Genomic DNA, 70,859 nt, shown 5'->3' with positions numbered 1-70,859 from the left:
ACGTCCCCCACTGCAACTTGAGACCGTTACTCCTCGTTCTGTCATCCGCTACCACTGAGAACAGTCTAGAGCCATCCTCGTTGGAACCCCCTTTCAGGTAGTTGAAAGCAGCTATCAAATCTCCCCTCATTCTTCTCTTTCGCAGACTAAACAATCCCAGTTCCCCCAGCCTCTCCTCATAAGTCATGTGTTCCAGTCCCCTAATCATTTTTGTTGCCCTCCGCTGGACACTTTCCAATTTTTCCACATCCTTCTTGTAGTGTGGGGCCCAAAACTGGACACAGTACTCTAGATGAGGCCTCACCAATGTCGAATAGAGGGGAACAATCACGTCCCTCGATCTGCTCGCTATGCCCCTACTTATACATCCCAAAATGCCATTGGCCTTCTTGGCAACAAGGGCACACTGTTGACTCATATACAGCTTCTTGTCCACTGTAACCCCTCGGTCCTTTTCTGCAGAACTGCTGCCGAGCCATTCGGTCCCTAGTCTGTAGCGGTGCATGGGATTCTTCCGTCCTAAGTGCAGGACTCAGCACTTGTCCTTGTTGAATATCATGAGATTTCTTTTGGCCCAATCCTCGAATTTGTCTAGGGCCCTCTGTATCCTATCCCTACCCTACAGCGTATCTACCTCTCCTCCCAGTTTAGTGTCACCTGCAAACTTGCTGAGGGTGCAGTCCACGGCATCTTCCAGATCATTAATGAAGATATTGAACAAAACTGGCGCCAGGACCGACCCTTGGGTACTCTGCTTGATACCGGCTGCCAACTAGACATGGAGCCATTGATCACTACCCGTTGAGCCCGACAGTCTAGCCAGCTTTCTATCCACCTTATAGTCCATACTTCTTTAACTTGCTGGCAAGAATACTGTGGGAGACTGAATTAAAAGCTTTGTTAAAGTCAAGGAATAACATGTCCACTGCTTGCCCCTCATCCACAGAGCCAGTTATCTTGTCATAGAAGGCAATTAAATTAGTCAGGCATGACTCGCCCTTGGTGAATCCATGCTGACTGTTCCCAATCACTTTCCTCTCCTCTAAGTGCTTCAGAATTGATTCCTTGAGGACCTGCTCCATGATTTTTCAGGGACTGAGGTGAGGCTGACTGGCCTGTAGTTCCCCAGATCCTCTTTCTCCCTTTTTTAAAGATAGATTAGTCTTTTTCCAGTCGTCCGGGACCTCCCCCGATCGCCATGAGTTTTCAAAGATAATGGCCAATGGCTCTGCAATCACATCCGCCAACTCCTTTAGCACCTTTGGATGCAGCACATCCAGCCCCATGGACTGAATGGTGTCCCTAGCCTCTGTTTGTCAGAGGGTGGAGATGGATGGCAGGAGAGAGATCACCTGATCGTTACCTGTTAGGTTCACTCCCTCTGGGGCACCTGCCATGGGCCACCGTCGGCAGACAGGACACTGGGCTGGATGGACCTTTGGTCTGACCCCGTCTGGCCGCGCTTATTCACTCTTTAGAGCACAGAGAGGCATCTAGTGGCTGAATAACATAACTGCAACCACACAGCATTACAGCACAGACGCTCCCACATGCTGCCTGCAGGGAGATGAGACTGGCAGGTCTCTCCCACCTCCAGTGTCCATGTGACCAACAGGCCAGCCCCTGTAAATGCACCCAACTCTCAGCTGTGGTTCACGCACACACCATTCAATTCCCTCCCCCTCTCCCCGCCCAGTTCCGAGGGCTACAGGGTTTGGAAAAGTAGGAATAGTGATGCCTTAGCAAAGGCCGCTGGCCACCAGCTGTGCACCGTGGTGGAAAGTACCTGGGCGGAAAGCAAAATCTGCATGTAGCCATCCAGCAACTAACTCATCCGCAGGGGGATTAGACCTGGGGCATGGCTCTTCCCTAGAGGTGAGACCCAGGAGCCCACTCTGAGCAGAAAGTGAAGGTGTTCCAACAGGTGGGGCAGGTCCTGCTCCAGCCGCTGCTTGGAAAACCCATTGCGGTCAGGCCTGGTCCCAAGCCTCGGGCCAGGAACGGGCTGTGTGGGGCAGGGAAGGCACACCCAGCGCTGAGGTTGGGCCACTATGTGGCAGGAGGTGGGGAGAGGCCTTGTTCAGCTGGAGGGGAAGGCTGGGCCTGAGCGTTGGGAAGGACACCCTTGCGAGTTAATGGAAGAGAGACTGCAGCTGGACACTGCAAAGTGCCTGCAGCCTCTGTCCCTCCTGAGCTTCCCAGCCCATCTCACTGGCACATTATTTTTAGCCCATGACTTAAGCAGGAATGTTGTTCACCCTCCTAGGCTGTGGGCAGCGGGGGCAGAGGAAGTGGCAGGTGAGCAGGCAGTTTGCTCCAGGCCCTGTCTCATGCCTTGGGCTGGACACGGAGTAGCCAATGAAAAGTGACACCCAGTAGCTGCTGGCCCCTTCTTCCTGTAGCTTAGCTTTCCCCTCTCCCCATCTGTAACCCCTCCATCGTCAGCCCCAGCATGATGGTTAATGGGGAGAACACACGCTCACCCTGCTCAGGGCTGCTCTGACCTCAGGGTGGGAGGTCAGTCGCATCCCCCTTGCCTCTTCATGGAGGGTCTGGCTACCCTGCAGTGGGAGGCGTGATTGCAGCACCTGCAGCCATACCCGAGTTAGCCTTAGCTAGCTAGCTCACGTACCAACAGCAGTGAAGCTGCAGCAGCCTGGAGCACAGAGAACTTAAGGTGGCTTGGCACTCTCTAGTTCCTGCGTCCTTTCCCAAGCGGGCTCAGTTATGCCAGCCCCACACCCTGTGCCTTGGCATCAGGCAGGATATCACAGAGCACCTGGAAGAAAGATGGACAAACACTTCTGGGGGCCAGTCTGAGACCCTGTCAGAGGCCTGATTTGCAGCAAGCAGGTGCTCAGCACATTCTAACAATCAGGCCTCTGGGAGGCATCTGAAGTTGGACCTCACAAAACTGACCCACCCAAAATCACTAGCTCCCTCTTGCCATTTTAAGCCAAGCCGATCAGCTCAGGGCATCGCTATGGAAAGCAGCTAGCCAGCCCTTTTTTTGTGCAAGTGACAAGTGTTTTACTAACTAGCACCCGGGGATGTGTGAACTGAGCATGTGGGTGCAGTTTCCCACATGCGGGGTGGGAAACAGCCTCTGCCCCAAGGAGCTGGCCATCTCAATAGCCAAGGCAGCCAAAGCATGGGGGAAGGGGACACTCAGAGTGCGGGGTTTACTGTCATCACAGCTTCACCTGTGGTTTTGTTACTGCAGTAACTGCAAAGCTCAGAGGTTACAATGGCCTGTTAGTATTGGTGTGACCAGCCTCTCAGCCCCAGAGACCAAGCTAAATTCAACAGGGAGCTCCAAGGGAGGGCGCTAACAAGGCACAAATGGGGAGGTGCACGGCAGTCAGTAGTGAGCACACACGTTTCCTTGGTTACTGGACACATGGTGCCTCTCACTTGCTCTTGAGTCTTGCTTCCAGGAGGGTGCGCCGGGGATGCTGATCCCAGCTTTGCAGACCTGGGCTGAATTCCCTTCCCTGCTGGCTGCGTGCCCTTGGGCAAGTCACTTAGGCCCAGATTGTTCAAGGTATTTGGGTGGGGCTGCACCCAGCAGTGTAACGCCTCACTCATCTATGTGCTTAAATCCAATGAACTCTCCATGGGAGTTTGGCTCTCAGTGCCTCAGTCAGTGAGGTGTTGCACGGCTGAGCTCAGCAACCCCTAAACATCTTGAAAACTCTGGGTCTTAGTCTCTCTGTGCTTCAGTGCCCATCTGTACAGGGGCTAAAGGCCCTGCCCTCCCCGCAGGGGGCCTGGAGGAGAGCACAGTTAAAGACTGAGAGGGGCTCAGATGTGGCTGGGGAGGGGGTGTTCGCTGTGACACTGCACCCATATTCTTCATAGAGATATGATGATGATTATGGCATAATTCTGATGTATTTTATGCATGATGGGTCACATGAGGGGTCATTGGAAAGGTTATGATTTACTGAATACGATTATCCTATTCATATGCGGGTATCATTTTTGTATCTGAAGTTAGGAATACTGACTGTGTATCTGTATTACAAATGTTTTTACATTTGGGGAATGCCCACTAGGCAAAAGGCTCTCAGTCCAGATGGCTGGCTGGGAAGGGCCTATTCAGGTTAATGAGCCATTAGGGGAGAATAGGCCTTAGCAGAAGCTTATCTCCCACCTGGGGGCCTTCCTGAGGACGCTGCAGACACTCATGGCTGTTGTGACACTACAGGGACATGTGACCAGGTCACCTGGTGCTGGACTCCATCTTGGAATATCAGTGTTTTTACATTGACTGGCGTGGGAACCAAGCTGTGAAACAAAGGGTTACAGCAATATGCAAAGGCTATTTAAGGCAGGGTAGTGACATCATTGTGGTTCACTGACTCCCCACCCAAAGAGACTCCTGGAAACACGCTAAGGAACAAAGACTGAACTGGGGGAAGTGCTGGACCATGGCTAAACGGACTTTTAGCCTGTGAATGAACACCTGGGGATTCCAAGCTGTAAGCAAGTGCAGTTTACCCCTTAAGAACATGCAGCTTGCCTGTATCATCACTTAGGGTGAGGATTTGCTATTCCGATCTGATCTATGAAGCATATTAAGATCAGTTTGTGTGTTTTGTTCATATGCCAGGTAATCTGCTTTGATCTGTTTGCTAGCCCTTATAATCACTTAAAATCTATCTTTTGTAGTTAATAAATTTGTTTTTGCTTTGTCTAAAACCAGTGTGTGGGAGTCATAACTCGGGGCAGAAAGCTGTTGTATATTTCTCTCCCCATTGAGGGAGGGAGCGAATTTTATGAGCTTACGCTGTGTGGTTCCCTGTGCAGCACAAGACGGTATAATTTGGGGTTTACACTCCGGGGGGGGGGGGGCGGTGTGTGCCTGAGTAGGTGGGAAGCGCCGTAGCTGGAGCCTTCCCATGCAGCGCTGATCACAGGGTCTGCATGTAACTGGAGCTGGGTGTGTCCCTACCAGTATGTGTGCTGGTGAAAGTGCGGGCTGGTCACAGGTGTAAAGGGAGCCCAGGCTGGTGGGTCAGGGGGCTCAGTAGTACCCCAGTTCCAGGTGGCACCCCGGGGGAACCCGTCACATTCCTATCAAAGGCTCTGCGACTAGTTTCAGTTTTAACTTCATTTCAGGCTGGGCCAGCCTTGAAAGACAGCAATCAGCGTGGAAGAGGCCAGCAGAGGATGGGATACCTGCCGACTGAGCAAAAGAGAGGTTTCAGAGTAACAGCCGTGTTACTCTGAAAGTTTCCAGCATCTGGTGACAGAAACAGCAGCTCTACGAATTAGGGGACAGATTAGCTATGTCGACAGCCATAATAAGTACACCATGCCCAAAGTCTAACTGCCCATCCAGAGCTGGCAAACCATGGGAAGTTTTCCTGCACCTCCAGCCCAGAGGGGGTGAAAATTCATAGGCAAATCGATATCATGCTGCGCTACAATGGAGATACCTTATCGTTTCCTGACAACCCATCTTCCACACTGGACAACACTAGACAGCATGCCATGAGCAGACGAAACCCAGGAAACAAAATCCACCCACCACGGCAACTGGGGCGGATAATCCAGGCAGCTCAGGCACTGCCGCAATGCCAGGCGGGCATGCCGACGAACCAAGCCCAACAGGCTGAAATACGCAAAAAGAAAAGGAGGACTTGTGGCACCTTAGAGACTCACCAATGCATCCATGCTTGCGAAGGCTAATTCCCTGCTCCCTCTTTCCCATAGGTAGTGTATATCTAGTTACACTAGTAAAATGTAATCACTGGCTGCTTGCTTAATTTTTCCCCTGTCTTGGAACCCATTTTGGATCCCACGTGGGGTGGGGATTGGGGGGAAGGGGGCAATGGTGCAGCTTCTGCCCTCAACAGAAGCAAAATTCAACCCCCTGCATGTGATTTTCTGCCTAATACCAATTGCAAGGGCACAGCCTGGAAATCCCTCCCTTTTAATGCCAAACAAGGCAGTGGTCGCACTCTCTGAGGCTCCCTGTTTCCTCTGCAGGCTACTCATTGGGGCCATCCCCAAATAGTTCCTCCAAATACAGGCCCACACTGGCCCGTCTGATCCATCCCCTTAGCCTGGGCCAGTGGGTCTGCTCCTATGACTTGGGGCCTCTCTCCAGCGGTGTCCCTGTTCCCTCTGCCTCAGTGGTTATCAGCACAGCGTCCCAGCTCAGGAGACAGGCACGCCGGATGGCATGCTCAGAGCTGGGCAGGGTTCCCCACACCCAGTCAAATTCTCCCTAGTAGGGGCAGGGAGTTCCTGGACCTCCCAGTCCCACCCTTTGCTTTGCAGGAGATGGGCTGGAGGTGCTAAAGAAGCACGGCAGCACCAGGAGCAGGGATTGGTGCTTAAGGTCCTGAGCTCCAAGCCTACAATGTCTGTATATAGGTGCCCACTGTGCATGCCCGTGAGAGACCCCGACACAGCACCTTAGCACAGGGACTGCTACACACTGCAAGACTCATCAGCATTAATGCTATTTGTGACCATATGGAGTCAGGATCCTCGCTCAGCAGGGATGGGGTGGGGAGTTCAGCCTCAGACTTTCTTTTAAACCAATTTTAGGGTTTTTTACTTAAACCCAGCCCCCACTGATTGCACTGGGCAAGATCTGGACCAGCAGCCTTCATTCACATCAGTTGTAGGAGCTACAGCCGCTTGACCCCACTCCAGCACCCATCTGCTGTATCCTACTCTAGTTTGTCCTTTTTAGGCAATGGCCGAGACGCTTGGTGGTTAAAGGGGCGGTGAGGGGGAGGGAGAGTTGGAGACTTTCTCCGGGGAGAGAATTCAGTGATACAGAGGGGTGCAGCATGGTTTTCCCCAAGGCTATTTTATTCATAATGGATTAAATCCCCCCCTGCAAGGCCAATGGGTGCTGTTGGGGGATGGCAGCAGCAAGGCCCACTCCTCGCGCTGGCTCTCTGGGTACAGGCTGAATTTCACCCGGTGCACCAATCCTCCCACTTGGAGCAGCACAGCTGAGTTTGACACAGGGGAACTGACCACAATAGCTAGGGGAGAATAAGCTATTTTGCAGCAGCTATTGTGGAGTTGCTGCCATATGGACAGAGTTCCAGAATGAACGTGATTTCATTGCAACATAATTACTCCACTTTGGAAGCCCACCAATTATTTTGGAATAAAGTGACTCTTTAAAGAGTATACAGACAGCGTAGTCTACAATTAGTAAATGTGTTTATTACAGGAGGGGCTGAGGGCCAGCCAAGATCAGGGCACCAATGTGCTAGGCCCTGCATATTTGCAGAGCAGCCTTGAAGAATGTACAAGCTAAAGAGACCAGCTAGATGCAGGGTGGGAAAAGGGTCTAACATGACGCGCTGCACAGCTGCTCTGGTCAATCTCCCTGAGCAGACACCTTTCCCCAGTCAGCCGGAAACTGCACCTTCCTCCCCCGCACCCCTCGCTCCACATCTTTCATCCTCTGGAGACTGGTTCAGTTCTCGCAGGAGCCAGGCTGTCTGGAATTCTCCTTCCTCCCCAGAGTGAATGTGCCCCCGCCTTCCCTGGGCTCTTGGGCTGGGTGGGGCTCAAGCAGGCAGCAGAAGCCAATTGCTTGTGTCAGATTGTTACCATGGTCAAAGGGCCTGCTGAGCTCCATGCGATGAGCCAGCAGATGGTGGGTAGGAAGCATGGGGGGGTTAGTCCATCATAGGCTGGGGCCAAGTCAGAGGAAGGCTAGCAGAGTAGCGGGAGCTCAGCTTGGAGGCAGCAGGGCATTGAAAGGAGGCCTGTTTAGTAGAGATTGTGGCAGCCCTGTATTTCTATGATTTAACAGAGACTTGGGTTCAAGTCCTAGCTCAGCCATAGCCTGCCTTGCACAAGTCAAGTCACTAGCCTGTGCCTCAGTTTCCCCATCTGTAAAATGAGAATAGCACTTCCCTGCCTAACAGAGGGTAGTGAGGATAAAATCCAGGAGCAGTTGTAAGGCACTCATGAACTACAGTGAGCAGGGCCCTATAAAGTAAGTGTCTAGACTGATAAAGATGGCAATTCCTCTGCTCTCCTAACCTGATCAAGGGGAAATTCTCTCCCTTGTTGTGCACAGTGCAGGTCCCAAGGACTAACAGGAGCCGAAAGGGCATAAGGGGCAGCTGCCTGCGAAGCAGGACAGGAGATTCTGAGCAGGAAAGCCCCTCGGCTGAGTAACAGGCCTCAGGGCCACGCTCTCCCAGCTCGTGGAGGGCAAAGGCTGCACCGAGCCTGCTGTTAACGTGCAGGGAGGGTGGCTCCTGGTGGAGCAACTGTAGAACAGAGGAATGGAAACTGAGGCACAGCCTTGATTTCAGTGCCCTTAGCAGCAGCAGCCCAATTAGCTCCTCTCAGGCCCCCTCACTCCTGTGACGTGCAGGGATAACGCACTCTCCCTTCAGTCATTTCCAAATCACAGAGAATCACATTAAAGAATCCAGGGTCATTCCCTCCCTCTGCCCGCCAGAGGATTCTCTGGCTCTGCGCATGTGTGGGCAGCTTCCCACGCCGCTCAGCTCAGCCTGGGCTGGGCTGCCAGGGCCTCCAGGAATTTCCCTGCAGAGCAGAGCGTGAGCACGCACTGCCAGACCCGGAGCAGGAGCAGGGGGCGGCCGGAAGAACGCAGTGCGGCGTGCTTGCTCCAGGCCCAGGAGATTCTCCCCCGGTGCTGTCACATCCTGGCCCTTTTTCATGCTCCGACTGCAGCGACCCGTTCAGATCGTCCTGGGGGGTGAGTGGAGCGTGGGCCAGGAGAGGACGTCACAGATGCAGATAACAGCGAGCTAGGCGAGGGCATGGCCTGATGAGGTACAGCCCGTGGGTGTTATTAATGAGCCCAGCAGACGCTCTGAGGGCCTTGGGAATGCACTCTCAACGAGCCCCACCCTCTCCCCTCTGTTCGCAGCCACCCTGAGGTAATGCCTCTGGATCGCCCGGGGCTCACTCGCTGCCCTGGAATGAGGAAGAGGGAGAGTTGGAGAACAAGTGGGCCATGACGCTCGGCAGGCCTATCCTGAGACCAGGCCTCTCGCTGCTCCAGGCCTGCTCCCTCACGGCGCAGGCTCCTGCTGACTCAGGGAGACGATGTTGCAGCCGGAAGGAGAGCGTGGGCCTGTGGTTGGAGCAGCAAGGGCAGACACACAGGACTGAGATTGCGCCATAGATTTGGACTAAGAGGAAGAACGTTCTTCGCAAGAGACAGGGATGGTACGGCCCAGCGAGCAGGACCACCCAGTCTCACCCCAGCTCTGCCCTAGCCTCATTGTGCAACCTTGGGCCACTCACTCCCCCCTTCTGCGCCTCAGTTTCCCTACCTCTCTAACAGCCTTCACTGCCCTTTAACAGCGGCACAAAGGGCTCAGCAGGGATAATAGGGCCCAGCCCAGTTCTTCTCCTTCAGGACCTCCTTAGTTTCCAAGCTGGCTCCACCGTGAAAGCTGCTCGTCCAAGGAGAGGTTTTGAACATTCTGCCGAAGAGACGGGATGGGACGGCACCAGCGGTGACGCTGAGCTCCGCAGGTGCCTGCAACAGGAGAAGGCGGAGGCCTGGTGAGGGTTTCAGATGCGGGGTTGCTCAGTTGGTTCTGTTGTGCAGGAATACGGACCCTGCCCAAGTGCTGGGCAGCGGCAGAGCCGGGCAAAGGAATGAACGGTTCAAAGGCAGGAGGTAACAAAGGCCAGTTTTTTTAATGGTTCCTTGGAACTGCGACTGACATTTGAATTTGTTTGAGGGGTTTTTAAGTTTGGGTCTTTGTTTTTTTTTTTAAGTGAAAAGTGAAGTAAAATTTGAAACAGTGTCTGACTGGTATGTCTGGAAAACGTTAACACACATTGTGCTTGGGGGGTGTGGGTCACGAAGGCAATTGGGCAAATGTGACACATCTGCACAGTTCAGTTGCCCCAAATCTGCGTTTGCTGGCAAAAAAGCTGAACATTTTTGCCCATTATTACTCTAGTCAACAGCTTCAGTTCATTAACCTGCCCCATTCCACTGGGCCATAAATAGGCCCTCCCAGCGAGGCAGATGGGGTATTATGGCCAGGAAATGGGGCAGGTGGGCGGGCTAGATAGGGAACTAGATCCACATTGAGGTGTTTTATTTTGCAAAATTCCACCTCCCTGGGAACTCTCCCATTGGGCAGGAAGCACAGCTCCGTGGCTAGGGCAGTCTCCTAGGACCTGGAAGGCCTGGGTTCAAGCCCCTGTTCTGTCATATACTTTCTTTGTGACTGTGGGCAAGTCACTTTGGCCTAGCTGCTCAGAGAGGTATTTAGACTCCCATTGAAATCGGTGCCTCAGTTCCCCATCTTTGCCATGAGAATAATGACACATCCCTACCTCACAATAAAGGCATTGAAGATTGTGAGGTGCTCAGACACTCTAGGAATGGGAGCCAGAAAAGGACCTCAGATTGATTTGTAATGAGCAAAAGTTTCACTTCCTTGCTGTCTTAATGAGCCTAGCACCTTTCAGATCCAGGTAACTCTAAACCTCACTCGCTTTTATACCCTCTGCTGGCATCACCTCATCGGCCTCCGTGGGTTATTGCTTGGGGGCTCAAAAAGAGAAGCCAGATCTGCATCTCTGTGGACAAGGAATCTGGGCTTACACAAGCACAAACTGTCCCCACAATAAATAGGTGTGAATAGGGAGAGCATTCTGGGTAGTATGCAAATTAGTATATCATCTGCAGCATTCCAGAGTCAGCAAAATTCTGCTCCAGATTCAAAAGCCAAGGGCAGTCACCCACACGGCTGGGCTGGGCAGCAGAGCTGCTAGGGTACAAGCCGGAGGAATGGAAGCTGAAGCAATCGTCATGGCAAGGCCCAAGGGGACAGAGCCCCTTTGCCAATGGAGTGCTTCCCCCCTGTACTCCTCACACTTCTTTGCACAGGTGGGAAGGGTCCCCATCTTACAGAGGGGAACTCACACAGACCACAGCCAAGAATGGCTACTACATCTTATGGCTGCCAGCTCTCCCCCCGCCCCGTGTTCTCAGCTTGCTGCTAGTTTGTTCAACTCATCACCTTCCCAGGAACAGGCTGCCAAGTCTGTGGTTAACAGGTCCTCCCTCTGATGCAGTGTCAGCACTTGCTGCTGTGGGGAAGGAGGGGGGAAGCAGCAGGCCGTAACTGAGGTGAGAGACACCCGACCACGGGGCTAGACAGAGCTCATGGTAAAGCATGGGGCACCTCCCATCACCACGGCTTCCCGATCTCACTCGGCTCAGCCTGGGGGACCCATCAGATCACGCCACATGCTGAGTAGTTAGGAGCTGGGGTGTGGAGTTCATTAGTACACAGGGACCTGAGCCTTCAGCTGTTGTTTATGATCATGGGAAACATTCCCAGCAAAGCAGAAAAACCTCAACAGCAAGAGGATTTTGCCTCATTGCTTCCATTCTGCAAGCTGGCTCCATTCTCCAGAACCAGCAGCAGTTGGCTTTGACCTGCTTACAGACCAGGTGACATGGGCGTAAAACATGCTTACCCCCACACACCAGGAACCAAGAGCTCTGCTTGGCAGAGTCCAACATTCCCTTTGGGCAAAGAACAATCCGGGCCTCAACACAGAAGGACTGGGTGGGGGGGAAGGGGGAGATTTCAATTTATAAAACCACAAGGATTTGTGGAGGATTGGGCCAAAGGAAATCTGATAAGGTTCAACAAGGACAAGTGCAGAGTCCTGCATTTAGGACGGAAGAATCCAATGCACCGCTACAGACTAGGGCCCGAATGGCTAGGCAGCAGTTCTGCAGAAAAGGACCTAGGGGATACAGTGGACGAGAAGCTCGATATGAGTCAACAGTGTGCCCTTGTTGCCAAGAAGGCCAATGGCATTTTGGGATGTATAAGTAGGGGCATTGCCAGCAGATCGAGGGACGTGATCGTTCCCCTCTATTCGACACTGGTGAGGCCTCATCTGGAGTACTGTGTCCAGTTTTGGGCCCCACACTATAAGAAGGATGTGGAAAAATTGGAAAGAGTCCAGCGGAGGGCAACAAAAATGATTAGGGGACTGGAACACATGATTTATGAGGAGAGGCTGAGGGAACTGGGATTCTTTAGTCTGTGGAAGAGAAGAATGAGGGGGGATTTGATAGCTGCTTTCAACTACCTGAAAGGGGGTTCCAAAGAGGATGGCTCTAGACTGTTCTCAATGGTAGCAGATGACAGAACGAGGAGTAATGGTCTCAAGTTGCAGTGGGGGAGGTTTAGGTTGGATATTAGGAAAAACTTTTTCACTAGGAGGGTGGTGAAGCACTGGAATGGGTTACCTAGGGAGGTGGTGGAATCTCCTTCCTTAGAAATTTTTAAGGTCAGGCTTGACAAAGCCCTGGCTGGGATGATTTAGTCGGGGATCGGTCCTGCTTTGAGCAGGGGGTTGGACTAGATGACCTCTTGAGGTCCCTTCCAACCCTGATATTCTATGATTCTATGAAGGGATTTCCCCTAAAGATCATGGGTTATTCATACGTGCCAGCTCCCCCAATCCCCCAGCCTCCTCTCTGCCCCCAGCCTCATAGGGAAGCCAGCAATAAAGTCCCTCCCCAAGCATCTCCACAGATCCCTGCTCTGAAACCAGCAGCTGCCCCACTCCCTGAACTACAGCTGCTGCCCATCAACCCAGCCAGCAAGGGGGGCTGGGGGTGGGACACGGCTGAGACAGAGGCAATAGTGCGGGATGGAGGGGGGACAGATGCTTCCAGGTGGAAGTTGGCGAGAAGGCTGCGGTGAGGTAGCACTTGGTCACATCTAGCCCCTGGTACATGGAACAAGTATCTACCTTTCATCACCCTCGTCTCAACAAGGCCCACGGGGGGGGGGGGGTGTGGGGGGGTGGGCAGCTGCTTCTCCTCCCGCCCAGGAGCTGTGCTGGGGTAGCAGGCAGGGCCGGTGCAACCACTAGGCAAACTAGGTGGTCACCTAGGGCACCAAATGGTTGGGGGCAGCAGTGGAGCGGAGGGGAGCTGGGGCGGGTGGCGGGCTGCCTGCAGCAAGTAAGGGGAGGGGTGCACAGGGGCACTGCTCCCCCCCCCAGCTCACCCCTGCTCTGCCTCCTCCCCTGAGCCCTGCCCTGCCCTGCCTCTCTCCCTCCCAGGCTTGCCGGCAAACAGCTGATTGGCGCCACCAGCCTGGGAGGTGGAGAAGTGGCGCGTGCTCGGGGAGGAGGCGGAGCAGAGGTGAGCTGGGGCGGGGAGGTGCCCGGGCCAAGGGGCGGGGGCTTTGGGGGGGGCCTCAGGGCGGAGAGCTGCCGTGGGGGAGGGGCACGCAAGGTGGAAGTTTTGCCTAGGGCGTGAGACCTCCTTGCACCAGCCCTGGTAGCAGGAGACAAGTCCCATGGCCCCCAGCTGTCTGGCCTGCAGGCTGAGATGGCACTGTGCTGGAGAGGGCTCCAGAGGGGGCACGAGAGCCAAGGGGGCTGACGCCAGGCGAGGTGGCAGCTGTCCTGGCACTCCCGGCTTTGGGCTGGGAGTCTAGATGCCGAGCGCTCCTACACACTTTGCCACGTGACCTTCACCTCTGTGCCTCACTCGTTCCAGCACACTGGGGAAGGGGTTTCCTTGCCTAATTCACACATTGGTCAGCCACCAAAACCCAGAGTGGGGCAGCTAGCAGCAGCGTTCATTGTTAGGACTGTCACAAGGCCTCGGCTATTGGCACAAGCCTCCAACAGCCCCTGGGAACCCCACTGAAGGCCGTAGGGTGTTCGTGCCTGCAGCCCCCCAGGCAAGATCCAGGCCTGCAGGTAACTGGCACTTCAGTTTGTAAGTAAGCTGGGTTCCTTGCTTGGAGATGGGGTCAGTGCACCAGGTCCAGCTGAACTGCATTGCCCAGCAGTCTGTGGCTCCTCTACTGCTCGACAGAACAGGGGGGCTGCCTGCTATATAAACTCCACTGGCCCAGGCTTCAGTGGGCCCTCCAGACCTTGGACACCATGGGCTTGTCTACACAGCAGTCCGTATGAATCCACCGTGCACCAGCTTGGTGTGCAACAACACCCCCTCTGGATGCTGTTAAGCAAGAGTGTGGCTTGGCTTATCGCCCTCTGAATCAGTACGTCAAACCACCTGCTGGGACTTTCCCTGTACTGTAGCACCGTCCACACAGGAGGGCACTGTGCGCTGTCGGTTCGCACCCTAGCTTGCCACGGAGGAAGCCCTAGGAGACATCTGATCCTTGCTCCCATCCCACAAGCAGAGTGCTAGAGGCAAGGCTGGATTAAGGCAGGGGCTTTAGGGGCTGCAGCCCAGGGTCCCAGCTCAAGGGGATATCCACAAAAATAAATCACAGGCAGCGATCTCCAACTCCAGGCCACTAAGAGTCTCGCAGCACAGCACTCAAGCAGGCTGCCTGAATGCCGTGGCCCCACGCTGTTCCCGGAAGCGGCCAGCTGCTAGCACAGTGTACAGAGACACGCTATTCCCCTCCCCACAGGGGCCATAGAGACATGCCAGCAGCCAGCTGCTTCCACGAGTGGCGTAGGGCCATGGCATGCAGGCAGCCTGCCTAAGCCCTGCTGCACCATCACCTGGGAGGCGCCTGTGGTGAACACCTCCTGTCCAGAGCCTACTCCTCACACTCCCTCCTCCATCCCAACACCCAGGCCCCTCCCAGAGCCTGCACCCCACCCCACCAGCCCTGAGCCCCCTCCCACACCCAAACTCCCTCCCAAACCCTGCACCCCTCCTGGACCTCAACCCCTTGCCCTAGATCAGAATCCCCCTCCTGCACTCAAACTCCTTCCCAGACCCTGCACCTCATTCTGCACCCTAATCCCCTACCCCTGCCCCAGCCCCCTCCTGCACCAAACTGCCTCCCAGGAAAAAGACTCTTATACAGGGGCCCCACAAAATCTAATAGCCCTGGGCCCACAGGAGAGTTAATCTGGCCCTGGCTAGGGGAAAGTGCTCTAGGTCAGTCAGTGCCATGGGCTGCAAAAGTAGCAGGGCTCTTTATAAGGATGGGGACTAGCTCCCCATGCTGGTTTGCAGGAAGACTTCATGGAACTCTACTTGACCTACCCTCCGAATTCATCGCTTGTGGTACTGATCATTCAGATATCTGCCAACAGCTCCACATGGCAGGATCAGGGCACCTCATCTGTCCTCCCCAGCATCTTCCTCTTGCTAGGTCTCCCCTGCAAGCTGAGGGTGCGCCATCATCTATCCTGATCCCAAGCCCAGAGCCACTGAGCTCTGAGAGCTTTCCCCTGTTCCCCCAAAGTCAGCCCTACGGCTATAGGTGGCTTCGCACCTGGTCATGGTCTGTCAGCACCACTACACCAAATGCATCCAGCAGAGCTGGTGGGAGACGCTTCGGCTGAGCCTTTGTCTATCAGAATAGGCAGTTCAGGCACAAGGCAAAATGGAGCATGAAATCAAGTCAGTTTTGCCAAAATTTCACTTAAGAAAACCAAAAAGTCCCATGGGGACACCTTTCAGGGCAAAGACACTTCCATGTTGAAGTTCAGTTAAAAACAAAATTTTTTTTTTAAACAAAGTTTGTCATGGTGTAAACACAATCAGGAGTCAAAATTGAAAGAAAATGGTACAATTGACCCAAAATGATTTTTAAATTTTCCTTTGGAGAATTAAGATTTTCAGGTTTGCTCCAATTTAGACACCAAGTTCCAAAATCCTTTGCAGAATGGAACTGCTGTTCTCTGCCTGAAGACTGTTCAAAAATAATCCTCCAATTTCTTCATCCACAGCCTGATTCTTCCATTGCATCCCACCCCATAGCTTGAATGCTCACCCAGGGTCAAGGCACCTCCTTCCTGGACTGTTGCAACTTCCTCCTCCCCATGCCCCCATCCAACTCGTCAGAAATCCCCCCCACATACTACCCCTCCAGACTGCTGCAGCAAAATCAAGCTTAGTGACCCAGAGTTCAGGTTGCTAGGCCCTGTGCTTGTCACGCTCGCTACCAGAGCACTCCTCCATTCCAGGGACCCATAGCTATCACATTCCTTTGGGGCTGCAGTGGCCTCTGCTCCACTGTGAATTCCTGGCAGGACCCAGCAGCTATTTTTGAGTTAAAAGGAAAAGTGACTTCCCCTCCTGGTAAAGACACCAGATACAGTATGTCCTGGTTCTGTTTTAGCGTCCTACTGCTTATTCTGTACCACGCGCACCACGAGCTGCGTTGCCCAGACACTGCCGTCTGTTAGTGCTGGGGCTTTTCCAATTTCCCAGCTATCTGGGCCACCGTAACACAAGGGCTTTTGCATTAGCCTGGCCCTAGACTGCAGCACCCAGTAGCACTTTAGGAGCGACTTAGGGCAGCTGTAGTAGAAGTGAAACCTGTTAACAAGGGAATTGGGTAATACGATCTTCTTAAGAACTACAGGCCTCTAGTTTGTTGCTTGCTGTAGCAGATTTTCTGAGAGACAGCTGCTCTTCTCCATTCCTAGCAAAGGAAGAGCTGGCTTAACAGTATTTGGCTCCCACCCCCAACCGCTTGTCTAGTTCCTGAGCAACCTTTGCTGCAGTATGCCTCTCCCCCAAGGCCAGCTTGTCTCCTTGATGTGTTGAGAATCCATAAAGGTGCTGGCCCAAAAACCATTTCCCTAAACTCTCGCTACCCACCTTCCCACTCCAGTACAGCTGGAAACACAACACAGCTAGGTCCCATTCTCTTTGGCAATGGAGTGGAGGGATTAGAACTGGTCTAGAGACAGATTCTTGGTTTGTGTAGTGGAGACCAGTGAAGTGCCCTTCCATCCTTGTTCAGTGCCTCACTCCTCAGGGAAGCTCGTGTCCCCTGACACTTATGGTCTGGCACTGCAAAGCTAGACGCTCTGAGCATGAGAGGGGCCGTTCCCCTCCAACACCGGGCATATACACAGCAGCAACCACATGTTCTTCAAAACGGGAGATTTATTGATATTAAAAACCCTATGCAAAACTAGAAGATTAAGGAAATCTGGTTTTGCTGCACAAACTAGTGGGCGCCTTGCTGCATTGGCAAGAAACTCAACAGGGATAAAGTCACCTGAGGATGAACTGGTCAGCCACTGGGCTAGCAGCCAGAGGCCTTTCCTATGCACACTAAACGTATGAAGAAGAGTCGTCAGTGGAGGACAGCTGCCCTTTCCCAGAAGATGACCCTGCTGTTCTGAGAACCTGCACGTGGCCTCCCTGAACACACCTAGTTCAGCCCTGAACTCTTCATTGTGGCACACAGGCTGCCCTGACTAGTGAGTGCTTCCAGCAGCCCAGGCCGAGCCTGGGATGGGGCAGTGGACCATAGAAGTTTCTCACGGGTTTTCCTATGCTAAGGCGTGGTGGGAGTGTTCAGCCTGGTGAGACATAGTACTGCTGCCAACCCAGCTTGCTCCGTCCAGAACAGAAAAGGGAGTTGAGGGGTAGATTGAAATCCAAGAACAGGCTCTGGGAGAATCTTTCAGTCACTGCTGGCAGCTGTTCCCTCATGCAAGAGGCAGAGCTGTGCTTCAAAAGGGGAATGAGTTTTGAGAGGAAGAGTGCCCTTGCGATGGCCTGGAGATTAAGAGCCATTCCCTTGCAGAAACAAGAAAGATCTCTATATGGTAACAAGCTACGCATTCACCTAGAGGCAGCTTTCCTGGCCACACAGGAGGGACCGCCTCACCACTTCGGGAGGACCATCCCCCTCTCTGGGAAGCAGCAGGCCGTGGCAGAGGCTTGTGGGGGGTCCCTTGAAAGCCACTGCCATGACAATGCCCCAGAAAACAGGGGTGCAGGAGACACAGAGGGAATTCCACCTCCATGGATACCAATGGCTACAAGAGGAAATATTGTGGCTTTCCTACTCCAGTCTGAGAGGAATGTGAAAAAACACACCAGGCTCCTGGCTCTCTCAGTGTCCATCACAAAGGTACCGCCAGCTAACCCAATGCACACTTCAGCTGCAGTGGGGCACTTCAACCACCCAGCTCAGACACGCTTTTCTTCCACAACTGTCTTGCTCCAATCCAGGGAAATTCTCAGCTTCACAACCAGAAGATTTGTATATTTCCACCATCCTCCCTTCCCTGCCTGGAGTTGCATATATCCCAGAAATCCTACAAGAACTCAACTGTCTAGCGCACCCCATCCTGGCACAGACGCCATCCCGCCCATCAGATGGGATTCTGAGCCAATCAATCCCTGCTCGCCTGCCCTAAGGAGAGGGGGCTTATAAAAGCAATAAAAATATCGTATCCAAGTACAGCTAGGCAGCCACAGAGGGGTTCGGATCACATGATATTTCCCAGCACGTATGGAAAGGACAGTCTACTCTAGAAAGCTCTCTGCCCCTCCTTCCTTGGGCGGGCCATGCTATAAATAGGGGCCATTCTTACGTGCTTTAGGTTACCTGCAATTCTTAATACTGTACTAAGCCAGGACTGTCCAAGAGGCCGAGCGCCTGTCCTGAGCACCCGGCAGAGGTGTTAACACTGGTACAAGACCACACAAAGCAAGAAAGTCATTTCTCCCACATCTTTGACCATGTGGCAGGAATGATTGTATCATAGGAACCCTCTTCCTTGGCAACTCAGGAGCTGCTAGACAACCCAATGCCCAGCACCTCTTCTCATGCCGCCAGCCACTGCCCCCCCGACACGTGAAGGGAAGAAACTCCCTACCCCCTACCCCATACACAGAGATGCCCCCTAGCCACGTTTTAGGGAGAGAGCCCCACTGCTGCCTAAGCCTGGCATTGCGAACGAAACACTAAGTACTGGAGGCTCTACGCAACTAGGCAATTGGCTACAAAAATAGTCAAAGGAAAAAACAACGTGACAGGCTTGACTCCAAGCCGGAAGAGTTACAATCCGGGGATGGGCAAAGTCTGCCCAACACCACCTCACGGTCCATGACAGACTCTGCTCCCTGAGGGGCGGGTCTGGGGATACAAGGAGCCTTAGGGCAGGTAACACAAACTGCTGCAGGAAACTCAGGTTCCCAGTGGGACGCCCTGGGAGCCCGTCAGAGCCCACGCTCCTGCGGAGAATGCAAGGACTCTCCTGCTGGAGCCCAGGGCTAGCTCTCCACAGCTAGAGCAGTGCCCCACACCGCAGGCAAGCCACACCCCGGAAACCTGAAGACAAACAAGAGGCCCCTGCTGATGTGGAGCCAGCCATCAGAAACAGGAGACTGGAGTGTTCTCTGCCCTGCTCCCCGTGTTGAGCTCCCCCTCGCCTTTCCGGACAGGTATCAGAGCGCACGGGAGCTGCCATGCCAGCTATCTGCTGCTCTCCTGGCGCTTCCGGAGCAGCTCGATGATGCTGTCAATGCCTTCCTCTGGGACCTAGCAGCAGAGAGAGGAAGTCAGGGCTATGTTACCAGAGACAAAGCTTCAGTCACTCCTTTGCCAACTGTACTTGGAAGGGGGGTGCTGGAGGGAGGACTGGAGTCTGTTCCCATGCAGCTCCACAGGGATCACTAACTTCCACTGCAAGGTGGGATCAGATCCAACTCCCCAGCTCTATTCATCCCCCCTCGGCAAGGAAAGCAAGATTTGGACCAAGCTAGTTATCGCTCACCTTCTCCACTCAACATGGAGATGGTGCTTCATAGCCTCAGGGCAAGGTGGCAGCTAGGCAGGGCTCCCACAATCCCCTCAGCACCCCTTTTCCCCCGCCTTTGTGGGGCTGGCACTGACAGCCAACAGGTCAGCAACAGACCTCCTCCTGGACCCACCTGGGGCCCCTCCTACTGCCCCACACATTCCTGGTACCAGCATTTCTCACGCCGCAGCCCTGGCTTGGCAGTAATGCCAGTGGGCGGGAGCCAGTGAGGTTCATTCTTCGGAGGAGACGCATTCCTGTGCCACCCACCCCGGGTGGGCCCCACACAATGGTGCATTGAACCTTGCACTGGTGTCAGAGCAGCCAGGCTGAAATGCCCCCTTCCAGGGAGCCACGCAGGGCTAGGAGACTGATGAGCAAGGCTGGCATGGAGCCAGGGACAATGGGGAGAGGCCCATTCAGAGAGCAAGGCAGTCAGGTGGCCTCACCCCCTCGGAATGTCTGTCCCCAGCAGTGGCCTCTGCTCCCCCCCGGGCTGGGAGAGAACTCCTCAGTTAAGGGGCTGGGAAGTTGGTCAATTAGCAGCATCTGTTTGCCTGGTTCATTTCCAGCATGCTGGGATCTGGGCAGGGGAGTCTACTTACCAGGGCATGGTCGAAGTTAAAGGTGCTGATGTAATATGCCGATATGTCTGCATCGGCCAGAGGCTCGGCGATCTGAGCCACTATCCCACACTCATCTGAGGAAGGGGAACAGAGGAGTCAGCGTGGGTACCAGCCCAGTGCCTCTGGGGGGCATCCTCCTCCTCCTATCACCCATGTGCCCCTGCCCCCTAGGCAAGGAGCTCTCTCGTCATTGGCTAAGACTGGCAGACCCATTGGCAGACCCATGCCTGAAAAGGGCTTTGAGCAGGGGGTTGGTCTAGATGACCTCCTGAGGTCTCTTCCAACCCTAATCTTCTACAAACTCAGATAGGACACCATGAAATGAGTGCCTCTTGGCTCCCTGCCATTGAGTGGCCACAGGGTCTGTGCAATGGGGCAGGGGCCTCATGGCCAGGCACTGGTGTTCAGTACCAGCATGATTTGTTGCTCTCTGGGGCCTGATAGCGATGGGATAGCGAGATCCTGGTTACAGTGCTGGCCTGGAACAGGGGAGTCCTGGCTTCAAGTCTACTTTGCCACTGGCTTCTGTGACTTTGGGCAGGTCACTCTGCAGCGCCCCTGTCTCATGGGAACAGCAGCCCGCTCTGCCCCCTGGAGTGCATTGAACATCTCAGCTGGGGAGGGCTCAATGCTGCACTGAAGACAGCTGATCCACTGTGCAGGAGAGCTTACGCCCGATTCCACTTACCGAAGCCCAGCGGCTGCCCACCAATTCTCACCATCCGCCAGAGCTCCCCAGAGGAGCTGGTCAGCAGCAGGTCACTGGGGAACCTAGAAGCATTTAATGGAGTACGTCACTCCTACCCTAAGACCGTTCCTCATTCCCCCGCTAGCTGGCATGAGCCAGGGCACAGACTCCCATGAAGCTGCTCCCAGAACCCTGGGTCCACCCTGATTCCAGCAGTGGTTCCCCAGCCCTTGAAGCCCTACCCCTCTGCACAGCCCACCTGCTGACTTGGGACTAGGAGGAGAAACACCCACGAGTCCCCAAAACATCACAATGGGGGGAGAAAATAGGAGCAGGCAGGAGCCAAAGGGAACGCGTGACCTCCAGAATACCAGCCTCCCAATCCCAAGGTCAAATCTTCAGAGCATGTGGGCAGCTTTAGGTGGGGTGAAGGATGGATCTGGTGGATGGAGAATACCTACTTCTTCTGGGTCTCTGCATCCATGACGATGGAGATGTAGCCCTCGATCAATGAGAAGGCGAAGAACCTGCTGGAGTCGATATCCTGACTGCCTGAGGCAGCTTCCTTTGGAGGGCTGCAAACACACAGGGGACCGAGGGGTCAGCCCCCGAGGCAGGCTGAGCCCTAGAAGTGCATAGCAGAACATAGCAGCCATTCCATGGCTGGCTCCTGGAGCGTTACAGGGGTGCAGCCACCCAAGAGGTGCCCTCCCCAGGAATCAGTGAAGCTCCCTGTTGGCATCTCTAATACCAGCTGGCTAGTGACGCCATGTCTAGCCCAGTGCTGGGAGTAACAGATCTTCTGGGCCAGCCCCTGAAACAAGCCAGGTCAGACCCAGATGCTCTATTTCCCCTCACCTTGAGCACCTGTTGTCTGATCCACCTCCCGCTGGTCAGGAAGGTCCCCCCCTTTCCCTCCCCCACCAACAGCCCAGCTGAGCTAAGGCTGAACTTCAGCCCATTCTCTGCTGGGGGATGCGGTCCTGTGGGAAGAGCCTTACCCCATCTCTGCCTTTGACAAGGTTCTTTAAACACTGGTGCTGCACGCAGTGTCCCAAGTGCCATCCAAGCCAGGTGCTGGAAGGCTTGACATCACCACTGGAGCCCCTAATGCCCCCATAGGGCACTGTGGGCACCCGCAGGTGGGCTGCAAAGGCCTTGGTCGCCCGCCCGTCAGAGCCCTTGGGTGCCTGAAGAATTTATGAACCACTAAAGAACCTTCAGCGATCTGGAAGTTTTTGGCTGCACTCCAGCCCTCCACCCTTCTCTTCAGGGCCTGTGCTGAGGCGAGAGGCCAGTGCCTCCCTGCCCCCTTCTAGCTGCACTCACCCCTGAGTACTGAGAATGCCTGTGCTAAGGGGTGGGGCGAGCACAGTCCCCTCTCGCTGCCCGTGCGGCTGCCTACCTGTGCGAATAGAACAGGACGTCGAGGAGCATGGTCGCAATGGCCGGCAGGGTGTCAGGAGCCACGGTCAGGATGCAGAACCGGTTCTGGGGACTCTGCACAGGGTGCACAGTAGGGCTGACGGCTGGGAGGAGAGACAATCACTCGTACAGCCCGGACCGCCAGAGCGCGCGGCCCCTTCCTCCTGCCTGGCGGCCATAGCCAGGCCATGCCGCTGACGGCGCAGCAGCACGGCGGGAGTCTGGGCCGGCAGCGCGAAGCTGCTCTCACGAACTCAAACCAGCCGTGGGACGAGCACGTCAGCCTCCAGCAGGGCGGCACTGTGTGGCCAGTACCCGGCCTGGCAGACCAGCTTCCCCCGGGGAGACGGGACACCACAGGCGTGAGCAACGGCAGCGCCCCTCGAGGCGGCACTGCACAGAGACCGACAGCCGGGTGTGGGCGAGGAGAAACATTCCTTCCAGGGCCCAGTTCCCACAGCTGCACTGATAGGGAGCAAGTGGAGACACGTCAGCAGAGCAGCCTGTGCCGTGGAGGGGGCAGGGGCCTGGGCCGGGCCAGGGACGCTCAGGCCACCTGCGCAGACAGCCGCTTCTGGGCGCGGAGCAGGTGCTCGATGGAGGAACTCAAAGTTGAGGTACTGGTGCCCTCCAGAGGCAGAGCCATGCTACTGCTCCTCTGAGCCATCCACAAAAACCCACCTTTGGTCACCTGGCCCATTAACGCTCCACTTATAGGCGGATTAGAACATGGGTTAACAGATCAGATGCTACAGATAACAGTACTGTGTGCTATACACTGTTACGGGCAAACCAGCAGAAGGCATGACAGACTGGACTGATCACCATTATTAAAAACATCATGTATTCTCTATAAACCATTTATAAATGGAACCTTAATACATGAGCACGCACATTTTGGATTGTCCCCTAGCCGGGCTCCAGTCTCTCCCTGGATCCCCAAGCATTTCCGGTGTCTACCAGAGTGGCACCCACAGCCATATGCATGTCATGCCTGCTGCATACCACTGGCAGAAGCAGGACTGCTTAAGAGGGCTGGGGAGGAGGAGGAAGGCAGGCAGCTTGTGCGAGGCCCTCTGTTTGAGAGGACCCCATGCCAAGTGGCATGGTGACCTGGCACACTGGGTCACAATGCCACTCACTGAGTTTTGGCCTGTCCATCACAACAGAGGGGCTGGGCCACTGAACCAAAGCTGAGGGGTGCCAGTTAAGTTCAAGTGCGAGTGGTTCATGCCACAGGAGGTACATCTGGGGACCCCTCTGGTTTCCCGCTGTCTGGCCTGTTCAGTAACTCCTCTGAGCTGGCGTGGCCGGAGCACAGAGCTGTTCACGCTGGTGGGGTCAGCGCACAATAGGCAGTTTCTGTTGCAGGGGACAGCGGAGTTCTTCGTTCAAACCCTCCTCCACTCTGAAGAGGGCAGACAGGGTGAGAGCCCGGAAGCTGGGTCCTGGACTCACCATGCTTGGGTTTCAGGAAGCCGTTGCTCGCATCATCACAGTTAACAGGGATGGATTCTCCATTCACCTCCTTGTAGATATCAAACTCGCCAGCCAGCGTGTGGATCACCACAGGCAGGTCCTTCTCTCGCACCTGGGGAGGGCAACAGGCCTCAAACCTCACCTTTCAGCTCCCCATGAAAGCCTGCCGTCGCCTTGTCATTCTTCTCTACCCCGCAAGGAAGGAAGAGCTGAGCTTCGAAACCCATATCTCACCTATTCAACTGAACAGCATGCAGGGAAAATCTCAGGCACCACCCTTCCCGGGTGTGTCCTATTGCTATGGCGAGGACAGCCTGACCCCTGCTGTCCTCCGAATGGCACCCAGTACCCTCTGAATGGCACATCCCAGTATTGAAGAGATGGATACATTCATCTGACTGTTGCCGTAGGAGAGCCTGCACCATTCACCTAATGAGGGTTACTGTGTCACACTCCCTACGTAGCTGCTCCCCTGCTTCTCCCCTTAGGGCCAATTAAGAGTCCTCCACCCACACTCCTGCCCGAAGGGCCTGCTACAGGGGATGGCCATGAGGAGAAAGTGGGGGGCTCACCAGGATGAAGTCCGTTTGGTAGGTAGACAGCATCAGCACCGAGACGTTGTGCTCGGCCAGTGGCGCGATGACCGACTTGGCAATCTTCGTCACTCCTATGGCCTGGGAGCTGGTGGAGGACCTGCCGTTGGACAAGACGTTGAGCACCAGCCAGGTGGAATCCACCACCTGCATGAACTCTGACGGGGGCAACTCTGAAATGCCAAGAGGCTGAGGTGAGACTCCAAGCAGGGATTCAGACGCAGCATTAGAAACGGACATGTCAGACCACCTAATGACTAGGTCACCTAGCACCTATCCCTTCCCAGCCACAGCTCAGAGTGCTTTACCAGGAAGTTAGAGGTTATCAGCCAGTATACAAATTGGGAAACTGAGACACAAGCTCTCACTGAGCTGCTCAACATCACGCAGCCAGAGGGAAATAAGCCAGTTGCATAGAACTGTTTCAGCACATTCAGTGCATTCCCATTAGCCACGCTGACCATTTAAGAAACTGTATTAATTATTTGTGTTGCAATAGCACATAGGAGCCTAGTCACGAACCAGGACCCCGTCGTGCGAGGCGCTTACAGAGAGGACAGAAAGAGCTTGCACTTTGACTCCACACCCACTAAGTCAGTGGCTCTCAACCTTCCCAAACGACTGTACTTCTTTTAGGAGTCTGATTCGTCTTGCCTACCCCCAAGTTCTACCTGACTTAAAAACGACTCGCTTACAAAGTCAGATCTAAAAATATTTAAAAAAAAAAAAAAGTGTCACAACACACTATTATTGAAAATTTGCTTCCTTTCTCATTTTTACCATTTATAAAATAAATCAAATGGAATATAAATATTGTAGAATCATAGAATCTCAAGGGACCTCAGGAGGTCATCTAGTCCAACCCCCTGCTCAAAGCAGGACCAATCCCCATTGTACTTGCATTTCAGTGTATATTAGATAGAGCAGTATGAACAAGCCTTGTAGGAAATGTAATTTGTAGGGACTTCGCTAGTGCTTTTTACGTAGCCTGTTGAGTTGACATACCCCCTGGAAGACCTCTGCGTAGCCCACGGGGTACATGTATCCCTGGTTGAGAACCACTGGACTACGTGTCCTACACCATTCCAGTTACAGTGCTCTCTGGCTAACCATCCCACAGCGCTCCCAGAAGTGGTGGTTCTGGAAGGTTTTGAAAGGCCACCTGGGACCCAGTGAACTATTGCAGCTTCCTAGACCACAGGGCCGGAAGAGAGCATTGCGATCCAGTCGGACGGCCTTTCTGACAGGCCAGAGACCTTTCCCTGAACTTGTTCCTGTTTGAACCACAACATCTCTCAAAACATCCAACTGAAAAAACGGCTAGTGCTAAAAATCCACCACAACCCTTGGGAAGTTGTGCCACTGGTTAATTGCCCTCAAAAATTTGCACCTTATGTCTAGCCAACATATCCAGCTTCAGTCTGCAGCCATGACTCATTATACCTTTGTTAGGCTGACGAGACCTCTGTTGTCAAGTGTTCCCCATATAGGTACTTAGACTGATCAACTTACCTCTTAATGGTCTTTGTTAAAACAGATTGAGCTCCTTGAGTCTATCACTATAAGGACAGGTTTCAGAGGAGCAGCCGCGTTAGTCTGTATTCGCAAAAAGAAAAGGAGGACTTGTGGCACCTTAGAGACTAACCAATTTATTTGAGCATAAGCTTTCGTGAGCTACAGCTCACTTCATCGGATGCATCGAAAGCTTATGCTCAAATAAACTGGTTAGTCTCTAAGGTACCACAAGTCCTCCTTTTCTTATCACTATAAGGCATGTTTTCCAATTCTTTAATCATTCTCCTGGCTCATCTCTTAACCCCCTGCAATTTATCACTATTAGTCTTGAACTGCGGACACTGGAATCCTCGGCAGCAATTGTATTCGTGCTAAATACAGAAGTAAAATAACCACCCTGCTCGTACTCTCTGTTCCTTGTTTATGCATCCAAGGATTGTATTAGCCCTTTTTGCCATAGCAGGACACAGGGAGCTCACGTTCAGCTGACTGGCCCCCATGACTCCCAAGTCTTTCAGAGTCACTGCTTCTCAGGATAGAGTCCCCCCCATCCTGTAAGTATGGCCTGCATTCTTTGTTCCTAAGTGCATGACTTTACACTTGGTTGTATTTAAACACTGCTTGTGCCCAGCTTCTTGAGTGATCCCACTCTGTATCAGTGACCTGTCCTCTTCATTATTTACCACTCCCTAGCCTTTGGGTCACCAGCACACTTTCAGCAGTGATTGTTTTCTACCATGTCAAAAAGTGTTAAATACCCTAGAGCCAAGAACTGATTCCTGTGTCCCCTCCCCACTGGAAACACACTGTTATGGTGGATCATATTAAAGAAGTTCTGTATTAAAATCACAAATGAGTTTAATACCCTGGAATTTAAACTATGGGGAATTACTAATTAAGAGGTCTCTTGGTTTTTGGTCTCTTATTTTTACTGTTTCTCTCCCTCTGTGTGAAACTTGCAAGCTGCTAATTGTGTTAGTACATCTTAAGACAGAGTCTGTTCTCAAAGCAATACTTTGAAACAACAACAACGGCTCACACAGAGAGAGACTCAAAGCAATACTTTGTAACAGAAACAGCACACAGACTCCCCGCCCTTTAGTTGTATTTATCTTGCTTTGTTAACAATTGCGATTAAAATAGAGATAAAGGATGGATGCGGATGGATGCTTGGCGTGGATAATAAATTATCAGGAAGGTGCCAGCCTAAGAATCCAGCGTCCATCGGCCAAAGAAGGCGTCAAGTGGAAACACCCAGAGGACCCCGGAGGGCAGACTGGAATCCACCCAACAGCCTCAAGGGTGGGAGAACCGAAGAAGAGAACATCTGGCAGCACGGAGCCGTCAGGAATGTGCCATCTGCCGATTGATTCAGCAACAGCATGGTGAAGCAATTCCCGTAGACTGGCATAGGAATAAATTCCTATAAAAACGGACTCTAGAAACAGAACTTTGGGTCTGATTCTGCAAACCAACTTCCAAGAGCATCTGACAAGGCCCTGCTCCCTCCTCGTGTCCAGGCCACCTGGCCTGTGGCTTGGCATGAGCAACTCTAAGGCTGATAATTATGATAACAACCTTGCAGAACCTGTGTGTGTTTGAATGAATGTGTGAATAAATATGAAATTGAATGGAATGTTATAGCTATAACTAACTGCTTACGAGGATTCTTTCTGTACCCACAATAAATGTCGCATTTTGCCTTATTCCCTTTAAGAAGCTCCCGCTGGTTTTTATTTCATTGGTATAACACCCACCTGAAGAAAATTCCACATTTAACCTATCAGCTAGTTTTTAATCCATTCAGCGTGGGCCATGTTAATTCTGTACTGTTCTAATTTTGTAATCAAAAAGCTTGTCTGCATCCACACTGGCACCAGAGGGATGCAGGCTGAAGACACCACAGAATGAACTAGTTCTTAGCATGCACGTCCTCCAGTTGGAGCACACGGTCCCTTACAAGCATGCTAAGGAGACAACAGTTCCTACAGCATTAGATTTCTCTAGTAAAGAGAAGGCCAATGTGTCAGCAGCAGAGTTGGGAAGAGCTATCTAATCTTTCAACTCCAAGACCTGCGCCTTAGGCCAACGGGCTGATCTGCCCACGCCACCACCTAACCCCAGCCTGTGCAGAACTGCACAGCCTGGTTTATCCAGCCTAGATCTAAGGGAATTCAAGCCAGGCCAAGACTGGCTCAACATGCAGTCCTGGGGAAGAAGGAGAGCTCTGCTCATAGCCAAGAGGCTCAGTCACTGGTTCATCATCGCTCCCATAACCGCATTGGTCGTTGGGGCATCATCATTGATGAGCAATCAATCGTCTCCACCCGATGATTGTGTGGCAGTGAGTCTCCGCGAAGTCCATTCCTGTCCACTCTTACGTTGTCAATTCATCTCTTCTTCTGTCTACCTCTTCTTCTCTTCCCCTGCATTTCCCTTGGATGATGATCTTGGATAGCCCAGATCTTGTTACATGGCCGCACCACTTCAGCTTGTGCTTCTTGACAGTCGTCAGGAGGTCTTCGTATAACCCAGCGCATTGGGCGATGATGTAGTGGACCTCTTCATTAGTGACATGGTCGAAGTAGGAGATGCCCAGGATTTTAAGGAAATCTCTCATCTCTACTATCTCTATTTTCCATTGAAGTTCTGCCATAAGGGTCCGTGTCTCGCACGCAAACAGAAAAATGGAAATGACCTGCAGTTTCAGTTTGGATTCCAGGGAGATGTTCTTATTCCTCCAAATTGGCTTTAGGGGTGTGGGGGGAGGGGGTGCAGGGGTCAGGGCAGAGGGCTGGGGTTGTGGGGGTGCTCCCAGCCCCCATGCCCTGAGCGGCTCACGGCGGGGGCTGGAGGGGATATGCCCTAATTCCACCCCCTTCCCCAAGGTCCCAGGAGCAGAGAGCGCGCTGCAGCTCCGCTTTTACCTCTCCCGCTGGTAGCGAAGCTGATCGGCCACAGGGAGGGGGAGAAGGAGGGGCAGGAACCCAGCACGCTGGGGGAAGAGGCGGGGGGAGGGGGAAGCTTGCCTGCCCTGCAAGGAGAGAGGGGTGGGCAGAAAAGAGTGGGCCGGGCAGGATTTTTAGTGGCACGCTGCTGTCTGCCTGGGTCCAGCAGACAGCAGCGTGCCATTAAAAATTGGCTCGCGTGCCGTAGGTTGCCGACCCCTGGCTTAGAGGGAATTTAGCAGGCAGGAGGTGAGTTCAGGGAGTCTTCAATGAAGCAGAGAGACGACAGATTTAGGGGTAATACCTTCTTCCTTGTACTAACCGTTCTATCTGAAAGTAAATGGTGGTGGTTCTGTACCTTTGCTGCCAGACAGGCTGCATAAAATAAATGAACAAGGTGCAGTTTGAAGCTGTATCCATGGAGTCTCTCATTTGGTTTAATCATAGACTCCTAGAAGATTAGGGTTGGAAGGGACCTCAGGAGGTCATCTAGTCCAACCCCTGCTCAAAGCAGGACCAATCCCCAACTAAATTCTCCCAGCCAGAGTTTTGTCAAGCCTGATCTTAAAAACCTCTAAGGAAGGAGATTCCACCACCTCCCTAGGTAACACATTCACCACCCTCCTAGTGGAAAAAAGTTTTTCCTAATATCCAACCTAAACCCCCCCACTGCAACTAGAGACCATTACTCCTTGTTCTGTCATCAGCTACCACTGAGGACAGTCTAGATCCACCCTCTTTGGAACCCCCTTTCAGGTAGTTGAAAGCAGCTATCAAATCCCCCCTCATTCTTCTCTTTCGCAGACTAAAGAATCCCAATTCCCTCAGCCTCTCCTCATAAGTCATGTGTTCCAGTCCCCTAATCATTTTTGTTGCCCTCCGCTGGACGTTTTCCAATTTTTCCACATCCTTTTTGTAGTGTGGGGCCCAAAACTGGACACAGCACTCCAGATGAGGCCTCACCAATGTCCAATAGAGGGAAACGAATTTAAAATTAAAATGCAGGTCTTATCAGTTTAGCGTTATCCTTGCCCTTGCTTTTCCTTGCCGAGTTTTCCAATGTCTGGCACGTATTTGGATACTTTAAGCTGCACACAGGCTTTTGAGTAATCAGCTGTTAACTGGCTCCGAGAGGGACAGAGGACAGATTTCATGTGTGAAAATACCTGTTCACACAGGTATGTGGATCCAAATGCTGAAAGCATTGCAAACGCAATTTTCTTCAAACAGTTAAATTTCACTGGCAGGGACGTCCAGCAGGTCAGAATAGAGGCCCCATGATCTCTCTCAGTCGCTTCAAGTTCACACCACAGATCTTCAAATTTTGATGCCCAAAACTCTGAGCTTTTTAACTGAACGAGCTGCATTTCGAAATCTTCAACACCCACCCACTGAAACACAGACAAATCCAAATTGCTTTCGTTGAACTTTTTAGGTTTAATTAGAAAAGAAAGCATTGGGCCAAATCGCTGGAAATCTTGAAACCTGTCAGAAAATTCTGATTCCAGTTCTTGCATGTACATTCCAATCTCATCAGCACTGACCGTGCAACATGTCGATGGCTCTTCTATGTGGTGGAAGTAGCGGAAAGTCGAAGTTCGACTACCCCAAGAAAAAACTAGTTTTACAACAAATGCCTTCCAGGCTTCATAAAGATCCAGAACCATTTGCCCTGCACCCTGGAGACAGAGGTTGAGTTTAGGTGAGCAGTGATGTCCGTTAGAAACATGAGCTTACACAGCCATTAGTCATCATCCAGTTTGGGGTAGTTTTGTGCTTTTTCAGAAAAAAGGCCTTGATTGCATCAAAACAGTTTACAAAGCACACCAAAACCTGGCCACGACTCAGTCACCGAATGTTGCTGTGAAGTGGAATGGCGTTATAAGCACTAAAGAAAAGGAGGACTTGTGGCACCTTAGAGACTAACCAATTTATTTGAGCATGAGCTTTCGTGAGCTACAGCTCACTTCATCGGATGCATGCCGTGGAAACTGCAGCAGACTTTATATACACACAGAGAATATGCTATCACCAGCAGGAGAGTGAATTTGTGTGGGGGGCGGAGGGTGAGAAAACCTGGATTTGTGCTGGAAATGGCCCAACTTGATGATCACTTTAGATAAGCTATTACCAGCAGGACAGTGGGGTGGGAGGGGGTATTGTTTCATGGTCTCTGTGTATATATAAAGTCTGCTGCAGTTTCCACGGTATGCATCCGATGAAGTGAGCTGTAGCTCACGAAAGCTCATGCTCAAATAAATTGGTTAGTCTCTAAGGTGCCACAAGTCCTCCTTTTCTTTTTGCGAATACAGACTAACACGGCTGCTCCTCTGAAACCTGTTATAAGCACTGTCCATCTCGTCTAGCAGTGCTTGAAACTGTCTGGGTCAAAGCAGTCAAAGCAGGTTGAGCAATAAGGACATTCACAATTCGTGCCACTGTATTTATCACATTATTAAGCTCGAAATTAGAAATTTTAGTATACAGGTTTTCTTGATGGAGGATACAGTGAAATTTGACTGTCGGGCAGCCAATTTGATCAAGTAACTTTACAAATCCCTTCTGTTTTCCAACCATGGCAGGAGCACCATCTGTTGACATCAGAAAAATATTGTGTGAAAACTCCTCATTCTTCAACATGGTTTACAAAACTTTCCACTGAATCTTCCCCCTTGGTTGTGCCATGCAGGGGTTTTAGGAAACAAAGTTCCTCTTGGATTTCATCGGAAGCACAATATCATGCAACAACTGCCAAAATGTGGAACATCGTTTATATCCACGCTCTCATCAACTGCAACACTAAACACTGCTGTCTCTTTTAATGCAGTCGTCTGCTTTTCGTTAATGTATCTCTCAACTGTTCTGGCAGAGACAGGCAGTTCTTTTATTCTAGATACAATCACATCTTTATTTGGCAAATCATGGAACAAAACCTCTGAACTGCTGAGAAAAACTTCTTATATATTCCTCATCTGTAAACGGCTTTCCGTTTTTTACAGTGCACTGTGCAATCTTGTAACTTCCTTCTGTAGCTTAATTTTTACTTACACTTAAGCGTTTAAAAACACTGCTTTGCTTCTCATATCCTGCTACTGCCTTTTGGATCGATTCAGTCTTGTCTGCTTCGTCAGAAAAGGTTTTCTCTTGCTTCGTTTCAAAATGTCATCGAACACTTGATGTGCGACAAACAACACTTTCACAACAGAAAGCACAAACAGCACGTTCCTTCTTTTGAATAAATCCAAATGTGTCTGTCCAAGAAGGCTAAAATGAATGGACATCTGACTTTGCTTTCTTAGGAGCTGACATTTTGTCAAATGTACTCCTCAACTCAAAGCAGGGGAAAAAGAAAAAATCGCGACAGACGGCACGCACAATGTCAAACGCAGTGCGCTGTTCCACATGATGTGGTATAAGCAGCAAATCAGGACTTAAAAATATCCCAGTGGTGCTGGAACAAAACCCCCCCTGCCCCTGTCTGCACCCCTCACTGCCCCAGGCTGGGGCCAGTGGGCCACAGCTGGGGGCGGCTGCAGCACGCCAGGCCGAGGCAGGAGCAGAGCCCTGGGCCGGTGGCCGGGACCCAAGGCCAGCAGCGGGCTGAGCGGGGCCTGGACGGAACCCCAGCTGGCAGGGGGCCAGCGGCCGGTACGCCAAGCGGGCAGCAGAGTGCCGCTGAAAATCAGCTCATGTGCCGCCTTCGACAAACGCCATAGGCTGCGGACGCCTGCTCTAGAGACACCTCCCCCTCAGCCGCTCCAGCAGGAGGGACCCTGCCACCGGAGAGCCAGCATTAGCACTAGGTGCCAAGACTGCTCCCCACACCCTGCAACCTTTCCTGCCTCAGGATGCTCTGTGGGGCTGGCGTCCCTGCCAGTGCGCTTCCTGCCTAGCCACAGCATTTCCACCAGGAAGCCAGGCCCTACAGTCTGGCAGGGCAGAGCCTGGGTCCAAGGTGGCTCAGCTGAAGTGGGGAAGATGAAAGCAAGACAGCCTAGGAGCCAGTCAAGAGTAGGGGGCATGGCAGAAGCCATGAGGCTACTGCAACAAGTACAGAGACCCAGCTGCTCCTGCTGCCTGAGCAACGCACGACCCTTCCCCACGGCAGCCAGTAACATCCCATTTGCGCAGCCATTCGTTGTGCCAAGCCTCGCCAGCTGCAAGAGCTGTGCAAGCAGGCCAGGACACCACTCAAGGAATGAATGGGGGCAACAGCTCCCTTGGATGGGGACTTACTGTTCCCATGCTGCAGTGAGACACACGCTGACTGGCGACAGCTTGCTAGTTCCAGAACAGGGCTCTGTCCCTTTGCTCGTGCATGCCTCTCCCTACCCAGGAGAGGTAACGCAGGAACAGTCTCCATGGAGCCAAAAGAATTTCCTGCTTAGCTTGGAATCAGTGCTGTATGTTTATGCAGTATCTGAAGAGCGAGTGCCATACAGGCAGGCAGGCAGGCAAGCTTACACTCAAATAAATTGGTTAGTCTCTAAGGTGCCACAAGTCCTCCTTTTCTTTTTGCGAATACAGACTAACACGGCTGCTACTCTGAAACCTGTATATGCATAGTGAGGCGGTGCGGTTCCCCGCTGCTCGCTCGGAGAGAGACGGGTCCTCCGGACATCAGAGTGGGTGGAGCCAGGGAGATCTGAGCCCGCCCCCAGAGGGTCAGGTGTGGCAATGGAAGTATAAAGGCCTGACCCCAGAGCTCATTGAGAGAGCAGACGCCTCCGGCCTAGCTCGCGATTGGGAAACCCCAAGGACTGGCCCGACCTGCCCCGCGCCAGCTACCCAGAGAAGTTGCCGAGTCTGCCCTGTGCCAGCTATCCTGAGGAACCCATGAAAATGCTGGACCCCGCTGAGGACACCACCCTGACCCAGGTACCTCAAGAGGGGGAGTCTGGAAGTAGCCCGGGGGCAGCTGACCCGAGTCTGGCTGCAGCACTGCCAGATCCCACATCAGTGTTGCGGCCAGGATCCCCATGGACGCGGGTCTTCTGCCGCTGCTAGGGCCCCGGGCTGGGACACAGTGGAGCAGGAGGGCCTGCGTCCCCCCTGCCACCCAACTCACGGGTGGCCGTCTCCCCCTCTCCCAGGCCCTTTGGGGCCTAGGGCCTGGGCTTGCTAGTATATACGGTTACTGCTCAGCCCCTGCCTGAGCGCCTGACTCACTACTGCCCCGCCCCGCCCCAGGGCCTGGGATTACGGTGTTTAGCTCTACCTTCATAAAGGCCGCAGAGGAAGACTCCCGCAGCCGGACTAATTCCCCGCAAGACCTATTCCCAAATTTAGTGAGGCGGTGTGGTTCCCCACCACCCCAGAGAGAGGCGAGCCCCGGCTAACCTCTCTACAATATGCAATAGCTATTAAGGCACCAAAGCACCAATTACCACCCCACACTCACACTATGCGACATTTAAAGTACTGGACTCCTAAAAGAGGTACAAATTACACCTAAAGCAACTATGGGAAACAAGTGATTTTTAAGTGGTTCAACTACCTGAGAAAAGACACTCCAGGAGTTGATAAAATACTGGGAGTTTCCTAGTAGGCAAAGGCCTGCTGCCCCAGCTAGCAGGAGTCTTGCTTTGTCTGGCATTGAGCCCTTCAGCTCTCTGTATCTAGAACAAACAAACTTTTGACATGGCTGTGTCTCCACGCTAGGCTTTATGCCAAAGATTTCTCACCGGTTGAGTCCCAGCAGTAACAGAAGTAGGTCTAACACTTGAGCCATCTACATCTGCTCACCACACAAAGTCCTGATGCCACCAATCCAAATCAGCACTCCCACTGGTGAGATCTTCGTGAGACTGGAATGGCGGTAGCAACAGTGGGAATTTCAAATTAAAGAGACTAGTGCAACAAACCAAAGAATCTCAAGGCATCTTCAGAGCATCAGAGAGTTTACCACTGGTTTTGTCAACAGTGAAAGCTCTCATTAAGGTTGGTCTTAAGCAGCATTCTCAGAAACAACCATGAAACAGGACACACAGGGAGTTAAGATTCCAACAATAGCCTAAACTCTGCTAGGCTACATAGAGGGCTTTGCTTCACAGCTATATCAGAGTTAAGAAAAAACAGGAACAGCAGTACCCAGTTTTTAGGAGGTGCTAAGCATCCTCTGCTCCCATTAGATGGCCTTAGGCAAGTAGCTTCCTCTGTGCCTCAGTTTCCCCTAACAGTAAAATTGGGTCCATAATGGTACTGACTGCTTGTAAAGTGCTTTGCAGTTTACAGGTGAAAAACATCAGGTCATGTATGTGCAACTCAACTGAGATAATACTGAACGAAGCTTAGCAAGGAATTAGAGAGGAGATGACACTCGGTTGTCCCTTCAGACTGAGTTACTCTTGGTTTGCCCTTCCCCTTACTCGTGGACCCACTTCAGAATGGCAGGGCCAGCTCAAGCAGGTGGAAGGCTCTCCACAAAGAGCATCCGAATACCTCTCCTGCCTTTCCTTCCCCCTGCCCGCCTGCCTTAAGAGCCCAGATTTAAGCTGATCCCTTTCCCCACACCTGTGCCAAACTGCTCTGCCATGCTCACTGCATCAGTCCCACAGGGTGGTAGGGAAACCAGAAGGAGGGTAGTTAGAATAGTAGAAGGAGGTTTCCTACTGAACAGGAAGAGGGGTAACCTGCCATATACTCCTGAAGTGGGAATGGGGTCAAGTGAGCACCAGCGCTTAGTCCCCAGGTCACACCACTCCACACTATGCAGCATGAGCACAAATGACAACAGCAGAGCAGCCTCTGTGGGCTTGTTCCCCTTCCTTCCACTCCCATGACACAGCCCTTAAAACCACAGTTGAAGCGGCTCTGGGACTTGGACATGGGGGGAGGATGGGCCTAGGGAACATGGAGAGGAGTCCAGCCACCCCAAGGGACTGCAGCTTTGCAGCCTCTTGGAAGGTGCTTATTTGCTTTCAAGCTATAGAGCAAATCACATTGGGGTGGGACAGCTGAGCCAAATGAAGAGGTTGATGAGAACCCAGGCCCTTGACATGCATTTAACACTTGCCCTCCCACCCAAAATACCAGGCTCAACAGGAGGGCAACAATCCAGAATTGGCTGACCAGCACTCAATAGATAACAGTAATGTATCAAGTGGGTTCTAGCCCACGAAAGCTTATGCCCAGATAAATTTGTTAGTCTCTAAGCTGCCACAAGGACTCCTCGTTTTTCAGCAATGTATCACTCTTTAGATCCTTCTGCATATCCTTTTAGCCAGTTGAAAGGCACCCTTTCTCTGAATGCAGACTAGAGCTGCATGCCCTTGCTAGTCAATACCCTCCCCTTTCTGTTGATCTCTCCTCTCCATTACAGATTTGCTTCCATCACTTCTCCTTGCCCTTCCTTGTCTTTCTCCAGATTCCCTAGCCACTCCTGCGCTGCTCAGCTGGAACAGCTCATTATGCACACCATCAGTAAGATTGCCCCTTGCAGAAGTGGCAACAGAACTGGGCTCAGCCTCTTAGGGTATGTCTACACTACGGAATAAGGTCGAATTTATAGAAGTCGTTTTTTTAGAAATCGGTTTTATATATTCGAGTGTGTGTGTCCCCACAGAAAATGCTCTAAGTGCATTAACTCGGCGGAGCGCTTCCACAGTACCGAGGCTAGAGTCGACTTCCGGAGCGTTGCACTGTGGGTAGCTATCCCACAGTTCCCGCAGTCTCCGCTGCCCATTGGAATTCTGGGTTGAGATCCCAATGCCTGATGGGGCTAAAACATTGTTGTGGGTGGTTCTGGGTACATATCGTCAGGCCCCCGTTCCCTCCCTCCCTCCGTGAAAGCAAGGGCAGACAATCGTTTCGCTCCTTTTTTCCTGAGTTACCTGTGCAGACGCCATACCACGGCAAGCATGGAGCCCGCTCAGGTAACCGTCACCCTATGTCTCCTGGGTGCTGGCAGACGCGGTACGGCATTGCTCCACAGTAGCAGCAACCCCTTGCCTTGTGGCAGCAGACGGTACAGTACGACTGGTAGCCGTCATCGTCATGTCCGAGGTGCTCCTGGCCACGTCGGCTGGGAGCGCCTGGGCAGACATGGGCGCAGGGACTAAATTTGGAGTGACTTGACCAGGTCATTCTCTTTAGTCCTGCAGTCAGTCCTATTGAACCGTCTTATGGTGAGCGGGCAGGCGATACGGACTGCTAGCAGTCGTACTGTACCATCTTCTGCCGAGCAGCCATGAGATGTGGATGGCATGCAGTCCTTCTGCACCGTCTGCTGCCAGCCAAAGATGTAAAAGATAGATGGAGTGGATCAAAACAAGAAATAGACCAGATTTGTTTTGTACTCATTTGCTTCCCCCCATCCCCTGTCTAGGGGACTCATTCTTCTAGGTCACACTGCAGTCACTCACAGAGAAGGTGCAGCGAGGTAAATCTAGCCATGTATCAATCAGAGGCCAGGCTAACCTCCTTGTTCCAATAAGAACGATAACTTAGGTGCACCATTTCTTATTGGAACCCTCCGTGAAGTCCTGCCTGAAATACTCCTTGATGTAAAGACACCCCCTTTGTTGATTTTAGCTCCCTGAAGCCAACCCTGTAATCCGTGTCGTCAGTCGCCCCTCCCTCCGTCAGAGCAACGGCAGACAATCGTTCCGCGCCTTTTTTCTGTGCGGACGCCATACCAAGGCAAGCATGGAGGCCGCTCAGCTCACTTTGGCAATTAGGAGCACATTAAACACCACACGCATTATCCAGCAGTATATGCAGCACCAGAACCTGGCAAAGCGATACCGGGCGAGGAGGCGACGTCAGCGCGGTCACGTGAGTCATCAGGATATGGACACAGATTTCTCTGAAAGCATGGGCCCTGCCAATGCATGCATCATGGTGCTAATGGGGCAGGTTCATGCTGTGGAACGCCGATTCTGGGCTCGGGAAACAAGCACAGACTGGTGGGACCGCATAGTGTTGCAGGTCTGGGACGATTCCCAGTGGCTGTGAAACTTTCGCATGCGTAAGGGCACTTTCATGGAACTTTGTGACTTGCTTTCCCCTGCCCTGAGGCGCATGAATACCAAGATGAGAGCAGCCCTCACAGTTGAGAAGCGAGTGGCGATAGCCCTGTGGAAGCTTGCAACGCCAGACAGCTACCGGTCAGTTGGGAATCAATTTGGAGTGGGCAAATCTACTGTGGGGGCTGCTGTGATGCAAGTAGCTCACGCAATCAAAGATCTGCTGATATCAAGGGTAGTGACCCTGGGAAATGTGCAGGTCATAGTGGATGGCTTTGCTGCAATGGGATTCCCTAACTGTGGTGGGGCTATAGACGGAACCCATATCCCTATCTTGGCACCAGAGCACCAAGCCGCCGAGTACATAAACCGCAAGGGGTACTTTTCAATAGTGCTGCAAGCTCTGGTGGATCACAAGGGACGTTTCACCAACATCAACGTGGGATGGCCGGGAAAGGTACATGACGCTCGCATCTTCAGGAACTCTGGTCTGTTTCAAAAGCTGCAGGAAGGGACTTTCTTCCCAGACCAGAAAATAACTGTTGGGGATGTTGAAATGCCTATATGTATCCTTGGGGACCCAGCCTACCCCTTAATGCCATGGCTCATGAAGCCGTACACAGGCAGCCTGGACAGTAGTCAGGAGCTGCTCAACTACAGGCTGAGCAAGTGCAGAATGGTGGTAGAATGTGCATTTGGACGTTTAAAGGCGCGCTGACGCAGTTTACTGACTCGCTTAGACCTCAGCGAAACCAATATTCCCACTGTTATTACTGCTTGCTGTGTGCTCCACAATATCTGTGAGAGTAAGGGGGAGACGTTTATGGCGGGGTGGGAGGTTGAGGCAAATCGCCTGGCTGCTGGTTACGCGCAGCCAGACACCAGGGCGGTTAGAAGAGCACAGGAGGGCGCGGTACGCATCAGAGAAGCTTTGAAAACCAGTTTCATGACTGGCCAGGCTACGGTGTGAAAGTTCTGTTTGTTTCTCCTTGATGAAACCCCCCGCCCCTTGGTTCACTCTACTTCCCTGTAAGCTAACCACCCGCCCTTCCTCCCTTCAATCACCGCTTGCAGAGGCAATAAAGTCATTGTTGCTTCACATTCATGCATTCTTTATTCATTCATCACACAAATAGGGGGATGACTACCAAGGTAGCCCGGAGGGGTGGTGGAGGAGGGAAGGAAAATGCCACACAGCACTTTAAGCACAGCACTTTAAAAGTTTACAACTTTAAAATTTATTGAATGACAGCCTTCTTTTTGGGGGGCAATCCTCTGTGGTGGAGTGGCTGGTTGGCCGGAGGCCCCCCCACCGCATTCTTGGGCGTCTGGGTGTGGAGGCTATGGAACTTGGGGAGGAGGGCGGTTGGTTACAGAGGGGCTGCAGTGGCAGTCTGTGCTCCAGCTGCCTTTGCTGCAGCTCAACCATACACTGGAGCATACTGGTTTGGTCCTGCAGCAGCCTCAGCATTGAATCCTGCCTCCTCTCATCACGCTGCCGCCACATTTGAGCTTCAGCCCTGTCTTCAGCCCACCACTTACTCTCTTCAGCCCGCCACCTCTCCTCCCGGTCATTTTGTGCTTTCCTGCACTCTGACATTATTTGCCTCCACGCATTCGTCTGTGCTCTGTCAGTGTGGGAGGACAGCATGAGCTCGGAGAACATTTCATCGTGAGTGTGGTTTTTTTTTCTTTCTAAGCTTCACTAGCCTCTGGGAAGGAGAAGATCCTGTGATCATTGAAACACATGCAGCTGGTGGAGAAAAAAAAAGGGACAGCGGTATTTAAAAAGACACATTTTATAAAACAGTGGCTACACTCTTTCAGGGTAAACCTTGCTGTTAACATTACATACATAGCACATGTGCTTTCGTTACAAGGTCGCATTTTGCCTCCTCCCACCACGTGACTACCCCCTCAACCTTCCCCCCTCCCTGTGGCTAACAGCGGGGAACATTTCTGTTTAGCCACAGGCAAACAGCCCAGCAGGAATGGGCTCCTCTGAGTGTCCCCTGAAGAAAAGCACTCTATTTCAACCAGGTGACCATGAATGATATCTCACTCTCCTGAGGATAACACAGAGAGATAAAGAACGGATGTTGTTTGAATGCCAGCAAACATACACTGCAATGCTTTGTTCTACAATGATTCCCAAGTACGTGTTACTGGCCTGGAGTGGTAAAGTGTCCTACCATGAAGGACGCAATAAGGCTGCCCTCCCCAGAAACCTTTTGCAAAGGCTTTAGGACTACATCTAGGAGAACCTCAAATGCCAGGGCAAAGTAATCCTTTCACATGCTTGCTTTTAAACCATGTATAGTATTTTAAAAGGTACACTCACCAGAGGTCCCTTCTCCGCCTGCTGGGTCCAGGAGGCAGCCTTGGGTGGGTTCGGGGGGGTACTGGCTCCAGGTCTAGGGTGAGAAACAGTTCCTGGCTGTCGGGAAAACCGGTTTCTCCGCTTGCTTGCTGTGAGCTATCATCTTCTTCATCCCCAAAACCTGCTTCCGTATTGCCTCCATCTCCATTGAAGGAGTCAAACAACACGGCTGGGGTAGTGGTGGCTGAACCCCCTAAAATGGCATGCAGCTCATCATAGAAGCGGCATGTTTGGGGCTCTGACCCAGAGCGGCTGTTCGCCTCTCTGGTTTTCTGGTAGGCTTGCCTCAGCTCCTTCAGTTTCACGTGGCACTGCTTCGGGTCCCTGTTATGGCCTCTGTCCTTCACGCCCTGGGAGATTTTCACAAAGGTTTTGGCATTTCGAAAACTGGAACGGAGTTCTGATAGCACGGATTCCTCTCCCCAAACAGCGATCAGATCCCGTACCTCCCGTTCGGTCCATGCTGGAGCTCTTTTGCGATTCTGGGACTCCATCATGGTCACCTGTGCTGATGAGCTCTGCATGGTCACCTGCAGCTTGCCACGCTGGCCAAACAGGAAATGAGATTCAAAAGTTCGCGGTTCTTTTCCTGTCTACCTGGCCAGTGCATCTGAGTTGAGAGTGCTGTCCAGAGCGGTCATAATGGAGCACTCTGGGATAGCTCCCGGAGGCCAATACCATCGAATTGTGTCCACAGTACCCCAAATTCGAGCCGGCAACGTCGATTTAAGCGCTAATCCACTTGTCAGGGGTGGAGTAAGGAAATCGATTTTAAGAGCCCTTTAAGTCGAAATAAAGGGCTTCATTGTGTGGACGGGTGCAGGTTTACATCGATTTAACGCTGCTAAATTCGACCTAAAGTCCTAGTGTAGACCAGGGCTTGGAGGGGAAAGCAAGAGAGTCTCATTGTAGCATTGCAAGCTGAACTAGGTCTGGTCCCATCCCACCCCCCCAAAGACCCCATCAAAAGCCTGGTCCTAGACAGGTCTTTGTTGCACCAACTCCAGCCACCCTGGTGCACCTTGTCCCACCAATAAAACCCTTGAAATTGTGCAGTCCCGTGGCACAGGCAGAATCTGAAGTGCAGTGGCCACGCGCTCAGCGGCCCTGGCTCCACTCTCTCAGGTGTGCATGGCAGACATCCCCCTGGCAGTCACCAGCATGAGACACTGGCAAGCACAAGAGAGGACTCAGGACTGGGTTAGAGCAGCAAGGGTGCAACTGCCCCCATCGTAACCTCAGGCACATCTCAGAGAGAGGGACCGCTCCCATGTTTAGTGCCCCTCCTCCTTCCCTGCTCCCAAATGATCAGGAACATCCATAGCCACCGCCCCCCCCCCCACCCACACACACTAGTGGTGCACAGCAGGTAGCCCTCCCCCTCAGGAAGAGGGGAATGTAATGAATGGTCGGTTCCTCCAATCAGCCCTGAGTGTTCAGCCAAGCCCAACCTGGCTGGGATCCAGGAACTAATTACACAAAAGCTGCCTTTGCAGGCATCAGCCAGGCATCAGCCAGGCATCCTTGTTGCTTCCTTCCTGCCCCCACTGCGCTGAACCTCCTGCCCCTTCCCAAGGCAGGAAAGAGAGATCCTTGTTGTGATTCTCTCCCAGCTGGGTTTGGGGATATCTGTTGTGCATTTGGGGCCTCAGCTTCTTCAATGCACTGGGGACCCAGCTAACTAGTCTCTGCATCATTTGACATGAGGAAAAGCCACTTAATTGCAAAATCTGCTTCCCTTGAGAGGCTGAGGACTGCCAAAGCCAAGTAGTTGCAAATTACTTTTGTTTAATTGCCTGGTGACATTCCCCCCTGCATCCAAAGCAGCATTCCAGATGCAGGCACCACATTACAAAACACTCTGCTCCCTGACATCCAGAAGCTTGAGTGACAACAGGATTCCCTGTAAAGACTGAAAATGCAGCTCCCACGTAGATGGGAACCTGCCCAAGAAAGTTATTCTGCTACAGCCCGGATCTCACCTGCCCAAGGTTAACAGCGCTCCTCCGTTAGAGCAAAAGGCCAACTACAAACCTTCACTGGGGAGAACAGAACTGCTGAGCAATGCCATCTGGGACAGCAGTGACTGGCAGAGTCAGCCAGGGGCTGGGACAGCCAAGGTCAGCAATGGATGCCGGCTTTGCAAGGGTGAGAATTTCTCCAACTTGACCAAGTGAGCTGGTCTGGCCAAACCATGCAGAAGGAGTGTGGGACAAAGACATTCAGTGACAGATGGGTCAAGCTGTAACTTTGCATCAAGAGCAGCATCAGGGTTAGCAGTGAAGCTCTAATTGTAACTGAGCTGAGAACAGAAACATCACGCCTAAGAACTCGAGATATTGCATCAGATCAGGGGAAGAAAGGAAGCAGTGTGTTGGATCTCAGCAATACAGTTAGACTGTGAATAGACGTGGCAACTCAAGTGGTGATTGGAAGAGAGAGAAGAATTTAGTTACCTGTTGATGCAGGGCTCCTTAAGCAGCAAAAGAAACATCAAAGCTGAGCTCTCCAGACTGATCAGAGATTGCTTGTCTGACGACAGCTGACCAAAAGGAATACAGTATAAAAGCTTTGGTGGATCAGATTCAGTCCAGACCTTCAGAGGGTTTCTCCAAGCCATAGCGGTTAATGATGGACCAGAGATTCTCAAACTATGGTCCGCGGATAGTTCCCTCCAAGGTGCGCATCTGGGCGGCTGCACACCAGAGAATGAAGGGCCACCCCCCTAATTAGTGGAGCCGTGCAGGCCTCCAGATTAGGCCTCACCAATGCCGAACAGAGGGGAACGATCATGTCCCTTGATCTGCTGGCAATGCTCCTACGTATACAGCCCAAAATGCTGTTAGCCTTCTTGGCAACAAGGGCACACTGCTGACTCATATCCAGCTTCTCGTCCACTGTAACCCCTTGGTCCTTTTCTGCAGAACTGCTGCCGAGCCATTCGGTCCCTAGTCTGTAGCGGTGCATGGGATTCTTCTTTCCTAAGTGAAGGACTCTGCACTTGTCCTTGTTGAAGCTCGTCTGATTTCTTTTGGCCCAATCCTCCGATTTGTCTAGGTCCCTCTGTATCCTATCCCTACCCTCCAGCGTATCTACCTCTCCTCCCAGTTTAGTGTCATCTGCAAACTTGCTGAGAGTGCAATCCACACCATCCTCCAGATCATTAATGAAGATATTGAACAAAACCGGCCCCAGGACTGACCCTTGGGGCACTCTGCTTGATACCGGCTGCCAACTATGCATGGAGCCATTGATCACTACCCGTTCAGCCCGACAATCTAGCCAGCTTTCTATCCACCTTATAGTCCATTCATCCAGATCATACCTCTTTAACTTGCTGACAAGAATACCGTGGGAGAACATGTCAAAAGCTTTGCTAAAGTCAAGGAATAACATGTTCACTGCTTTCCCCACATCCACAGAGCCAGTTGTCTCATCATAGAAGGCAATTAGATTAGTCAGGCATGACTTGCCCTTGATGAATCCATGCTGACTGTTCCTGATCACTTTCCTCTCATGCAAGTGCTTCAGAACTGATTCCTTGAGGACCTGCTCCATGATTTTTCCAGGGACTGAGGTGAGGCTGACTGGCCTGTAGTTCCCAGGATCCTCCTCGTCCCCTTTTTTAAAGATGGGCACTACATTAGCCTTTTTCCAGTTATCCAGGACCTCCCCCGATCGCCGTGAGTTTTCAAAGATAATGTCCAATGGCTCTGCAATCACATCTGCCAACTCCTTTAGTACCCTCGGATGCAGCGCTTCCAGCTCCATGGACTAGTGCTTGTCCAGCTTTTTAAAATAGTCCTGAACCACCACTTTCTTCACAGAGGGCTGGTCACCTCCTCCCCATGCTGTGCTGCCCAGTGCAGTAGTCTGGGAGCTGACCTTGTTCGTGAAGATAGAGGCAAAAAAAGCATTGAGTACATTAGCTTTTTCCACATCCTCTGTCACTAGGTTGCCTCCCCCATTCAGTAAGGCACCCACACTTTGCTGACCTCCTTCTTGTTGCTAACATACCTGTAGAAACCCTTCTTGTTACTCTTAACATCTCTTGCTAGCTGCAACTCCAGGTGTGATTTGGCCTTCCTGATTTCACTCCTGCATGCCTGAGCAATATTTTTATACTCCTCCCTGGTCGTTTGTCCAATCTTCCACTTCTTAAACACACAAAAGAAGCTTACAAGATCAGCAAGGATTTCACTGTTAAGCCAAGCTGGTCGCCTGCCATATTTACTATTCTTTCTACACATCAGGATGGTTTGTTCCTATAACCTCAATAAGGATTCTTTAAAATACAGCCAGCTCTCCTGGACTCCTTTCCCCCTCATGTTATTCTCCCAGGGGATCTGGCCCATCAGTTCCCTCAGGGAGTCAAAGTCTGCTTTTCTGAAGTCCAGGGTCCGTATTCTGCTGCTCTCCTTTCTTCCTTGTGTCAGGATCCTGAACTCGACCATCTCATAGTCACTGCCTCCCAGGTTCCATCCACTTTTGCTTCCCCTACCAATTCTTCCCGGTTTGTGAGCAGCAGGTCAAGAAGAGCTCTGCCCCTCGTTGGTTCCTCCAGCACTTGCACCAGGAAATTGTCCCTACACTTTCCAAAAACTTCCTGGATTGTCTGTGCACCGCTGTATTGCTCTCCCAGCAGATATCAGGATGATTGAAGTCGCCCATGAGAACCAGAGCATGCGATCTAGTAGCTTCTACTACTTGCCGGAAGAAAGCCTCGTCCATCTCACCCCCCTGGTCCGGTGGTCTATAGCAGACTCCCACCACGACACCACCCTTGTTGCTCACACTTCTAAACTTAATCCAGAGACTCTCAGGTTTTTCTGCAGTTTCATACCGGAGCTCTGAGCAGTCATACTGCTCCCTTACATACAGTGCAACTCCCCCACCTTTTCTGCCCTGCCTGTCCTTCCTGAACAGTTTATATCCATCCATGACAGTACTCCAGTCATGTGAGTTATCCCACCAAGTCTCTGTTATTCCAATCACATTATAATTCCTTGACTTTGCCAGGATTTCCAGTTCTCCCTGCTTGTTTCCCAGGCTTCTCGCATTTGTGTATAGGCATTAAGATCATAGAATCATAGAATATCAGGGTTGGAAGGGACCTCAGGAGGTCATCTAGTCCAACCCCCTGCTCAAAGCAGGGCCAATCCCCAATTAAATCATCCCAGCCAGGCTTTGTCAAGCCTGACCTTAAAAACTTCTAAGGAAGGAGATTCTACCACCTCCCTAGGTAACGCATTCGAGTGCTTCACCACCCTCCTAGTGAAAAAGTTTTTCCTAATATCCAACCTAAACCTCCCCCACTGCAACTTGAGACCATTACTCCTTGTCCTGTCCTCTTCTACCACTGAGAATAGTCTAGAACCATCCTCTCTGGAACCACCTCTCAGGTAGTTGAAAGCAGCTATCAAATCCTCCCTCATTCTTCTCTTCTGCAGACTAAACAATCCCAGTTCCCTCAGCCTCTCCTCATAAGTCATGTGTTCCAGACCCCTAATCATTTTTGTTGCCCTTCGCTGGACTCTCTCCAATTTATCCACACCCTTCTTGTAGTGTGGGGCCCAAAACTGGACACAGTACTCCCAGATGAGGCCTCACCAATGTCGAATAGAGGGGGATGATCACATCCCTCGATCTGCTCACTATGCCCCTACTTATACATCCCAAAATGCCATTGGCCTTCTTGGCAACAAGGGCACACTGCTGACTCATATCCAGCTTCTCGTCTACTGTCACCCCTAGGTCCTTTTCCGCAGAATTGCTGCCTAGCCATTCAGTCCCTAGTCTGTGCATTGGATTCTTCCGTCCTAAGTGCAGGACCCTACACTTATCCTTATTGAACTTCATCAGATTTCTTTTGGCCCAATCCTCCAATTTGTCTAGGTCCCTCTGTATCCTATCCCTGCCCTTCAGCGTATCTACCACTCCTCCCAGTTTAGTATCATCCGCAAATTTGCTGCGAGTGCAATCCACACCATCCTCCAGATCATTTATGAAGATATTGAACAAAACCAGCCCCAGGACCGACCCCTGGGACACTCCACTTGACACCGGCTGCCAACTAGACATGGAGCCATTGATCACTATCCGTTGAGCCCGACAATCTAGCCAACTTTCTACTCACCTTATAGTGCCCAGCCCATACTTCTTTAACTTGCTGACAAGAATACTGTGGGAGACCGTGTCAAAAGCTTTGCTAAAGTCAAGATACAATACATCCACTGCTTTCCCTTTATCCACAGAACCAGTAATCTCATCATAGAAGGCGATTAGATTAGTCAGGCATGACTTTCCCTTGGTGAATCCATGCTGACTGTTCCTGATCACTTTCCTCTCATGTAAGTGCTTCAGGATTGATTCTTTGAGGACCTGCTCCATGATTTTTCCAGGGACTGAAGTGAGGCTCACTGGCCTGTAGTTCCCAGGATCCTCCTTCTTCCCTTTTTTAAAGATTGGCACTACATTAGCCTTTTTCCAGTCATCTGGGACTTCCCCCGTTCGCCACGAGTTTTCAAAGATAATGGCCAATGGCTCTGCAATCACAGCCGCCAATTCCTTTTAGCACTCTCGGATGCAACTCGTCCGGCCCCATGCACTTGTGCACGTCCAGCTTTTCTAAATAGTCCCTAACCACCTCTTTCTCCATAGAGGGCTGGCCATCTATTCCCCATGTTGTGATGCCCAGCGCAGCAGTCTGGGAGCTGACCTTGTTAGTGAAGACAGAGGCAAAAAAAGCATTGAGTACATTAGCTTTTTCCACATCCTCTGTCACTAGGTTGCCTCCTTCATTCATTAAGGGGCCCACACTTTCCTTGGCTTTCTTCTTGTTGCCAGCAAGATAACTTGCTGTTTGTCCTGCTTTCTTCATATGAGGCACGAGCCCTCCCTTCTTGCACTCTCCTGCTCGTGCTTCCTCCTGGTATCCCACTTACCTCAGGGCTTTGGTCTCTTTCCCCCGGTGAACCTAGTTTAAAGCCCTCCTCACCAGGTTAGCCAGCCTGCTTCCAAAGATGCTCTTCCCTCTCTTCATTAGGTGGAGCCCATCTCTGCCTAGCACTCCTCCTTCTTGGAACACCATCCCCTGGTCAAAGAACCCAAAGCCTTCTCTCCGACACCACCTGCGTAGCCATTCGTTGACTTCCACGATTCGACGGTCTCTACCCTGGTCTTTTCCTTCCACGGGGAGGATGGACGAGAACACCACTTGCGCCTCAAACTCCTTTATCCTTCTTCCCAGAGCCACGTAGTCTGCAGTGATCCGCTCAAGGTCATTCTTGGCAGTATCATTGGTGCCCACGTGGAGAAGCAGGAAGGGGCAGCGATCTGAGGACTTTAAGAGTCTCGGCAGGCTCTCAGTCGCATTGTGAATCCTACTTCCTGGAAAGCAGCAGACTTCTCGGTTTTCCCGGTTGGGACGGCAGATAGATGACTCAGTCCCCCTGAGGAGAGATTCCCCGACCACCACCACCCGCCTCCTTCTTTTGGGAGTGGTGGTCATGGAACCCCCATCCCTAGGACAGGGCATCTCATGCCTTCTAATCGGTGAAGTCTCCTTCTGCTCCCTTCCCACAAATGTATCATCTAGTCCACTCTCCGCATTAGTACCTGTGGCGAGAACATGAAAACGGTTTCTCACCTGTATCTGCATTGCTGATACATGGATCCTCCCCTTTCTTCTTCTGGAAGTCATGCTGCCAAATTTCTTCACCATTCTTCGGTCCCCAATGCACAGCCTGCTCTGATTTAACAACTGTTAAAGTGAAACTTAGCACCGAGACCTGCCTTACCTCAGGTGAGCACAGACCTCCATTAAGCCAGTCCTACATTCATCATTTGGACCAGTGCAGGCTTAGGGTGGCCACTCTCACCTTTCTGGAACACCAGACATTTTTGCAAAGCATGACGCCACACATACTGCATGCAAGATCACACCACCCAGAGGTACCAATTGGAGGAGCACACCACTTCACTCCCGCCAGCACGACCTTGTATGCAAGGTCACACTGGTGGGGGCAGAGCACACATTCACTAGGGTGTCCCTGGTTCGATTTGGTCTCAGCATCGGATAGGGGACAAGCCCCACAGAAGAACACCGTTCAGCTGATAACCAGATGAATGGCCTCTCCACGCAGACATGAGGATTTACAAAGACAAAGGAACCCTAAAATGTTTCTGACTATGGACCCCCTGGGGTAAGACAACAGTGCGTAACTGTGCAAGAGAAGAGAGCACAAGATTTTATCCATTACGAAGGAGATTCTGCCAGCAGGGGTGTCTCATGAAAGGTAGATCCCAGCTTTCTGGACTGGGCAAGCACTGTCAGAACCAAGACTTGGGTGACAGATACCTTAGGCCGGAAAATAACTTGATAAGTATAGGTGCTTTATGGTTTTCCTTTACCTGTAACCTTGTTTCCAAACTCTTATATCTGAATCAGTTAAATAAACTTCACTTTGGTTTTACTATAGACCTGTATGAGTGCCTATATGCTAAGGAGAGCGTGGAATGGAGGTGAAATCAGTGAACTGGCGTGCCTCCACGAAGACAGCCGATCAGCGTACATTGCAGGCATCCAGAAGGGACTAGGCACTCGAGTAACAAGGTACAGTATGCTAACTGCTAGCCTGCAGAGGGAAAAGGTGGGGCTCACAGAGCCCAGAGCAGAGAGCCCTGTGTTGCAAGCAGCTAATGGCTGGGGAGAGTTCCTCTCATGGGCACAGACAGGGCTCCCTCCTGCTGTAGTAGGGATTTACCCCAGACACCCCAGGTAATCCTGAAAGGTGCCAGAGAGAAAGAAAGCAGGTGAATGCATCGTGATACATGGCATGAGAGAAGCTAAAAACCAGCTGTGTTCCCCAGGCAAAGCAGACAGTCGGTTCTTCAGTTATGATTTCCTCGTTAGCCTCTTTCATCACATACAGGAATTACTGGCATTTGTTTTGTAATAACATCTGGCATTGAAAAGCTCACCACAGTTTCTCTGCTATAATGTTACCTTGTATTTAAGGCTAGCTGTGTAGGAGGGTGTGAATGCAGAGTGATCTTTCCTGAGCCAGGTAACAAGCAAGGTAACTGACATCCTGGTTACTGATCCTGGGTAAGGAGCGGGGCTTGGGTGCTGATTAACTCTTTGGACAGGTCTTCACATACAGTGCTGTGTCCTGTCCGCGTAGTTAATACGCCTCCCCGAGACAGCTCGAGTGACAGAACTCTCCTGTCAACATAGTGCTCTCTCCACGGGGGGTTATGCCTTCACTAGAACCATGTTGCTCAGGGTGTGGATTTTTCACACCCTGAGCAATGCAGTTATACTGATATAGGTCTGTAGGGCTACTAGCGAAGGCCAGGTCTACAACACTGGGCTCTAGTGACACTTCCCTCCTGCGGGTTACATAACCCACCCCAGCAGAGCGTGGGCATCCACTTCTAGCGGCTTTATCTCAAGCGCCAGAGGTGTATGTTTTGGTATTGAAGGTCCCAGGGTCAAACCCTGACAACCGAAACAAAAGGGTTGTTACAGCAACTTGGCCACACTGCACCTATGTGGCATTTGCCATTCCAGCTCCTTTTAAAGACCTAGCTCAGTGATACTGGGCAGGCTTTATCTACACTGAGACAATCCCCACTAGTAGAATTACTATGTAGCGATGTAGTTATGCCAGTCCTGTGACAGGTATGTGTCATACAGTCACTTCAGTACTTCACACCAGCAGGTCACCTGTGTAAACTGCAAGACATGAGCTCCCCTGATCCATAAACCTGGAAATCCTGGGCTCCCCATCATCTCAGGCATTGGCACCCTGACAGCAGGATTGTCTGGCAATGTAGACTCCCTCCTCAGGCCCTGCGCTACCAGCACTCCCAGCTACCTTTGAGACACCACTGACTTCCTGAGGAAACTACAATCCATCGGTGATCTTCCTGATAACACCATCCTGGCCACTATGGATGTAGAAGCCCTCTACACCAACATTCCACACAAAGATGGACTACAAGCCGTCAAGAACACTATTCCCGACAATGTCACGGCTAACCTGGTGGCTGAACTTTGTGACTTTGTCCTCACTCACAACTATTTCACACTTGGGACAATGTATACTGCTGTGGGTACCCGCATGGCGCCACAGTATGCCAACATTTTTATGGCTGACTTAGAACAACGCTTCCTCAGCTCTCGTCCCCTAAAGCCCCTACTCTACTTGCGCTATATTGATGACATCATCATCTGGACCCATGGAAAAGAAGCCCTTGAGGAATTCCACCATGATTTCAACAATTTCCTTCCCACCATCAACCTCAGCCTGGTCCAGTCCACACAAGAGATCCACTTCCTGGAAACTACAGTGCTAATAAACAATGGTCACATAAACACCACCCTATACCGGAAACCTACTGAGCGCTATTCCTACCTACATGCCTCCAGCTTTCACCCTGACCACGCCACACGATCCATCGTCTACAGCCAAGCTCTTCGATACAACCGCATTTGCTCCAACCCCTCAGACAGAGGCAAACACCTACAAGATCTCTATCAAGCATTCTTACAATTACAATACCCACCTGCAGAAGTGAAGAAACAGATTGATAGAGCCAGAAGAGTTCCCAGAAGTCACCTACTACAGGACAGGCCTAACAAAGAAAACAACAGAACGCCACTAGCCGTCACCTTCAGCCCCCAACTAAAACCCCTCCAATGCATTATTAAGGATCTACAACCTATCCTGAAGGATGACCTAACACTCTCACAAATCTTGGGAGACAGGCCAGTCCTTGCCTACAGACAGCCCCGCAACCTGAAGCAAATACTCACCAGCAACCACATAGCACACAACAGAACCACTAACCCAGGAACTTATCCTTGCAACGAAGCCTGTTGCCAACTGTGCCCACATATCTATTCAGGGGACACCATCATAGGGCCTAATCACATCAGCCACGCTATCAGAGGCTCGTTCACCTGCACATCCACCAATGTGATATGCCATCATGTGCCAGCAATGCCCCTCTGCCATGTACATTGGTCAAACTGGACAGTCTCTACATAAAAGAATCAATGGACACAAATCAGATGTCAAGAATTATAACATTCATAAACCAGTCGGAGAACACTTCAATCTCTCTGGTCAGGCGATTACAGACATGAAAGTTGCGATATTACAACCGAAAAACTTCAAAACCAGACTCCAGCGAGAGACTGTTGAATTGGAATTAATTTGCAAATTGGATACAATTAACTTAGGTTACCTTGCATAATGACTTAGCCACTCCCAGTCTCTATTCAAGCCTATTTCCCCTTGTTTTTTCCTCCCCTCCTCCCCCCCCCAGACGTTCTTGTTAAACCCTGGATTTGTGCTGGAAATGGCCCACCTTGATTATCATACACATTTGTAAGGAGAGTGATCACTTTAGATAAGCTATTACCAGCAGGAGAGTAGGGTGTGGGGGGAAAGAAAACCTTTTGTAGTGGTAAACACCCATTTTTTCCATGGTTTGTGTGTATATAAAGATCTTATGTACTTTCCACAGTATGCATCCAATGAAGTGAGCTGTAGCATCCGATGAAGTGAGCTGTAGCTCACGAAAGCTTATGCTCTAATTTTTGTCTCTAAGGTGCCACAAGTCCTCCTTTTCTCTTTGCGAATACAGACTAACACGGCTGCTACTCTGAAATCTGACCCCTGAGGGCTGCCACTGCTGTGATGACATCAGCATAGTTCTCCAATGGTGTGAATGTCTTTGCTGTAGACAGGGCCTAGGTTAAATAGATCACAAAATTCACAGAATCGTCAACAGGGCCAAGTGCTGTGGGAGCTTTAACTGAACATTTCTTGGCTGATTTTAAGCTTTGCAGCCTCCACACTACTAGTGCAGCGTTTGACCTTTACCAGGCATTCTGCTTCTTGCCAACTCTCTTCACCGTGTCCGCATGTGCTGGCTTTACATCACCTCACCAAGGCGCTTTGCTCTGTTGAAGTTACAGCTCAGGAGGAAGAGGGAGCAATTCAGCAGGGTCCAGCATGCTGCTCTCAGATCTATTGTTCTACGTTTCCTGCCCTCCCCAGGGTTATTGTGTCCTATGTATAAACATGTATCAATGAACAATGCATTAAAACCAGCTTTTAACTTCTAACTGGTTGTTACAGTACAACTCACAATAGAGATCTGGCTGTGAAGCTCTTTGTGTTCACAGCCCAAAATGATTTCACTGAATTACTTCCCACCCCCTGCCCTGAAGGGACAGATTCCAAATTGGCCTGAGCGACACAGGGCAGCTCTAAGGTGCCACAAGTCCTCCTTTTCTTTTTGCGAATACAGACTAACACGGCTGTTACTCTGAAACAGGGCAGCTTGTAATGGATTAGAAGCTAAGTGACCACCCGACCCTCAGCTACTATAGAAGGACCAGTGCCACTGATAGATCCACCAGACCCAATCTAGTGCCATGCTGCAGCTGAAAGAAGCAGGGAACTTGAGTTCAGCTTCCAGGCCAGTGACCCTCCTGGGCCAGATCCAACAAGGTAAGACATTCATTTTAGTCTCTGCCAGCCTGTGCTGTCCTGCAACAGGAAGATGCAGGAGTAGGAAGTCAGAAACAGACCCAGATTGGGAAGCACAAATCAGAGGCCTCGTTCTCCAAGCATACATGCACACCAGGTGCAGGAAAGGGCTAGGTTAGCTTTAGGCTGCATCATGCATGTACCTGGCGAGAGTTGTGCAGATATATAGCACACACAATTCCAGTAATACGGTCCCTTCCCAACTCCTCTGACAAGCACTGAGTGAGAGGTAGAAATCCATATATAGGAATGAATTCCCTTCTGCCGCCACCATTTTTTGGAGTGGGAGACAAGGGAACCCTACAAAAGTACACGAAAGGGATTTGGATTTGTGCTTGCTCGTATAATATGCTAACCGAGAAGGAACGGAAGCTTCTCTTTCTGGAGCTAGTTTCACCAGCACAGAACCCATGTGTCGCAGACAGAGGGCCAGTGAAGGGCTCGGCACTGCAGAACAACCCCATCAGGTCAGAGCAGTGGTTTTTAAACTTTTTTTTTGGCGACCCAGCTGAAGAAAATTGTTGATGCCTACTACCCAACAGAGCTGGAGAGGAGGGGTTTGGGGTGTGGGAGGGGCTCAGAGCTGGGGCAGAGGGTTGTGGTGCAGGGGGTCATAGGCGCTGACTCTGTGGGTGCTCTGGGGCTGGAGCACCCATGGGGAAAAATTAGTGTGTGCTCTGCACCCACCGGCAGCCAAGCTTCCCTCACCCCCTGCCCCACCTCCTCCTCCCACTCCCCTGAGTGTGCTGCGTCCCTGCTCCTCCACCCACCTCCCAGTGCCTCCAGCCCCGTGGCCACCAAACAGCTGTTTGGTAGCACGCTCCAGGAGGGAGGGGGAGGAGGCAGGGCCGGGGCAGGGATTTGGGGAAGGAGTTGGAATAGGGGCAGGGACGGGGCGGAGTTGGGGTGGGGACTTTGGGGAAGGGGTGGGAAGAGGCAGGGCAGGGGCGGGGCTGCATGGAAGGGGTGGAGTGGGGGCCAAGCACCCATGGAAAGGAGGGGAAGTCGGTGCCTATGGCAGGGGTGAGGGCTGCAGGGTGAGGCCAGGGATGAGGGACTTGGGGTGCAGGAGGGGGCTCCAGGTTTGGGGAGGCTCAGGGCTGGGACAGGGGCTTGGGGTGTGGGAGGGGGTCAGGGCAGGGGGTGCAGGCTCTGGGGTGGGGCAAGGATGAGGGGTTGGGGTGCGGGAGGGGGTCAGGGCAGGGGGTGCAGGCTCTGGGGTGGGGCAAGGATGAGGGGTTTGGGGTGCAGGTGGGGCTCCAGGTTTGGGGGGGGCTCAGGGCTGGGGCAGAGGATTGGGGCATGGGGTTACCTCAGGTGGCTCCAGGTCATCAGGGGTGCTAAGTCAGGCTTTCTGCCTGTCCTGCCACAACAGACCACGCTACGCCCCGGAAGTGGCCAGCAGCAGGTCCGGTTCCCAGGGGCTCTTGCCCGCAGGCACCACCCCCCGAGCTCCCAATGGCCAGGAACTGCCAATGGGAGTGCAGAGCCGGTGCTTGAGGCGGGGTAGCGTGCAGAGCTGGACCTGTTGCTGGCTGCTCCGCCCCGGCCTAGGAGCTGGACCTGTTGCTGGCTGCTTCCAGGGTGCAGCGCGGTGTTAGAACAGGGAAGGACTAGCCTGCCTTAGCTGGGCAGAACCGCTGACAGGACTCTTAACAGCCCTGTTGGTTGCGCTGACCAGAGGCGCCATGACCCAGTGCCTTACGTGCTGTGACCCAGTACTGGATCGCGACCTGCAGTTTGAAAACTACTGGGTTAGAGTAGGGACAGCCCTGTACTGAATGGCGAATTGATTGCAGTGCGGGAGGTCTAGGCTGGATATTAGGAAAAACTATTTCCCTAGGACGGTGGTGAAGCACTGGGATGGGTTACTTAGGGAAGTGGTGGAATCTCCATCCTTAGAGGTTTTTAAGGTCAGGCTTGACAAAGCCCTGGCTGGGAGGATTTAATTCAAGGTTATCTCAAGTGCTTATATACGAATGCACAAAGCCTTGGAAACAAGCAGGGAGAACTGGAGGTCCTGGTGACGTCAAGGAATTATGACGTGATTGGAATAACAGAGACTTGGTGGGATAACTCACATGACTGGAGTACTGTCATGGATAGTTATAAACTGTTCAGGAAGGACAGGCAGGGCAGAAAAGGTGGGGGAGTAGCACTGCATGTAAGGGAGCAGTATGACTGCTCAGAGCTCTGGTACGAAACTGTAGAAAAACCTGAGTGTCTCTGGATTAAGTTTAGAAGTGTGAGCAACAGGAGTGATGTAGTGGTGGGAGTCTGCTATAGACCACCAGACCAGGGGGATGAGGTTGATGAGGCTTTCTTCCGGCAGCTCACGGAAGCTACTAGATCGCATGCCCTGGTTCTCATGGGTGACTTTAATTTTCCTGATATCTGCTGGGAGAGCAATACAGCGGTGCATAGACAATCCAAGAAGTTTTTGGAAAGTGTAGGGAACAATTTCCTGGCGCAAGTGCTAGAGGAGCCAACTGGGGGGGCGCTTTTCTTGACCTGCTGCTCACAAACTGGGTAGAATTAGTGGGGGAAGCAAAAGTGGATGGGAATCTGGGAGGCAGTGACCATGAGTTGGTTGAGTTCAGGATCCTGACGCAGGGAAGAAAGGTAAGCAGCAGGATACGGACCCTGGACTTCAGGAAAGCAGACTTCAACTCCCTCAGGGAACGGATGGCCAGGATCCCCTGGGGGACTAACATGAAGGGGAAAGGAGTCCAGGAGAGCTGGCTGTATTTCAAGGAATCCCTGTTGAGGTTACAGGGACAAACCATCCAGATGAGTCAAAAGAATAGTAAATATGGCAGGCGACCAGCTTGGCTTAATGGTGAAATCCTAGCGGATCTTAAACATAAAGAAGCTTACAAGAAGTGGAAGGTTGGACATATGACCAGGGAAGAGTATAAAAATATTGCTCGGGCATGTAGGAATGAAATCAGGAGGGCCAAATCGCTCCTGGAGCTGCAGCTAGCGAGAGATGTTAAGAGTAACAAGAAGGGTTTCTTCAGGTATGTTGGCAACAAGAAGAAAGCCAAGGAAAGTGTGGGCCCCTTACTGAATGAGGGAGGCAACCTAGTGACAGAGGATGTGGAAAAAGCTAATGTACTCAATGCTTTTTTTGCCTCTGTTTTCACTAACAAGGTCAGCTCCCAGACTGCTGCGCTGGGCATCACAAAATGCGGAAGAGATGGCCAGCCCTCTGTGGAGAAAGAGGTGGTTAGGGACTATTTAGAAAAGCTGGACGTGCACAAGTCCATGGGGCCGGACGAGTTGCATCCGAGAGTGCTGAAGGAATTGGCGGCTGTGATTGCAGAGCCATTGGCCATTATCTTTGAAAACTCGTGGCGAACCGGGGAAGTCCCGGATGACTGGAAAAAGGCTAATGTAGTGCCAATCTTTAAAAAAGGGAAGAAGGAGGATCCTGGGAACTGCCTCACCTCAGTCCCTGGAAAAATCATGGAGCAGGTCCTCAAAGAATCAATCCTGAAGCACTTGCATGAGAGGAAGGTGATCAGGAACAGCCAGCATGGATTCACCAAGGGAAGGTCATGCCTGACTAATCTAATCGCCTTTTATGATGAGATTACTGGTTCTGTGGATGAAGGGAAAGCAGTGGATGTATTGTTTCTTGACTTTAGCAAAGCTTTTGACACGGTCTCCCACAGTATTCTTGTCAGCAAGTTAAGGAAGTATGGGCTGGATGAATGCACTATAAGGTGGGTAGAAAGCTGGCTAGATTGTCAGGCTCAACGGGTAGTAATCAATGGCTCCATGTCTAGTTGGCAGCCGGTATCAAGTGGAGTGCCCCAGGGGTCGGTCCTGGGGCCGGTTTTGTTCAACATCTTCATAAATGATCTGGAGGATGGTGTGGATTGCACTCGCAGCAAATTTGCAGATGATACTAAACTGGGAGGAGTGGTAGATACGCTGGAGGGGAGGGATAGGATACAGAGGGACCTAGACAAATTGGAGGATTGGGCCAAAAGAAATCTGATGAGGTTCAATAAGGATAAGTGCAGGGTCCTGCACTTAGGACGGAAGAATCCAATGCACCGCTACAGACTAGGGGCCGAATGGCTAGGCAGCAGTTCTGCGGAAAAGGACCTAGGGGTGACAGTGGATGAGAAGCTGGATATGAGTCAGCATTGTGCCCTTGTTGCCAAGAAGGCCAATGGCATTTTGGGATGTATAAGTAGGGGCATAGCGAGCAGATCGAGGGACGTGATCGTTCCCCTCTGTTCGACATTGGTGAGGCCTCATCTGGAGTACTGTGTCCAGTTTTAGGCCCCACACTACAAGAAGGATGTGGATAAATTGGAGAGAGTCCAGCGAAGGGCAACAAAAATGATTAGGGGTCTAGAACACATGACTTATTTGGAGAGGCTGAGGGAGCTGGGATTGTTTAGTCTGCAGAAGAAAAGAATGAGGGGGGATTTGATAGCTGCTTTCAACTACCTGAAAGGGGGTTCCAAAGAGGATGGCTCTAGACTGTTCTCAATGGTAGCAGATGACAGAACGAGGAGTAATGGTCTCAAGTTGCCGGGGGGGGAGGTTTAGATTGTATCTTAGGAAAAACTTTTTCACTATGAGGGTGGTGAAACACTGGAATGCGTTACCTAGGGAGGTGGTAGAATCTCCTTCCTTAGAGGTTTTTAAGGTCAGGCTTGACAAAGCCCTGGCTGGGATGATTTAACTGGGAATTGGTCCTGCTTCGAGCAGGACTAGATGACCTCCTGAGGTCTCTTCCAACCCTGATCTTCTAGGAGTCTATGATTAAACCAAATGAGAGACTCCATGGATACAGCTTCAAACTGCACCTTGTTCATTTATTTTATGCAGCCTGTCTGGCATCAAAGGTACAGAACCACCACCATTTACTTTCAGATAGAACGGTTAGTACAAGGAAGAAGGTATTACCCCTAAATCTGTCGTCTCTCTGCTTCATTGAAGACTCCCTGAACTCACCTCCTGCCTGCTAAATTCCCTCTAAGCCAGGGGTCGGCAACCTACGGCACGCGAGCCAATTTTTAATGGCACGCTACTGTCTGCTGGACCCGGGCAGACAGCAGCGTGCCACTAAAAATCCTGCCCGGCCCACTCTTTTCCACCCACCCACTCTCCTTGCAGGGCAGGCAAGCTTCCCCCTCCCCCCGCCTCTTCCCCCAGCGTGCTGGGTTCCTGCCCCTCCTTCTCCCCCTCCCTGTGGCCGATCAGCTTTGCTACCAGCGGGAGAGGTAAAAGCGGAGCTGTAGCGCGCTCTCTGCTCCTGGGACCTTGGGGAAGGGGGTGGAATCAGGGCATATCCCCTCCAGCCCCCGCCATGAGCCACTCAGGGCATGGGGGCTGGGAGCACCCCCACAACCCCAGCCCACACCCCCAGCCCTCTGCCCTGACCCCTGAACCCCCCAGCCCCCTGCCCTCACCCCTGCACCCTCCTCACACATACCCAGCCCCCCCACACCCCATGCCCTGACTCTAGCACCCCCCACAGTCTCACCCCCACTGTGAGCACCAAATGGGAGCTCCTGCACCCCCCCCCATTCCTACCTGCACCCCTCGCACCAAATGGGAGCTGCCCAGGTAAGTGCTCCACACCCAAACCTCCTGCCCCAACCCTGACCCCCTCCCTCATTCTAGCTCCTGGCCAGACCCTGCACCCCAACCTGCTCCTTCACCCCCAGCCCTGTGCACTCCCACCCCCATCTCAGTGCAGAGAGAGGAAGAGAACGGGCTAGAACCAGGGAGAAGGTAGGTACACGCTCTGTGTGGACAGGGCCAGGACTCCAGACCGTCAGCGGGCTGAGTGGCTCGTCCCGGCCGCCGGCCCCGCTGAGCCCCACCCCAGAGCCCGCACCCCCAACCAGAGCCCTCACCCCCCCACACCCCAATCTTCTGCCCCAGCCGAGCCCCCGTCCCACGCTCCGATCCCCTTGGCCCCACTCCCACCACATGAAATTTTGTTATGTGCACCAATATAGAGGTGATGTGTCACACGACACCTCCATATTGGTGCACATAACAAAATTCATTCTGCACATGGGCAGGAAAAATTAGAGGGAACACTGCTTCCCTGGCTTAATGCTACAGTTTTAAAGAAACAATACATACTCTTCCAGCCTTATCTATATTGTTTCATTATGCTGTAGGAATTTGGAATAGTAAGTAAGTCTTAGCAAAAGTCTACAAGCAGCAACAACTCAAGCAACCAGAGATTATTTTCACTCGAGTTCTGCTGTATGCCAGGGTGATGGATTCTTCCTAAAAGTGGAGGAGCAATGAAGCCCTCCCCACCCCCGTGAGGCCCTGCCCCCCCAGCCAAGCGGAAGCTGGAGCTGGGCCAGGAAGGACAGGCCCCTCCACCTGCCTGGGGTGGGAGGGTCTGGGAGCAGACCCTGGCAGTGTCCCTGTCCCCAGGGGTCCCCCGCCCAGGGCAGGGGGAGGTTCTGTGTCTCCCCACAGCTGCCTACATGGCTCTTACCCCAACCCGGCTCCAACTTCCGGTGTGGGCAGGGCCTCAGGGGCCAAAACACCACAGGCAGGCCATGGTAAGAGCCACCAGGGAGCCATGAACCCTCTACCTGCCCTGCGTGGGGGGACCTAGGGAGCAGGGACATGAGCCAAGGGCTGCTCTCATGACCCCCACCGCAGGCAGGTGGAGGGTCCATGGCTCCCCACAGCTGCCTGGGCTGCTCTTACGCAGGCCAGGCACCAACTTCCAGCCTGGCTCTGGGGCAGGGCCTCGGGGGGAAGAGGAGGGGCAGGAGGCTGGGCCCATGACAAAAAGTGGACAGGACAGGCCTATCCCCCCCCACCCCCGTTCCGGCATCCCTGCTGTACACTGCACCCTCTGTAAAGCATTAAGTTGCTGCACCTTCTTGTCTACAGAAGTACGCTCGGCACGACCACCTCATAGCACGTCCCCGGCCCCTCTAGGCCAGCGGGCAAGGTCCCATGGTGAACGTGACATCAGCAGCACCCCGCAGGCTGGGAAGGTGCTGAGCAGGAGCCACATCTCCAGAAGTAGAACCCCACCCGATGTGGAAAAGCCCCACCCTCACATACCCAGGTGATGAGGGGCATTCACGCTCACTACACTAAAGCTGATTGATATTTGCATTTCCTCTTTAAATAGCAAAGCGCACCTAGCACGCAAAACGCTAACAAGCCGTCATCCAGTATTAACACGTACAGACAGCTACCGGGCCCCCAATGCACATCGACATGAGCATTCGTAACATGGACCGAGGCAAACACATTATACTGACAGACCCGTACACTAAGCCCACAGCCAGCGACAGAAATGGGGCTCTACAGAAAAATCTGCCCCGCGTCCTGCAGTTGCCCTCTTATGTAGGGTTTTCAAAGCAGCAAAGAGAAACAATGGGCCTGAACATCATTTGAATGGCAATGAAACAGGAAGCATGCGAATGCCAGAGCTGGGGGAAAGCATTGTGTCTCCATGAATTACAGCCTTAGCATGAGAGAGTGATTACACCATACCTTTAAAGCCTTCTTCATCCAGCATAAGGGTGTAGTCCTCGGGAGTCTCCGTCAAGCTGAAGAATTTGCACCTACCAACACATAATTGCATGTAATGCGCACACTGAAAGATTCTGCAGTCCTGGTTCACTTGCCACAGGCCAAGCAATTCCTCTCAGGTGAGGATAATTAAGGTACTTTTCCATGGACCTGTATGCCTTGCCCACCATTTCCCTGCTGCAAACTGGAAGGAGCCGTCTATACTACACAGCAGTAGCCCAACAGGATTAGAAACATCGTGTTTCACAACAGCGCTTAGACAGGATCTCAGTTTCCTTCCATCCCATCAGGTTTAGTACTGCAAGATTACTGGCTTTGATAAAGATGCATCCAGTCTTTGAGGAGGGAGATCCAGGCTATAGCATGTCTTTATAAACCCCTCCTCATTATTATCTACAGCAGGACTTGGAAGCATTAGCACTGTTCTAGCAAGAATCAGGGTCAGACATGGCTGTAACTAACGTGACTTGACTGATCTCTGGCAAACAGCAATGCCCACAGAGAGCACCACATCCAGGGGCAGCTGGGATGCTTCGGTGGACTTGGGGTGAGAGGGAATGGTTTTAAAGAGCACACCTGAATTCAGAAGCACACTTCTCAGTGAAGAGAAGACAAGCAGCAGCAGAGTTAAGTGTTCTCATGAAGGGAGCCAGGGCTCTCTGAGCCTGGGGCAATTTCATTCACAGATACGCAAAAGATGGACCTGGGTTTTGTAGGCATATCAGGACAGGGAAATTTCCCCAGCTGCTGAATCACAAGGAAGTTTGATGCAAGCCAGAGAAGCAACAAGCGTGGCAGCAAACAGCTGCCCACTGCCAACATTCACTTGTGTTAGGAGTGAGCAATAGACCCAACTTGGAGTGAGCACAAAGCGGACTTATCCATGATTGTGTGTGAAAGTCTTAGGTAAGTGTGTCTGGCACGCACAGCCTACCAGCTTCCAAAGAGGCTATGCATTTTTGCACAGGTTAAAGTTCTATTTACATCAGTACTCATTACGCGAAGTTCCAGAGCACCAGCCTGTGAACAAGAACGTGCAAAGAGCGATCGAGCACAAGAGTGTGCATAGTTGTAAAAGCACCTTGTATTAGGAGACCAAAAAAAGCTTCTCATACTCACACTTCTAACATGTGTGCCTACCCTGGGAATGTGGGAGAAAGAAAATGTCTGAAATTTCATAGTCTCCATCTTAAAGGAAGCCAGGACTCCCTTCACCCTGGCCCAGTTTCAGCTTATCATAGAAGCAGCCTACCAAAGCAAGGAACTCCGCACATCCAGGCTGCTGGGCACTGCATCCCACCTCACCCTGCAAGCAAGGCAGCCATCCTCCTGTAAACTGCCCCAACCCGACCCACTATCGATGCCTGCCCACCTCAATCCTGGCCCCCATCTAGCTAACGCTCATCCACCCGGGATCCCGCAATTAGCTCGCTCCCACCACAATCAGAAAGAGGGCACGGGGCACCCAGAGGGAGGATTGAGGGTCTCCATCTCGCCCCATGTCCTGACTCACTGGGGGCGCCCTGCTTGCCACCCCAAATTAACCAACCCCCCGACCCCTCTCCACGCCAGCATCTCCCCCTCCCCCTGAGCCCACCACGTGCCGCAGACCAAGGGCTCTCACAGCCCCGCCGCCCAGAGGCCTCTGCCCACGCCCAGGGACGCTGCCGCTTGGGAAGGGAGCGAGAGCCGAGCCCGGGGCACGGGCTCTCCATCAGCCGCCCCAGCCCGGCCGCCCGGCCGCCCCTCCGACCCCCGCGCGGGGCAGCGCAGCGCAGCGCAGCCCCCGGCCCGGTACCTGCTGCGGCGGGGCAGCAGTAGCAGCTTGAGGAGCGGGTGGGTGTAGAGCCAGAGGCCGCGGCGGGCGAGGCTCAGCACCCGCACGCGGTGCTCCAGGATCTGCAGGTCCATGGCGGAGCCGCTCCGGAGCGGGCGCGGGGGAGGCCGCCTCTCCGCGCGGCTATAAACGGGCCGCCCCGCCGGGAGGAGCCCGGGGCCCGGATCCTCCCCCGACCCGGGGCCGCGCCCAGCTGCGCGCCGCGCCGCCCGCGGGACCGGCCCGGCTCCGGCCCAGGGGGTCTGGGGCTGAGCCCGGGCGCTGGAAACTGGCGCCCAGCGCCGTAGCCAGCAGCCACTCCCAAACGAGCGCCACGCCTGTTCCCGACCCGGACCCGGACCCGGACTCGGGGAGCCCGGAACCCGCCGCTTCCTAATGCCCGCCCGACGCAGACCCGACCCGCAGGCTCCCAGAGCCACTGCCCCGAGCCCCGCGCTCCTTCCTCTCCTGCTCCCTGCAGCCCGGCCGCCTGAGCCGCCAGACAGGCGCAATAAAGTGTACTTTCAGCTTGCAGTTCCAACATGCCGGCTGCCGCAGTGGCTGAAGCTCAGCTCTGGGGGACTGGAGAGCAGCCTCCTTTTCCCCTTTAAATGTGCAGTATTATGCCTGCACCCTGGGCCGACTCCTGCTCTAATGGGCTCCACACAGATGACCAGATTTCAGAGGAGCAGCCCTGTTAGTCTGTATTCGCAAAAAGAAAAGGAGGACGTGGGGCACCTTAGAGACTAACCAATGTATTTCAGCATGAGCTTTCCTGAGGTGAAGTGAGCTGTAGCTCACCGAAGCTTATACTCAAATAAATTGGCTAGTCTCTAAGGTGCCACAAGTCCTCCTTTTCTTCTCACTTAAAAACTACTTGCTTACAAAATCAGAGATAAAATACAGACGTGTCACAGCCACACTATTACTGAAAAATTGCTTGCTTTCTCATTTAACCATATCATTATAAAATAAATCAATGGGAATATAAATACTCTACTTACATTCCAGTGTACAGTCTATAGAGCAGTATAAACAAGTCATTGTATGAAATTTTAGTTTGTACTGACTTCACTAATGCTTTTTATGTAGCCTGTTGTAAAACTAGGCAAATATCTAGATCACAGAAACATAGACTCTCAGGGTTGGAAGGGACCTCAGGAGGTCATCTAGTCCAACCCCCTGCTCAAAGCAGGACCAACACCCACTAAATCATCCCAGCCAGGGCTTTGTCAAGTTGGGCCTTAAAAACCTCCAAGGATGGAGATTCCACCACATCCCTAGGTAACCCATTCCAGTTCTTCACCACCATCCTAGTGAAAAAATTTTTCCTAATATCCAACCTAAACTTCCCCCACTGCAACTTGAGACCATTAGTCCTTGTTCTGTCATCTGCTACCACTGAGAACAGTCTAGATCCATCCTCTTTGGAACCCCCTTTCAGGGAGCTGAAAGCAGCTATCAAATCCCCCGTCATTCTTTTCTTCCGCAGACTAAACAATCCCAGTTCCCTCAACCTCTCCTCATAAGTCATGAGCTCCAGCCCCCTAATCATTTTTGTTGCCCTCCACTGGACATTTTCCAGTTTTTCCACATCCTTCTTGTGGTGTGGGGCCCAAAGCTGAACACAGTACTGCAGATGAGGCCTCACCAGTGCCAAATAGAGGGGAATGATCACATCCCTCGATCTGCTGGCAAGGGTCCTACTTATACAGGCCAAAATGCCATTAGCCTTCTTGGCAACAAGGGCACGCTGTTGACTCATATCCAGCTTCTCGTCCACTGTCACCCCTAGGTCCTTTTCTGCAGAACTGCTGCCGAGCCATTCAGTCCCTAGTCTGTAGTAGTGAATGGGATTCTTCCATCCTAAGTGCAGGACTCTGCACTTGTCCTTGTTGAACCTCATCAGATTTCTTTTGGCCCAATCCTCCTATTTGTCTAGGTCCCTCTGTATCCTATCCCTACCCTCCAGCATATCTACCACTCCTCCCAGTTTAGTGTCAACCGCAAACTTGCTGAGAGTGCAATCCACACCATCCTCCAGATCATTAATGAAGATACTGAACAAAACTGGCCCCAGGACTGACCCTTGGGGCACTCTGCTTCACACTGGCTGCCAACTAGGCATGGAGCCATTGATTGCTAGCCATTGAACCTGACGATCTAGCCAGCTTTCTATCCACCTTAGTGTCCATTCATCCAGCCCATACTTCTTTAACTTAGTGGTAAGAATACTGTGGGAGACCGTATCAAAAGCTTTGCTAAAGTCAAGGAACAACACATCCACTGCTTTCCCCTCATCCACAGAGCCAGTAATCTCATCATAGAAGGCAATTAGATTAGTCAGGCATGACTTGTGCTTGGTAAATCCATGCTGACTGTTCCTGATCACTTTCCTCTCCTCGAAGTGCTTCAAAATTGATTGCTTGAGGACCTGCTTCATGATTTTTCCAAAGACTGAGGTGAGGCTGACTGGCCTGTAGTTCCCAGGATCCTCCTTCCCTTTTTGAAAGATGGACACTATATTAGCCTTTTTCCAGTCATCCAGGACCTCCCCTGATCGCCATGAGTTTTCAAAGATGAATTGATGAGTTGATGTACCCTCTGGAAGAAATCTGTGTACCCCCAGGGGTTCACATACCCCTGGTTGAGAACCACTGTAAGTGTAGCCCACCCACGCAGTGCTCATTGTAGAATTGGGGCCTTGTCCTATATTGTGGCCTTCAGTGTATCTCATTTGCAGGACATGCAACACAACTAATAGGTTTCCCAAGTTGTCAACTGTCCTGGGAAACTGGCCAGGATACCAAGGCACTGAGATTGGCCCAGTCAAACTAGTACTGTTGGCCAGTACGTGGAGCCCAGACCTGTTTCTGAAATGTGCAGGAATCCTCTGGTCTCTTGACATTGCTGCAGGAATCTGATCTCTTTATATTTCAACTGTGCGGCCTGAACATTGAACGAATGAATGTTTTATTTGTATTTAATTTCTTAGGTATTTTGGTGGAGAGGGAATGGGGTTTGAAGGAAAACCAAGAAAAAAATCTCCATATCAATTCCAACAGGCCTCAACTGGACTTACTGCTCAGTGGCAGCTTGTCTTGCTCAGAAACCACTCAATGCAACTGGCTCAAAATTATATATATATAAAAAAACCCAACTAAAAAAACCCCACCCAATCATCACATTAGTGTGGAGCCCAAGCATGGAAAATTTCAACCCCCCAAAAAATTGTGTTGATACCAGTCAGCTCTGTGTTCTTGAGGAAGGAGGGTGCAGAATGCAGCCTGTCTGACTCATGAAAGACACCCTGCTCCCCCAGCCTCTGTTTAAACCAAAACCCATCAGAGAAAAAAACTTGCAGAGAGCAGTGAAGGGTGTTGGGAGACACACCCTAGACCCCTCCTGACAGGGGTGACAAGTTTAAGACATCTCCATTAGCAAACAGAATGAAGAACAGAGACAACTCCCCTAGCCTCATCTGCATGAAAGATGGGACAGGGAGACATCTCACTTTGCATACAGAATGGAGAAGGGAGAACTGCACTGAACTCTGGGACCAGAAAAGCAGGGAAGCACAGCAAGATGGGGGACCTCTGCTCCAGATGTTAATGAACCCATGCCTGCACACACCCAACTCAGCAATTATCAGACCAATTTTAGTAATAAATCCTTGATTGATATCCAAAATACTGAAGCAGCCTAGTTGCATTGTGAGCTCCCTGGAAGAAAACCATAGCCAAGAGTGATCAACTCCTATTGTCTAGCCTAAAAAAAACCCTTGAGTAATCAGTTTACCTATAAACAAATCTAGTGTTCTCCCTTGAACTGTTGTATTTTCTCTACAAAAATCCCTACTCACCCTCCAGTCAGTGTTCTGATGCTTAGATCCAAACTCTGCATCAGTTCCACTGGGACTCCATCTTCTCCTGACTGATCGGGCTGGGGGCTCTGCCTGTCTCCTGCCCTCAGGACCCTGAGCAACCACCGTCACCTGGGAACCCTGACCAGTTCAAGCCTCCTGGAGTGCATGAGATCCCCCTCTTTGTCTCTCTGTTTTCCTTTCCACCTCAGGTATTAACCTTTAATATTGTAACTGTTATGTTGGGTTAGCCCTCCTCGGGTAGTTATCACTATTATTCAATACATAACTTTTATGGTTAAGCTGGTTGCCTCTCTCTCTCTCTCTGAACTCTATTCTTTTGTGTTTTTAGCTTCCCCCATTTACTCTGCAGCAACGTTTCTTTTACCTAAGCTAAAGGTCCCTGTAGTGCCCAAAAATCCTGTGGGGTTTGCTCATCAAGTGGGTTACTGCCAGTACAATTGTAACGTGAAAGTGGGAGAGGGACGTGTTAAACCTGTGGCACGTGGGTGGGGCGGGCAGCTGAAAGTGCTGCTCGACCCAGCTGATTGACTACAGGGACAGATAAAGGGGTCAGATGGAGAGAGCTGATAGACCCGGTCCGCTCAGACTTGCTCTGTTCGTGTGGGTGTGTACATTCATCTGGTTCTAGGGCTGGAGGAACCCAGCCCTGGGGAACCGAGGTCCTGCTGGACAGCCCCATTGGCAGGGGACTTGCAGAAGGAAGGAGTAGAGCTCCATAGGAACACACAAGTGACATAAGCAGAACGTTAATAGAATTACTGAATCTCCCCCCCCCCCGCCCCCGAAGAAGGGTAACCCGAATAAATGAGCATACCCCAAAGTAATGGGCACATCTGGTAACAGTGTGGAAAGCTACAAGCAGCTATTGGCAGGAAGTCATAGCAAAAACCATTGTGCACCTTATCTTAGATGATTGTTACCCACCAAAGTTATAATTCCAGTTAATCCAGGTTTTAGTTAATCATTGACAGAAATACAAGTTAATTAACAAATGATAAACAGAAGCAGCTGGGCAATAATGGGGCTGACCCCATGGAGCTCCTTACAAGATAGAACTGGTGGGAAATTTTTCAATCAGATTTTGTTGGAAAATACACTTTTGTCAAAAATGATTTGTGTGTGTTGAAACGTATCAGGGTAGAGAGCTTCCCTGTGCTAGAATAGTGACTAGCCAGGTGGTTAGGCCACTTACCTGCAATGTGGGAAAACCCAAGTTCCAGACCTTGCTCCCACTCAGGCAGAATAGGCACTAGAATCTGGGTGTCCTACATGCCAGGTGAGTGTCCTAACCACTATGAGTAGAGTCAAACTCTCCTGTTGGAACTGTTTCCCTGAATAACTCAATACTCACTCATGGGGTTGGTTGGTTGTTGTATGGGAATGTTGTGAAGGATAAAAGTATAACTGGGGTCACAAAAGAATTTGATGTGTTCATGGAGGCTACGTCCATCAATGGCTATTATCCAAGATGGTCAGGGCCACCATCCTATGCTCTAGGTGTCCCTAAACCTCTGACTACCAGAAGCTAGGATTGGACGATGGGATGGATCACTCGATAACTGCCTTTTTCTGTTCATTCCCTCTAAAGCAGCTGGACATTGTCGGAAGACAGGATACTGGGCTAGATGACCATTGGTCTGACCCAGTGTGGCCATTCCTATGTTGAAAGGTTGCATTCTGATGGGGTATTAAAACAAATTCCAAAACCTCAGTTTTTTTTTTCACAAAGCCAATGGGTTTGCCCTTGGTTTCAAAGAGAGCAGTCCAGATCCTTGTTATACAGCTAAAAACCACTCATCATTCTAAGCTCCCTCATGGGCACGTGTCCCTCCTTTTGTGATGTGGCCTGGCGGTTAAGGCATACCTGGCCAGTGGCTCAGATATGGGCTCAGTTCTTGCTGCTGCCCTAGACTTCCTTTATGATTCTAGGAAGACTCTATGTACTCCATCTGTAAAATAGGGAGCATCACACTCCCTTCTCCCATTTTTTATTTGTCTTATCTCGTTAGATTGTAAGCTTTTCATGGCAGAGACTGCCTCTCCCCATATGTAGGTAAAAGGCCTAGGACAACTGACCTCACCTGGAATTTCTGGCTGCTACTGGCATACACATACCTCATTAAAATGAGTCTCTGTTCCTGTGACTGGGCAGTCTTCTCCACACTTTGGACCACCTCAAACATCCTGAACATCTACACATTTGCAAGTAGCACCATGGTATTTATTGAGTCCCTTCCACCAGTTCAGTCTTGTGCAGCGCACTCTCCAGGGAGGGGGAGGAAAAGATCTCCTCATCCTGAAATCCTTTTTCATCTGCCAGCCTTTCCCTTGCACTTCCATTCTGTCCTTTAACTGTTCCCAGCTGATGGGTTGATTGCTCATCAACTCCACACCTAATAGGCCACTGAGAACCCATCTCCCAAATAAGTCCACTACAGGGCAGGGGATAGCTGGGTCAGCACTAAGCTCCTAGTACTCTGTCATGTTCCAGTCTTCAAACCCTCAAATCTCTAAAAGAATGCCCATACTGCTGCCAATGAAATAAACGGAGCTTAAAGATGACAACAGATATATCATATTACAGCCGCCCTGACATAAAACTGTTGCTTAACTCTAAAAAAGTATCAAATATTTTACAAACTGTTGAAAGCAATGGAGAAAAAATTCAGACATACAAAACACTGTGTTGAAGTATGTATGTCTGAATTTTCAAACTTCTACAGTAAACCACTCTTTGGCTACCAGGGGCCAAAAAAATCACGAGGATCTGTTTTTTTCCACTGTGAGTGGAAAATTTGAGTACTTGCCACATAAACCCGTGTGATCCTACATTTTATAATACGCACTCACATCAATCAGAAACACATTCGAACCAATAGCTTCTTCAATTAAAAGATGGGGGCTGTCAGAATAGGGTTTATAATGGAACATTAGTCACAATCTCAGCTTGGTGTTATGACTTCCCTTTGTATGGGATGTGGTTAGCTAGTGGCTGTTGCAGAGCTGGCCAAGTGGCTGAGCTGTCCTTTAACTCAAGTGGCAGAGGTCTACATTTTTGCAGCTGTGCCCTGTAATTCTGTTCCCAGCTCTCTTTGTGCGTGTGATTTATTACCCAGTAAATGTGCGCTTGCTCTGCAGATGTGAGTTCTGCTGGGCTTTAATAAGCATTGCTTCCATGCTGGTTGTGCAACATCCTTGCAGAACCTCTCTATTCATGATTTTATCTTCCCACTTCATATGCCTGCTAAATGCCTTGAAGGTTGCTATTGATGGAATGCTTCCAGTTCAGTGACAGGCCAGTGAAAATTTCTCTGTGTTTCATAGCTCGAGTTCACTGGACAGTGACAGTCCAATGGAGTTTGGCCTTTTTGGTGAGTCTGTGCTGATTCCCGAACCAGTATTATAAGTTGTTGTATGTAGAACATGCCTGACAAGTCAGCTAGAAATTAGACTCAATTCACTGCCTGGCCTAGGGAAGGGTAAAGCCCCTCACCAGTCACAGTTGAATTTGGGGGTCTGTAAGTAATCAGAGCCTCAGAATATGTGGATTGAGGTATGAAAAATGTATCATGGAAATAATAGGGATTATTATTATTTTATACCATCCACACATATACTAGGGCTCTGATCCAGCAAAGCACATAGGCATATGCTTCTACTTTAGTCTCAGTGAATTTCAATGGGACTATTTACATACTTCAGGTGTTTAATTTCTTTGCTGAATTGTGGCTTAGGTGCTTTATAGACTCCACGGAGGAGGTAGGTTCTGGCTTCAAAGAATTTACAATCCAAATAATAGAGAGACAAGGTGGGGGAGGTAATATCTTTTATTGGACCAACTTCTGTTGGTGAGAGAAACAAGCGTCCACCTTCCACACAGCTCTTCTTCAGGCCTGAGCCTGGGAAAGGTACTCAGGAAACCTACATAGCTAAATACAAGGTGGAACCGATTGTTTAGCATAAGTAGTTTATACGTATTTCAAGGGACCATTCAAGTGAACGGTTTCAGTGTTAGTCTGTATCCTCAAAAAGAAAAGGAGGACGTGTGGCACCTTAGAGACTAACAAATTTATTTGAGCATAAGCTTTTGTGAGCAACAGCTCACTTCATCAGATGCATAGAATGGAACATATAGTAAAAAGAGATATATACAAGTGAAGTAGCCTGTTAATACCCCTCCAGTCATGGAGGGGGAGGTAGCTGCAGGGGTTGTTAGTAGTGGGTTACAGGTTGTTGTAATAAGCCATAAATCCAGTGTGTCTACTTAGTCCCTGATTTTTAGTGTCTAGCAAAGTTATGAATTTAAGCGCCCAGGCTTGTCTTTTGAAAGTACTGTGCAGATTTTCTTTGAGCACGAGGACTGATAGGTCAGCTATAGAATGATCGCTTTGTGGAAAGTGTTCACCCATAGGTGATACAGTGGTTTTGTCTTTTATCATTTTTCTGTGTGAGTTCATTCAAGAGTTTAGTGATTGTCTGGTTTAGTGCACTGGATGAGGTTAGGGTTAAATCCACCACACTGGATTTATAGTTTATTAATCTATAATCCCCCAGCAAGCACCCCCAAGTAGCTTCCCCCCTTACCATTGGAGAGGTGTTAACCTGGAATGGTCCCATGAAACATGTGTTAGCTACTTATGCTAATCAATCTGTTCCACCAGCTATGACACTCTCCTTTCCCAGACCTGACCCGGAAGAAGAGCTCTGTGTAAACTCAAAAGCTCGTCTCTCTCACCAACAGAAGTTGGTCCAATAAAAGATATTACCTCCCCTTCCCCTCTTGTCTCTCTAATTTCCTGGGACCATCATGGCTACCACAAAATTGAATCCAAATAACAGAGACCCTGGTATATAAACTCCCCGAGAGAGGGCCTGGGCCGAGGGAGGGCA

The 70,859-nt window shown here is 51.4% G+C and overlaps 1 protein-coding gene and 1 long non-coding RNA gene across 5 annotated transcripts; both read right to left on the bottom strand.

Annotated features, from left to right (window-relative positions):
• Positions 1–16,855: 16,855 nt before the first annotated feature.
• CASTOR1 (cytosolic arginine sensor for mTORC1 subunit 1) lies at positions 16,856–62,625 on the bottom strand. Of its 4 annotated transcripts, none has more exons than XM_084648684.1 (9): positions 62,606–62,625; positions 60,229–60,299; positions 24,318–24,511; positions 23,725–23,857; positions 22,247–22,370; positions 21,303–21,416; positions 20,842–20,924; positions 20,133–20,227; positions 16,856–19,268 (listed from the first exon to the last, which is right to left on the bottom strand). In XM_084648684.1, the coding sequence occupies exons 2-9, from the start codon at positions 60,251–60,253 to the stop codon at positions 19,203–19,205; spliced, it is 834 nt and encodes a 277-aa protein (XP_084504810.1). In that variant the 5' UTR covers positions 60,254–60,299; positions 62,606–62,625; the 3' UTR covers positions 16,856–19,202. The 4 variants fall into 4 exon arrangements, with proteins under 4 accessions (XP_084504810.1, XP_084504812.1, XP_084504809.1 ...); XM_084648686.1 differs by lacking the exon at positions 62,606–62,625 and adding an exon at positions 62,066–62,317 and having other exon boundaries at positions 16,856–19,261; XM_084648683.1 differs by lacking the exon at positions 62,606–62,625 and adding an exon at positions 62,066–62,302.
• LOC311531372 lies at positions 38,968–40,766 on the bottom strand. The gene is made up of 2 exons (XR_014714209.1): positions 40,109–40,766; positions 38,968–39,520 (listed from the first exon to the last, which is right to left on the bottom strand). It is a non-coding gene; the product is annotated as an uncharacterized lncRNA (long non-coding RNA).
• Positions 62,626–70,859: the final 8,234 nt, after the last annotated feature.

The sequence above is a fragment of the Lepidochelys olivacea genome (genome assembly GCF_965140295.1).
Source record: "Lepidochelys olivacea isolate rLepOli2 genome assembly, chromosome: 15".
In the NCBI taxonomy this organism is placed as follows: domain Eukaryota; kingdom Metazoa; phylum Chordata; order Testudines; family Cheloniidae; genus Lepidochelys; species Lepidochelys olivacea.
Note: the sequence above shows the minus strand (reverse complement) of the source record. Positions and strands in the feature narration are given on the sequence as shown.

What these genes read in the sequence shown, in the direction of transcription:
- CASTOR1 (XM_084648686.1), bottom strand. Translation starts at nt 62,178, where the DNA reads ATGGACCTGCAGATCCTGGAGCACCGCGTGCGGGTGCTGAGCCTCGCC. An exon ending in CTTCCTGAAACCCAAGCATG is followed by an intron (nt 22,371 to 23,724) that starts GTGAGTCCAGGA and finishes CTCTCCTCCCAG; the next exon opens with CCGTCAGCCCTACTGTGCAC. An exon ending in GTCCTGTTCTATTCGCACAG is followed by an intron (nt 21,417 to 22,246) that starts GTAGGCAGCCGC and finishes GTGTGTTTGCAG; the next exon opens with CCCTCCAAAGGAAGCTGCCT.